At 34.7% G+C, this 66,342-nt stretch overlaps 1 protein-coding gene and 1 pseudogene across 1 annotated transcript; one reads left to right on the plus strand and one right to left on the minus strand.

The window, feature by feature from the left end:
• Positions 1–7,688: 7,688 nt before the first annotated feature.
• PTGFR (prostaglandin F receptor) lies at positions 7,689–38,033 on the plus strand. The gene is made up of 2 exons (XM_011355551.2): positions 7,689–8,558; positions 37,286–38,033. Exons 1-2 carry the CDS (start codon positions 7,761–7,763, stop codon positions 37,583–37,585), a joined length of 1,098 nt encoding a protein of 365 aa, XP_011353853.1. The 5' UTR covers positions 7,689–7,760; the 3' UTR covers positions 37,586–38,033.
• LOC111736917 lies at positions 9,597–9,742 on the minus strand (annotated as a pseudogene).
• Positions 38,034–66,342: the final 28,309 nt, after the last annotated feature.

Consider the following 66,342-nt stretch of genomic DNA (forward strand, 5'->3'; position numbering starts at 1 on the left):
TTTCACTGGCCGCATGCCCAGGAAGCCGGTCCTACCCTGGAGTTGAGCGTTTTGATATTGTTTCCACAGCTGTGATGGCTCCATCTTTCAGAGAAAGCAGTTTCCTCTTCATGGTGAGTTAGAGGAACAGCAAGCCCATCAATATTTTTCCGTTTAATTTCTCTTTACTTGAATTGCAGCTCGAGACTAATTTTTAATGTTTTCTTTTTTTTAAGGGTTGATTTTCTTTACTTTTCCAAGGATGATCTCATTATTCTTCATGGTGGTTTTAGATTCGCTTTGGATTTGGATGCTGGTGTTTTGAAGCTTCCCTAAAGTGAAGTTCACATGAAAATTGTGGACAAGTATTGACTGAAGTCAAGGAATCAAGATGATTCCTGATAACCACTTAGCCACAAAAGGACATTCTATGACAGCTGCCAATACTTGAACAACCCCGTGTCTCCAACCACAGTGTGCAGAGAAGTCTTGGATCCTTATCATTTTCAGCGAGCAGTATGGGCCAGGGGTAAAGGTCAAGTGGCTCAGGAGTTGACCAGACTGGGACCAAGTTCCTCCTCTCCTGTTATACGATTTAACCCCTTAATCTTTCTATACTTCAGTTGCCTCATGTGCAAAATGAGGATCATGGTTTTGCCTTTTTTATAAAGTTCTTGTGAAAGATAATGGATTATACACATAAAGTGTTTATCATGGTACTCAAGACTTAGTTCTTGATAGATTACCTTCCATGCAACAAATTCTTGCTTGTTACTTTCACTCTTGTCAAGCACGATATTTCTTGTCTCTTACCTGCTCGGGGACATTTAAAGAGATAGTTTACTGAGTGGATTAAATGTGTTTCTTAGTTGAAGCCTAAATATCTATATCAAATATTGAAATCAGATAAGTCAGGAAGAAAAGTTCCAAAAGAGCAAATGGGACCCTGGAACAGGATGAAGGTGATTTGGAAAGAAAAGTGAAAAACAAAACAAAACAAAACAGGAGGTTGTTAATAAGAACTAGCATGCTACTCTAGATTTTAAGTTCTTCCAGGGTAGAAACTGAGGCTACCCGATCTCTGCATTTAAATATCCTTAACACAATGCCTTGCTCATGTTAAGAGTCCAACAAATTTGTAGAATAAATAGCAAACAGTGATAGGCACCAAGGCTCTGGAGGGAGTGGCTAAGAACAGGGTCTGGGCTGAAGGGGAGGTGTGGGAATAGATTAAGAGGGTCTGCGCTGCCCCTGTGTACTTCATGGTTTGGGTTGTATCTCACTTTCAGCATGAGCTTTGTAATTTTGGGCAAGTAATTTTTGTTCTCTGGGCTTGGTTTGCTCATCTCTCCTTTGTACAATGAGGATAAAAATAACCACCTGGTGGTATTAATGTATTCATCAAAAGAGTCTGTCACAGTGCTGGTCACAGGGCAGGAAATCAATAAATATTATTTTTCTATTCTGTCTTCTTCCAATCTTTCCCCTCTTTCCACCTCGCAGACTTTCTATTCTGCTTCTGTCAGGAAGACTTAACAAAAACAGCGCTAAAAATGTGCTACTGTAGGTCTTGAAGGTTGTCAAAGAATGTAGATAAATTATTGCAAAACTTTTTTCACTAAAAGAAAAACAATACAGGGATCTGTTCTTCTGGTGGTAGGATTAGCAGCAACACACCTATGTGTAAAGGACAATACTTTATGATTTACTAAACCCGGAGGCAATATGAAGGATTGGTAAGTATGGGTTTTGTGGTGAAACAGATTTGGTTTTGTCACATGTGTTTGCCATTCTAATCAAGCAAGTTACTTAAGTTCTTTGTGCTTGGGTTTCCACAGATTTGTGGTATACCTACTTCATTCGTTCGTTCGTTCGTTCATTCATTCATTCATTCATTCATTCATATCCGAGCACATCCACAGCATATGCAAGGCACTGGGAATACAATGGTAATGACAAATGTGCAGTAGGCATGATGTACAGAAAGCACACTAACTTGTTGGGGGCTTATCCTTGAAGCCTGAATAGGAGTCAGGCAATGTTTGAAGGGTTGAAGGAAGGTTGTTCAAAACACAGGGTGAATGAAGGCAAAGAGACAAGTTTCAGGAGCTGAGAACTCAGTGTTGCAGAGGCATAGAGTTCTAAGGGTGAGGAATGAGAGTTAAGCCTCAGGGGAGAAGATGCTGGATAGATTAGGAAGGGCCTTGAAAACCACAGAATTCAGAGTTTATCCTAAGGATGACAATAGCACTTCCCAAACAGTACTTCCCAGTGGGACTAAGTCTAGTGAGATCACTCAGCATTTTCTCCCAAAAGATTCACAATGCACATTGTTATCTATTAATGTTCCTCAGTAAAGAATTCTGTTTAACATTTGTTTAACAGTTTTCCTAAGCCTAATTATATTTTTTAAAAATTAACTTCTTCTAAACTGAGGCCCCAGAGAATCTGCTTAGGAAAATTATGGAAGTTGGAAGCCATTTCATGGTTGTAAATTGGAACCCAACATAACTATATTTGCATTTTATAAAGATATATTTTATCTACCACATATGAAACACCAGGTATTCTTCAAAGCACTTAACACATTTAATTCTTATAATAAGTCCATAAGGTAGGTGTTATTATTTTTTACATCATGGCAATGAAGAAACTAGGCATGAGAGAATTTGGTAATTTCCTAAGATTATGGAACTAGCTATAAGTACAGGGCCTTGAATATGAACTTGGCCATTCTGGCATTGGAGCCTATACTCAACAGATTAATCTGATTGCATGTGGCAATGGATCGGAATCAAACGGGAGACAATTAGGAGGAAGTTGTTGCCATAATTCGGGTGAGAGATAATGACCACGTGAATTTCATACATTTGTTTAGAGGATTAAATTTTATAACATGATTAAAGTACTTAGTATAGTTTTTCCTATATGATAGGCAGTCAACAAATAATATAGTTTTCCCATGCATATATGGAAACTAGATATCTGAGAGAAGTATATATTCTAGATTAGTGGGGAAGGGAGGGTATATAAATTTACAGTTTGTGCCATAACAAAGTACCACAAACTGGGTGTATTAAACAACAAAAATTTTTTCTCACAGTTCTGGAGTCTGTAAGTCCAAGATAAGGTGTTGGCAGGGTTGATTCCTTCTGAGAGCTGTGAGGGAAGATTCTGTTCCAGACCTCTTTCCTTGGCTTACAGTTGGCCATCTTCACGTGTTCTCTTTGTTTGTGTGTCTATCTCCAAATTTCCCCTTTTTATGAAGACACTGGTCATGCTGGATTCAGGCCGACCCTGATGGCCTCATTTTAAGTTGATTACCGCTGTAAAGAACTTACCTCCAAATAAGGTCACATTCCGAGGTACCTGGGGTTAGGACTTCAACGTATAAATATTGAGGTGACACAATTCAACCTGTAGCAGAGAGATTATTTAATAATAACACCACAAAAATTGGTTATCCATATGGAGAAAACTCCTAGATTCCTACCTTACGTAATTCTCAAAAAATCATTATCTGAGAAATTAAATACTTAAATGTGCAAGGCAAAATGTTATAATGTTTAGAAAATAAACATTAAAATTTTTCTCAGCAGAATGCATTATAATCCAGGTTTTGAACAGACTTAAAATTTGACACAAAAATGCTAAAATAAAACACAAAAGATAAGATTTAAAATATTTAAATTTGATTACATTAAATTAAGAGCTGTTTGTAAAAAAAAAATAACAGCATAAAGAACATGAAAAGGCAAGCTGTGATTTGGAAAAAGATGCTTGCTGAACATATAACTGATATATATAGGATTAATGTCTAGAACACACAAAAAATTAAGAAAAAGACAAACAACCTAATAAAAAGTTAGAAAAAAAGAGATGAACACATTTTATAAAAGATGAAAAATGAATGCAAAGGGAAATACAATTTAGGTCTGCAATGAGATATCATTTTATGACCATCTGGTTGGTAATAATTAGAAAACTAGACAAATTCCAAGCTTTATCACGAACGTGGCTAAAAGGGAAACTTTTATGCACAGTTTGAAAGAATGTGAATTTATACAAGATTTAGCATTTTCTTGTAAAGTTGAGCATACTCATACATTATCACATAGTAATGTCACCCAAGATATATATCTTAGAGAAACTCCTATACAAGGTGATGAGATGAGATCATTCATAGTAGAATATTTCCTAAAAACAGAAACTGGAAATAACCCCAATGGTTATTGACAGAATAATATTAAAAATATTTTGATATCCAAACATTGAGATATTGTAGAACTTTGTAAATGAATAAGCTACTACTACATATAACAATATGCACAAATCTTATAAATCTTGCATGCAAAAAGCAAGTTTCAGAAGGTTAAGTTACAAAACAAAAATTAATATATTGCTTCATCTGCATATTTATGTGATAAAACAAAATGCAAGAGAATGATAACAAATACAATTTAGGATAGTGGTTATCTCTGTTATCTCTGAGGGAGAGATGCAGAAAAATGGAATGAAGGCAGAAACATACAAATAGATGTAATAATATTAGTAATGTTCTAGTGTAGTTCTTCCGATGGGTTGAATTGCTTCCTCCACCTCCAAAATATATGCTGAAGTCCTAACCCTCAGAATTTTAGAATTTGATCTTATTTGGAAATAGGGTCATTGCAGATGTAATTGATTAAGATCAGATCATACTGGAGTAGGGTGACCCCCTACTCTAATATGACTAGGTCTTTATAAGAAAATGGTCATGTGAGGACAGAGACACAGGGAGAATGGTATGTGAAGATGAAGGTAGAGATTTGGAATTCAGTGGGAGAGACATAAGTCAACAAATATTTGCAATGCAATGAATGAGATTAAGTGCTATTAATCATTAAAAGAAAGAATAGTGCCCCTATGCCATTCACATTTTTACTGTGGTTTATTACAGAGTTGTTTTTTGGATACTGGCCATCCAGATATAATACTTCTCTACTAACCAGAATATTTAATTAGCTAAATTATTCAATTCCTGACCATACATAAGTAAGTTTATTTTACAAGTTATAATCATATCATTCAAATTTTTTCCCTATAGTTAATGGCTAATTTATCTTCCTTAAGCATTTTAGGATCCTTTTCAATTTCCAGGAATTTAGAGGCACCTTCTGATTTTAGAATGGAGATAAAAGGGTTTATTTCTATGTGGCACTGGTTTTTCACATAGATTGTGGCAATGTTTTACTAAAATAAAATTAGCAAAGGTCAGTAATAGATTCCCGTACGTGTTTAGCTAGAAAAATGATACACGTTAATAGGTATGGATCAAAATGATATTAGCAAAAAGTGGTTACGACATTAATATGAGTCAAATAATTCTAATGAAGTAGTGGTTATTGTCATAAAATGATCTTCACAAAATTTGTTATGTTCACATCTCTTTGGGTAAATATATCAGTAGAAATTCTCTCACCATTAAAATGTTACTAATCCCTTATCTGCAGGTGTCCTTCAACAATACTTCACATCCCCTCCCCTTCTCACATTACGTAGAAAGCTGGAAACAGTTCAGTCCCTCTGAGAGTGCATCCTAAGCAGTAACCATTTCCATTTACAACGCTGACTTGAATCTCTCTTTTTAACACCCTGGGGATACTGGCCACAAAGGCCTACCTTAAATAAACCATCTCGTTCTACCTGGTTTCTTTATCCTTTTCGAGCTGGATTTGGGTGGGATGAGTTCAGTCTGCAAACTACAATCTGACAGCCCAACACGCCGTTACGACAGCTGTCTGTAGACTTAGCTCTCTAGATTCCTGTTTTGCAGCCTTAAAGTTGGCGCTTTTAGCTTGAAAATGAATTTAAAACAAAACTTTTCCCCAAGTGGTTGGGCTGTTGAGATCGCAGCTCTGATGATGCTGGAGGTGGGTGGGTGGGTAGTATCCGGGCGCGGTTCCCTAGTCTCTCCTGATCCTACTCTGGGTTCACGGAAAAGGAGGCGGAGAGGAGAAAAGAAAAGGAGGCGGAGGTCACCCGCTCCCTCCCTCCCGCCCAGGATACAAGCGCGGCTAGGTGCTGAGGGATTGGAAGAGGCTAGCGCGACCGGCGAGTTCCACGCTGGGGGAGCGAGCCGAGGGACGCGCGCCGAGACTCAGCAGTCCTTGCAGCGGGAGCCGCAGAGGGAGCGCGGAGCTGCTACAAGGGAACCTGCAGCAGCCGCGGCAGCGGGGCGCAGCACAGGCGGCAGCGCGATGGCGCACCGAGTGGCGCGCTCTTCTGCTCCTCCGTGAGCCCTGCCGGCGGCCGGGGATGCCAAGGTAAAACTACGCCTTCAGCCTCTAGTTTCCCACGCGTTGGAGACTCAACGCGACTAAGGTTTAGCCATAGCCGGCCCCCCTGCAGGCACCTTAGCCTGCGCGTGGCAACAAGTTTGGACCAGATGTCCCCAAACGGGGAGATCTGTAGAGAGAAGGGTATTCGGGCTGATCCCTTCCGATTCCGAGCTGCGGCATGTGGACCAGGTGGAGGTCTCAGAGGAGGGAAATAGGCAAAGGGGGTAGTCCCCTCCGCACCTCGCACCTCCCTGCCCGGGACACTTCGAGTCCTGCACAGGGGCTAGCGCAGGCCTCTGGCGCCCACCGGGGTGAGAGGAACGCGGCCCCCTGGCATTTGAGCAATCGCAGAAAGTTTCAGTCAGTTAGGAGGTTTGGGAAGGATGTTGCAAGCAGTCTTAACTGGCGAAAGTCGAGCAGTGAGTAAGATCTGGAGGAGGCGGCTGTCCTCGGGGCAGCCGGGTCGGACCCACTGGGGCGGGTCCTTGGAAAGGCTGGCTCCAGAATTCCCAGCCTCCCGGAAAGCTGCTCGGGAAACGCCAATCGGATTAGCTCGGGCGGGGTGGCTGTGGTCGTGGGTATCGAGGGTCCGTGACTCAGGCCTCAACTCACTAGGGAAAGAACCACAATAAATACTTAGTTTTGGATGTTGCTATCCTGAAGCTGTAGCTTAATCAACAGCATCTGGGCGGATGTGCTCTCAGTGAGCACGGCTCTCCTCCTTTTCTATAGCGATTAAGGATTTCTGCACAGGTGGTAGTAGCTGGACCAGAAAACCTTCCTACAGACTTACCACTCTTCCTTCCAGGGATCACTGATGCGTGTGGTTTGCTGTTATTTGATCTCAATCAAATAGTTTTAGAATTTATTCAGAGAAGCCGCATTTAACACCAGTGACCTTGCTGGTGGTTTCTTTTGCACTCTCCCAAGTTTTGGAGAAGATTGTTTTGTCTACCTGACAAACAAGTAGTTCACCTAAGTAATAACCTGTAGTTTGGGGACGAAGCCCATCAGAGAAAAGAACAAAAACTTTAAAAGGTTGTCTAGTTGTTTAAATAAACTATTATGCTTTTAAAACTTTATTGGGTTTAAATTTAATCTTGTTAGTGATTTTGTAAACCTGTGAAGTGTCAGGAGGAGATTTAGGAGGTGCTCATTTGCAGAAGGGCCACAGAGGTTAATCAAGGGGTTCAATTTTGACAGCTGCTTTACCTTGAAAATGAAATGTGGAACCACAGGCAGATGTGTGCTGTTTTCAGTATGACGCAACCTTGCTTATGATAGGTCAGATAAATCTGATTCCTACCACAAGGTACTGGGGCCCTTTGGTTTTAAATGGCAGATTAACAGTTATGCAGTGCTCATAATTTTTCTGTCTTCATGCTACAGACGCCTGGACTACAAACCTGCACTGTCCTGAGTGGGAAATGACTTGAGCGGCTGGCTGTTATCTTCACAACAATGTCCATGAACAATTCCAAACAGTCATTGTCTCCTGCAGCTGGGCTTCTTTCAAATACCACTTGCCAGACGGAAAACCGGCTTTCAGTTTTTTTTTCAATAATCTTCATGACAGTGGGAATCTTATCAAACAGCCTTGCCATCGTTATACTCATGAAGGCATATCAGAGATTTAGACAGAAGTCCAAGGCATCGTTTCTGCTTTTGGCTAGTGGCCTGGTAATCACAGATTTCTTTGGCCACCTCATCAACGGAGCTTTAGCAGTGTTTGTATATGCTTCTGATAAAGACTGGATTCGCTTTGACCAATCGAACGTCTTTTGCAGTATTTTTGGTATCTCCATGGTATTCTCGGGTCTGTGCCCTCTTTTCCTGGGCAGTGTGATGGCCATTGAGCGATGTATTGGAGTCACCAAACCACTATTTCATTCTACGAAAATTACATCCAAACATATGAAAGTGATGTTGAGCAGTGTATACTTGTTTGCTATTTTCATAGCTTTGCTGCCCATCCTTGGGCATCAAGACTATAAAATTCAAGCATCAAGGACCTGGTGCTTCTACAAAACAGAACACATCAAAGACTGGGAAGATAGGTTTTATCTTCTACTTTTTTCTTTTCTGGGGCTCTTAGCCCTTGGTGTTTCATTCTTGTGCAATGCCATCACAGGAATTACTCTTTTAAGAGTTAAATTTAAGGGTCAGCAGCACAGACAAGGCAGGTCTCATCACTTTGAAATGGTCATCCAGCTCCTGGCAATAATGTGTGTTTCCTGCATTTGCTGGAGTCCGTTTCTGGTAAGAGCCTAACATTTTGACAATATCTGCTTTCTTCCATTTTTTTTTTTATGTTCAATACAAGATTTGTTGTCTTTAACTACGATTTTTAGTCTTGATGGACAACACTGTTCAGTCTTTTAAAAGCTGGAGTTTACTCCTACTCAAGACTTATTTCAGCACTTAACTCTGGCTTCGAATTAAACTTTTTATGACACACATGGTTATTTTCTCACAAGCGTTGAGTTAGAAATGTCTTGCTAACCATATGCTATGTGCTTGCAGTGCAGTGTAAAGTAATTTTAACAGGAACAACATAGTTTTAACATACTGAATATGATTGGGTTCTAAAATGTGAAAAAAGTTACCATCTAAGATGCAATACTGGAATGGACTCCAGTAAGTCTTGGTAGAAAGTCACACAGACCTGATTTACAGAAAAGGTATATTAGCTACTGGGTTCTTCTAAACACACAATGACCAGGTCTCAGCTTGCAAAAGGAGGTATTAAGTGCAACAGTTGGATAGTTCAGGTGAACTATACACATAGATCAGGTGAAGAAATCACCAGTTCACAAACCCAGGAACAATGTGCAGGGAGAAATATGATTGGCAGAAGAGTTAGGGATCTTTCCCTTATAATTTCATTCCTTTAAAAAAATAGCCAAAAGCTATATTCGACAGCTTGATATTTTTATTGGAGATGAAGGCTAAGGTTAAGGAATTAGCAACAAAATACAAGTCATTTATATTACTTTCCAGGTAGAAGGAAAAAAAAATACTTATGATTGGCAAGTATGACACTAACTCTCTTTAACATTATACTTTATGATGGAAAGAGCGACAACATGCCATGAAAGAGAGAAAATTCTTCTGTACATAGCTACTGATTGTTTTCATTGCTTTTTCTGTACCAATGGGAAAACATGCTGGTATCCAGAGATAGTATATAGCTGATACACAGGTAGAGGTGAAGCGAAAGGGTCAGACAAAGGTAAATATAATACAAAGTTCATGGTTGTCCCTGTCATGGTAGTATAAAGGTGCTTTATTTTTTTACACCTATAGCACCTGGTCTTCCTAGGTGGTCTCCCATCCAAGTACTAACCAGGCCCGACACTGCTTAGCTTCCGAGATCAGACAACCCTGCTTAGCTTCCAAGATCAGACGAGATCGGGCGAGTTCAGGGTGGCATGGCTGTAGACAAGGTGCTTGTTACTCATGCATTTTCCCTAAGCTCTCAAGAGACCTGTTGTCCAAGAATTGTTGCCAGTGGAGTTTTAATAAACAATCCTGATGACCCAGATGCACTAAAAAATTTGTGAGACCTGTTGCCACAGACAGATTCTATGAGAACCAATTTTATTTTACAAAAGGAGTTCTACTTTTAAAATACCTCTTTATTTCTATACATCTTATTTCCTCATAATTTGAATTTAGCGTCTTGAATTCAAATTATGTTAAGTCATTTAAGTATTTTGTCATGATGTTCCTGAATTGGTCCTAGGAACCCAACTAAGGGAAGGCGAGGCTGGGTCTATTAGTGACAAGTCAACATTTTGAAACCTTCTTATTGTCAATTTAGGAGGCCTTAGGTGAACCCAAGCAGGGATCTGATCTGGGCTCACAGTATAGTTATTTGAATCTGAATGGCAGAAACCAGTTCTGTCAATACGCGGAATCACTTTAGTGTTCATTCTTGAAGAGTTTAATTTATGCCACTCTACAAAGAGAATTCCCTTAGAATAATGCTTCTTTTTTCCCTTAAACTTTGAAATAGAGTAGCTTCTCAAAAAAAAAAAATGAGTCTGAATAGAATTAAAATTAACTTGGGGATTGTAAAGGGAAAATGAAGAAGGCAAGAAAAGAGGTAGCTGAAAATACTGACTTTTTTTTTTGCATGAAGGTCATAGCTTTGGAGAAAACCTGAAAACGATGACATAGTAAACTCAGTGAGAGATAATCTGGACAACTGAGGTAATCACTAGTGCTTTTAAAGGTAGTCACCTTTAAAATTCTTCTTAATTATGGCTTTTGACTTTGAGAAATCAGAGTGAAAGTTTAGCTAGTATAATAAGCCTGTGTTGTAAGGCAGCAAATTTCGCTTTTGCATTGGATAATTTGAATCTGCGTTTTTCTCTAATTTCTTTTCCTGAATATTTGGTTTCCTTCACAGTTAAAATGGATAGTGCAATTTAACTTATATTTTGAACATATTTTCTAGTTGAAATATTTTTATGAAACATTTTCTGAGGTCAACATTATATTTGACGATGAATTATTGATATACCTATGACACCAATTTATCAATACTTCTAAAATTCTTTTTAGTGTGAAAATTATTTCTGTGTTAGCTGCCAAGTAGGTATGCCACAGATACTCCTTGATGGATTCATATTTGTTTCAAACATTCTTTGCATTCTTGGTTTCTCTTGTAGGGACTTTAGGTCTTCATGGCAAGTTCAGGCTAAAGGATTTATACCCTTCACGGGCTGACATGAGTGCCTTGAGCAGTAGGTTATGGCCATTCAGACAGCTCTAAATAGAACCCTAGTAAAAAACACAGGTTTTGGAATGCCAAAATAACACCTAACGGGGGTACATCACTTGAAATCTTTCTCCTTTTTTTCCTTTATTGCCTAAGACGGATTGCATAGATGTTGATGACTGAGCCATCATTCTCTACCTTATATTTTTAAAGCGTCTTAGTTTTAAAAATACTTCTGAAGCCAAGCTTCTAAATTCCCCATAGATATACTATGATGATAGCAGCTTTAGATCAATTCCCTGCTTTACACCATGTGCCTTCTCTCTTGATCGATAGTATGAATTGTTGGATTTGTAATCTGAATGACACCTGTACACACTCTTCGACCTCTGTTCACTGTCATTTTTAAGCCTGAAACTGGAACACAGGTACAGGTATACACTAAGAGTATGAGATGCAAATGATGGAGTCTGTGCTTGTGCTTAACAGGATTTATTGCATCAAAACTTATCAGTGGTGGCATAATTTCTAAAATGATTTAAATTTGTAGCTGATGATAAAGGGGGTACTTTATTAATTTTGATGATTGAATTTAACCAATACAAAGGCAAGATGGTCATGATACAATCTCTCCATTTTTAATGGACTTTATTTTTCTTGAGTCGTTTTAGGTTTACAGAAAAATGAGTGGAAAGTACAGAGTTCTCATTTATCCTCTCATACCTCCCCTCAGTCATTCTTATTAATATTTTGCATTGATATGTACATTTATTACAATTGATGGGCCCTTATTGATATGTTGTTATTGATTAAAGTCTCTAGTTGACATTAGGGTTTTCTCAGTGTTTTCTATAATATGGGTTTTGACAAACGTATATTGACATATTTCCATTATTACAGTGTTATGCAAAATGCTTTTATTGCCCTAAATATTCCCTGTAGTGTTTTCTTTTGAATTTAATGTGTCATTTTTCTAAGGGGAAATGTGTGTGAGTTTTCAGGAATTGGGATTTAGAAATGTAGTACAATCATAATATTAGTTTAAAATTTAACTTGTTAAAGTTGTGAGCAAGAAAAGTGGCTACTGAAGTAACACTCTCGAATACATTTGTATCTTTCCACAGTGCCAGGTTTATTGAGAATCATTACCTGATCAGGTACCTATGCAGATTAACACACAACACACAGAGGGGAAGTACAGTCTTATGCAACAGAGCAAAAGGTTGAAAGACCTTAGGGTCTCCAAAGCGAACTCTGTCGACAGGCAGCACGGAGAGCTGTGTATTGGTCCTGAGCCAGTGGCTAGGACAGGTCAGAAGGTCAGAGTCTTCGGCTCTAGCTCACCGTCCAAGATGCTCTCTGGACAGGCTTGAGCATCATCTGTCTAAGATGTTCAGCTTATATGGACCTTACAAGGTGGGATCTTCATGCTTATCAGCCCTTGCAGATGGGGGCTAACATTTCTGGGGTTTTGGGTGTTCCAGTTACTCCCTAAGGGCATTCCCCTTGTGTGCAAGTTGACATTACTGTCATGGCTCTCATGAAATCCATTTTGTAAAGTCCAAAAAGTTCTCATTCATTATACTCTATACAGTTAATGACTTTTCAAAATTTACAATATCTGGATTTTATAGTTTTAAACATGGTTAACACATATAAATTAATTTAATTATAATTTCAACTGAAAAATATAGAAAACTTCAATAGGTATTTATTACCTGATAATTCCAGGTAATTAACTTAGCAATAAGTTAATACAAAAACTTTGAATAAAATGGCAATTATAAAATTGTCTTGCGAGCATATAGGCGAATTACTTTCTCTAATAAATAAATCTTGAAGATATTCTTTTGATGTTTCTCGAGTGAGGAGAAAAAGACATTTACTGGCACTTTCAAGTAACATTTTCTGAACATTTTTTTCATTTCTGTCTTTATACAGGTAATGATTCTCTTTAATGCTTCATTTCTGGAATATGCAACCCTAAAAAGAATTTATTTTTGGTACGCTTTATTTCACCGGTTTGGTAGAGCAATAAATACTTTTTGACCGGCTGACTGTAACTTAAGTAGTATGAGTGTTAAGAGATTGCAAATGATTGACTAGAATGTGGCTTCTGAGTTTTGTAAGCAAGAGATAATTAAGCAAATACTGAAACCAAATGGTAGTTTTTAATCTGTTCCCTAAGTTAGCAGCTATAGACTTCAGACACTATTAAACTTCAGTGATCTTTTACTAGAAAGCCACACATTTGTTTACCTTCTTTTTGGGGATAGAGGATCATTTTGAATTGAGAAAAGAAGTATTAAGAGCAAATGATTTCTTATATAGGTGAGTACTTAAGAAAAATGTTCTGCATTAGAGTTTGAATTTGATTTTTATAGGTTGTTACTCTTATTCCAATAATTCTCGTCAATGTAGTTAAACATTTGGTCACTAAGATGTTTGTCAGATATAAATCAGAGACTTGGGTGGTTAATTGTATTTTGAATGAATTACTAAAGGTATTGGCATCATAGTGACCAGGTTTTAGAGGGCTAATGGCAAATGATAGAGCAAAGCAATATCACAGAACATCTTGACTATAAGTGAAGATTATTTTCTTTGAAAGGTGGGCCCTTATTTTTATATTTAAGAACCGTGTAATGAATATCTCTGTGGGGTCTTATGCATTTGCTACTACAGCAAAAAGGTGGTAAATGGATGTATATTTACACATTTTTAAGTAAAAAGAGAATGTGGAAATGTAGAAATATGTACATACATAATGTGTACATGTGTAAATTATTTCTAAAGTTAAAAAAGTTAACTGACCAATCTATCATTTCACCTAACTGTACCAAATAAAAGGGCTTCTAATGGGTTTCATTCTAAAATTAAAACTAAAATGGACTCTTTTGTAGTTCTATGTCAGATCTTGAAGAATAGGTCGTTTGGTTTGTTCTTGGATGGCTGCTGATATTAGAGGCAATATTGTCATAAGTTGTTTTAGCGGGCTTCCTTTGGGAAGTGAGAAGTGCTCCCACGTTTGGAATATGGAAGCAGCAATGATGTCTGAATAAAGGGCTGATGATGATGCTTGGGTTCTACTTCTACAAAAGTCTTGAATAACTCAGGTACTTACAACTCAAAATTAATATCAATAAGAAAAAGTATATTTTAGATCTGTATGAATGTAGTTTACACTGTGGGAATTTGGCCTGCTTTTGTCTTTGGGTGGGCATGGAGTTAGTGGCCTGAAGTCAATAATAGCAGCTGGCAGAAGACAAGTTCCAGGATATTTGAGAGCACATTCTTGTCCCTGAGCCCTGGTGTTCTCTCCCTTACTCTTCTCTTAATATCACCTCCTTTATTTAAAGGTATCTCTTCTCTCTTCCCTTCCTGTGCTTTATTTCTGTCATAGCACTTAGCAGTATCTGATAACATAAGATAGATAGATTTCTTTATTGTTTGGCTTCATAAACTCCAATTGTTTGAAGAACAATTCAAGTCGTTGACGTGCCCCAAATCTCTCTGGGTTACCAGTTTTAACTTTATTTGCTTAGTCTTATCCTTACAGAAGGCATATAAAATGCATTCCATTTATATTTGCTTTGGAAGGCATTTATAACCACACCAAATTTCACCTGGTATATCGATGCCATTTATCTGTATTTAGAGAAGACTTTAACCAGTCTTTTGATATTTGCAAATATTACCTTTCAAAGCTTGTGTAAATTTGTCATTCTGTCTATACTTTGTCAGGATGTAAGGACGGTAATGCTACACAGGAATGGATATAATTGTGGATTTATACAGATAGGAAGGTGTTTTTTCTTCTTTTTCCTAAGCTATTGAATCCCCAAGTAAAATTTAGTTGTGGAATGCCAAAATGGAGTGTGGCAGTGATGTGATGGTAAAGGAGACAGAGACAATTGAATTCTTGTAGCTTTTTGTGCACAGTCCTCAATCAAGCCTTCCCTTTAGAATACTGTAGTTATTCAAGTACAAGCAGGGGACAGGGTCCCAGCCCTACCACCTCCTAGCTGTGACCTGGAGTCACTCTAAGTAAATTTTGCATATATGTGAAGTTATCATAATAATAGTACTTAAAAGTCAAATCAGAAAAAATGATTTGATTTCCCTATACTCTAATAACACAGCAATTGGCACATAAGAAATGCTCAACAAAACCCCCAAATCCTCAAAAAGTCTATTGCTATTATTGCCATCCACCATCTCAATTAGAAATAATCACCTGTGTCTAGTTTAGATATTTTCCATTTTCTCCTCTATTAGGAAGGTTTGGTTGTAGTGGAAAGGAACGGAGGGAGCTGATAGCTTTAGAAAATTTTCCTGGACATTTCCACTTGAAGTTATTTAACTCTCACCAGAAGTGAAGATGTTGCCTGCTAATCTTTCACATCGTATTAAAATTTAAATATTTTAATAATAATAATTTATTAGGTATTAATTTATAAATTATTGGAATCAAGTTAAAATGAACAAAAAAATTATTGAAACCATTATGTATAAGGCACTACTCTTGGAGTCGTATTTCCAGGGAGTAAAAGATAAAGCTCTTCCTCAAAGAGCTTATAATTAGTTGGAGTAAAAGATGTATCTTATCTATGAGTTAAGATATTAGCTCTTAGGCAATATAGTGTGGTAGTTAAGAGTCTGAGTTCAAGTCCTATTTCTTCCACTTCCTGGCCGTGCGACTGTAACCACTCTGTGCCTCAATTTCCTCATATATAAATTAGATATAGTAATAGTACCTGCTTTATTGGGTTGTCGTGAAGACTAAATGAAGTAATATATTGAAGTTAAAATAGTGCCTGACGTGGTACTTCAGTTATTATACTGTTATCATTATTATTGCTGTTACTATTAAATATTAATGCTGCTAGGCAAGATAATCGAAAGTACTTTTTAGTTAGTTATTAAATGAATAATGGGCACTAGGTAGGTAGCTGTCACTTCCAATTTGGTGGTCCACAAATAATTATATGTTTATTTATTTGATAGATATTTATTGAGCACCTTCATGTGCTGGGCACTGTTCTAGATACTAGAATAACAATCTCTAATTTTCCAATATCTATGGCTTAAGCAACAGTACTCATAGAAAGTGAAAGAGAGAACATGTAGTGTGTTGAAATATGAACATATTCAATTACACTTTTTCTTAGAATAGGAAGTATTCTGTTGTGAATGTATATGGATGAGATTATTTTTGATTACTAATAAAAGGAGAAAAACTATTATAGTATGTCATTTAGAAAGAAAAATTGATGGAAATAAATGTAGTCTTAAGTCAAATTGTAAAAACCAAGGAGAAAAGAGATAATAATGTATACAATTCCTAGAGATATGAAAGTCTACAAATAAGAAACTTTAGTATTTGGGACAGGCTTGAACAGCATTAGAATATAGCAGGTTATAATAAATTAATATTAAAAGCTAGAAAAATTTTCAAGTAATAAAACATGAGTAGTAGAAAATCAAATCAGCTGATAATTTAATAATTCAAATGAGTATTTCATACAATTTTTTGATAATGAAGGGGACTCGGGATTAGAAAGGAAATAGTGACATGAACATTACAAAAATTGCTCACTCTAAGAATTTAGGTTAAACAAGTGTTAGAAAGGACTTAAAATAAGGAAAAACAAATTGCTGCGAACATTAATAGTATAAATGAATAAAATAAAATTTATTTTTGCTTAAATTTACTTGTTAATTTGCTCACCAATTTGTTCTTTTGGCAGGCTTTTGCTGAAAAAGAAAACAAAAAAAGTCTGATGTCTCTCCAGGTGGAGAGTAAAGCATAGAGACAGAAACCTGACCTGAGAAAATAATCCTGAGGCACACTGTGGGAACAATACTTCCTAATTCCTTTATTTGATCCATGATCTTTGAACTCTCTTCTCCATCCTCTAACTCTTAGGTGTCTCCTCTTTATCCTTCTCTTCCCAACTTTTAATATGGGATAAATATAACTATTTGCATTTCTCTGGCCTTGCCTGGGAGCAATGCAGAAGGTTAATTTCTTTAGTAACAGTGGAGGAACCTCTGGGTCCAAAGGTACATTAAATAATGTGTTAAATAATAAAGTATTAAATAATAAAGTTGCTGTAGCAGCAGCAACAACCATAGTTACTATTGTTATTACTTTGATTACATGGTCCTTTATTTCGCTTCTTGAATTTATGTTCATGGCAGAGGACCAGAAAATGAAGATAAAAACCACATGAATGACAGATAGAATGCAGGAGAGGAGAGAGCAGCAGGGACAAGGCAATGAAGGCAGCAGAAAACTAGCAGTATACAAGTATACAAGTAGAGAAATGCAATCTCATGTTTTAGGAGCTCCATTAGAAAGAAAAGACCTCCCTTTATGTCCATGGACATATTTTCTTTATTGAGGAATATTAAATTTTGTGCATTATATTCCTACAGACTACTTTAAAAATGCAATATTTTCTTTATAAAATTTTATTGTAAAATAAAATATAGTAAAATATAAATTAAAATAAAAATCTTTCAAATTATACTAGCAACAGATAACCACTATTAGCATTTGGGTGCATCCTTTTTAGTCATCCAATAGGGAAAATATATTAGTTTAATTTCTTTAATAGAGTAGTTAAACTTTTTTATATTACTGGGTATTTTTTTGTGTGTGTGAATGTGTGGTTTTCTGTAAATGATTTTTCAAGAACTCTTTGGATGACAAAGAACAGACAATGCTAATACATAAAAATAAAAATAAAATCAGTTGTTGTAAAAGCAGTTGTTTTTCCAGGCTCATTATTAGCCTTTTAATTTAGTATTTTAATTTATAAAAGTAGTGAATAAATCAATAATTTCTTTTGTCGTTACTGTTTTCTGTTTCATATTAAGAAATACTTTTTTCAGGCTCAGATAATATCAGTATTCATCTCTTTTATCTTATAGCACTTTTGCCCTTTCAGTTCTTTTGTATTTATGTTTTCAATACATTTATAGTTTATTTTGGTTTAGTTTGCAAGTTAATAATATGAATTTTCTTTTGAATAGTTAACTAGTTGTCTTAAAATCATTTATTGAATGATCTTCCTGCAATTTTAAAAAATTTCTACCTTTATTATGTCTGAAATTCTTAAATGTGTTTGAATCTTTCTAGACTTTTTATTTTACTGTATTAATCTATCTCTAACTTTAAGTGCAACTACCATCTTCACATTTTATTGAGACTTATGTTCAATTGATCAATTACAATATAGAGCGTTCCCTTTCATGACCATAGTCTAGCTGCCCTATTATCGAAGCCATGATTTGAATAATAATTTTGTAGTTTGTTCATAACAGTATATAAGAAAGCTCTGTTTATTTTTTGTTTTTTATTTATTTTTATTGTGACAAAATTCACATAAAAAATTTTACGATTTTAATCATTGTAAAGGGTACAGTTCAGTGACATTTAGTACATTCACAATGTTGTGAATGTTGTTATCTTGTCTAGAATATTTTTATCCCTCAACAGGAAATCATGTGCCAATGAAGCAGTTATTCCCTATTCTCTACTCCCTGAGGCCCCTACCCGAATTTTGTATAACATTTTTCTTTTTAAATCAGCCTTTCCTGAAGGTCGTCTAGTTTAATGGTTTAAAATTTTCTTATACCAACTTGCAAATCTTACTGTTTTCAAATTAGTTAACTTATTATTACCAAATTTTGTAAATATGAGCATTTGAAAAGAAACTACATTCTCTCTCATTTTTAAAAATTAAAAGTTCAATACATAACTATTAAATCAAAATTATTATTTATAGAATCTTATTTCTTAATTATTTTCCAAATAATGTATATGAGAACTTAGAATTTCATTACATTTGTGTTTTTTAGTTTATGTTTGTATTTCTAATGGTTTTCAATGGATTTCGATGATGTAGATTTTAATGTAATGTCATTAGGGGTTTGAAATTTATGTCCGCTCTATCTTTGTTGTAAATTACTCCTTTTATAAATATAAAGTAACTTTTCTTCTCCACTTTAAAACATTTTACCTTGAATTTTTTTTATCTTATACTGAAGGTAAGTATTATTATTGCAATAATAGCAATAGACTTTTTGAGCGTTTTGAATTTTGTTGTACATTTACTATTATTGGTGTAGTCTAAGAAACTTTTTATGCCATTCTTATTAATGAAATACAGCATTATCATAACATTCAAATGGAATAAATGGAGGGCTTTTTTTTTTTGCCTATTTCATGCCCCAATACCTCTTGGTTGGGCTCCAGAATTGAAAAAAATACAATGTGGGGAGTGAAGTTTCTTCCTATAGTCTGCTGTCTGTATTCTGGTAGCTACTTTAGTTCTGCTGATTTAGGAAGTATGAAGTTAAATCAGGAGGGAGTCAATGAATGGACGAATACAGATAAATTTCCAGTTTAAAAAGCAGATCAGTTCTGCCTAGATCCAGGAATTGACTATAGATAGCAGTGGACCTGAGCACCTGTAATTGGCCTGTCCCTCATCCAGTTCTGCTCGAGGTTCTAGTTTGGAATTGTCCGAGAGCTGAGTGCTAGGAAGAAACTTGAAAACAGTCCTCCAACCTAGCATATCCTTCGGATATGCTTAAATTAGAAATGCACTCTTTGGAGGAAGAGCTGGATTAGAACTGCATATAGAAAGAAAGAACTCCTAGCTGCCAACTGTAGGTTTGTCTGTCTAAAGCAAATGGTAGTAATTTAAAAGCCAGTCTGCTTATTTAGATAGTTTTAGATTGATGTGGATTTCCATGTGGTCTATTTAGCAAGCCATTTTATATTTGGTTGTAATGATGAATGAATAACCTATTGTACCTATATCAGTGCCCTTGTCTTTAATACCTCATTTGAGTATGGATTGACATTAATATGTAACCACAGCATTGGTGCCACCTTTCTTTTGGAATTCTTAGTTTGTTTGAGATGATTTCCTAAAACTCAAGTTCAAATCAATTCAGCTCATCCAGAGATTACTTATCTACTAAACAGTACGAAGAGACAAGCAAGCAATCAAAAATCATGCATCACAGTGGTTTTCTGAATGATGTGCTATATATTCAGGTACTGAACAAAGTAATAGAACCCAGTGAGTTCTGAGATTTTTCTCTGTTACCCCCACCTCCACAGCACCCCCACAATAAGGCCAAACACTCAAAAATGTGTCAGCTTTGAGGATGAAGTTCAGTATTTTGGAATTAACCTCTTTTTTTTTTTCTGTCTACTGAAGGCCACTTGGATCTGTAGGAAACTGTCAGGAACCTTCTTTGTGATGGGTAGCGGGAGTAACTCAACATAGGCCTGCCTACTCGATGACAGTTCATTCATCAGAACCCTTTAATTGCAAATGAGGTCAATGAATGAAACTTTCTCATAACTACGATTATTAAATGCATATGATATCACATAAAGGTTTTATTTTTAAAATGTTATCTTTGAAAAAAGGAGTATACAACTATAATTGTGACGACTGTTTTAGATGTAAAATTCTTGCTTAGAAATTTTGTTTTGTAGTGTAAGAATCAATTCATTAATTTAAAACCCTCATCTGTAGTTTCTACTATGTGCCAGGCAATACCCTCAGCACTTTTCAGATGTTAACATATTGAATCCCTATTACGTTTTCAGTTGTATATTTCCTCAGACATGGGAAATATTTATGATTCTGTAGTTCAGAGGGTTTCCTGAAAGGATACAATCATTGTTTGCATTTAGCATCATGAGCAGTTGCACAACATCAGTGACCATGTTTTATAACTGAAACTTTAGTGAAAATTAAAATGATTTCAGATTTAAGTTAGATTCATGGGGAAGAGCTCTGACATGAAGACAGCTCAAAGACATTGAATTGGTTGTGATTCGTGGAGAAGGAGAAACATGATTAAATGGATTGTTTTTATACTTTATTGTTATACTGACATAGGCCTGATTGAAAGTAAATCTTTGAACAAGTTCACTAGAGAGGCTGCCTTTAATAAGTTAAAAAAAAATTGCTTCTCTTCTCCTTTCCAGAGTGTTGACAATGCCCTTGAACTCCTACTTCCTTTGTTTCCAACCTATATGGGTCCTAATTTATCTGGGTAATTAAAAAATTTCCAAATTAAAAAAAGGGGGGCAGCTCTGTTAGTTGATTTTGGGTATTAAAAATAACCTAGATTTTGTGCAGAATTCTTTTACCCTTTGAGACATTTTTTTTCTCTTATGTCATTGAAAGGTTAAAAGCCCCATGCAGGGGAGAAAAGTCCTTGCTGAATGTTTTGAGGGAAACAGTGAGATTTTGGTTAAAACCAGAGGGTGCCATGAGGAGCCAGAATTTTGATTACAACAAAACCAACATTTATCTTGAAAATGTGTTCATGTCTACTGAATCTGTTTATTCTAAATGTCTTGAAAATCTAAAGTTATCAGGACACTACTGTTTGAAGTCATACCTAGGCATGTTTGCAGCTGGAGTATGCCATATAGTCCTTGATTTTTAGAGAGCCAAAGATATGGCATTAGTGAGAATTCACTATAAAAAAGCAATTAAAACCTATCCACAAATATAATATATTTAGAATATATAATATTCTAAACATTTTTCTCAGTGCCTTCCATGCGTCAGACACTGTTCGAGATTCTAAGGCTGTGATGCTGGACAAGACAGACAATAATCCCTCTTCCATGGAGGTTACATTCTTCTGGGGGTTGTGGGAGAAGGTTGTTGCTAGGAGCTAGGAGCTCTTTGGAGAGAGAGAGAGAGATAATGAACAAATAACAGGAGATTTTCAAAAAGTTGTAAGTGCTATGAGTGCCTGTGGGAATGGAACTCTTTTAGGTTGGATGGTCAGAAAAAGCCTCATGATGCGGTTAGCCCTGGATGACAAAAGGAGCCAGCCGTGGGAATATATGTGGGTAGGGTGGTTGCGCAGAGGGAATAGCCAGCATGAAACTCAGTGGAAATGAGCTTCTCGTAGTGAGGGACAAAACAAAGGCCATTAACTGGATCAACAGGAGTACAGGTGAAGGTGGTAGGATTTAAGGTTGGTGAGGAAAGTAGGACCTTATAAGCCATGCCTAAGACCTTATAAACCACGGTGAGTTTGGATTAAAATTTGGTTGGAAACCATTGCATTGGAAGGTCTCCAGCCCTCCAAGGGGGAGATACGATCTGATGCAAGGTTTAAGAAGAGCACTTTGGCTGCTGGAGTACTGTGGAGCATGGAACTTAGTAGGAATTTGTTTCTACTTTCATCTACTTTGAGATTTCATTTGACATATGAATAATGAATACGTTATTTTTGTAGAACTTATTATTGGCAAGTAAGCCAAATAATAAATCATTATTAAGTAAAGATTAGCTTGTGAGTAACAATGGAAACACTTTCAAAATGATTCTCCCTAACATTTAAAATACAATTATATTTTGTGGCAAATTTTTAAAAGAAACATTTATTTATACCTTATCTATGCTACTTGGTTAATAATCTTAATATATCTTCTCTGCTGGTTTAGCAAAAGGCATTTTGATGAGCATTCATTTAGTTAAAAATATGCAATTATCTATTTGCATTTTGCTTTCAAGATGAAGTTATTTGGTTCTCTTTTAGTTTTCATTTTTATTTTTTGTTTTTGGTTTTACATAACTTCATACACACACAAATTAGATAACTCCATGTTTTAGTAACAAATGGTATTCAATTTCCTGACCCTAGAGAAATCATCTTTGAAACGCCCTAATAATTATTTTACTACAAAAGAGAAATTTTCAGCCATTACTGCATTCGGGATTATAGTATGAAGAGCACACAGATACATATACTTATAGGAGAGTGTGTATTACATGCCAGATAGGTCATGGGCCAGGAGTTTACATATCCTTTGTTTGGAGTTTATTTAGGCTTTGACTCTGGAATAATTTTTTTTTTTATTGTTGATTTTAATACCACCGTTTCCACTCTTTAAACTGTGTGAAACATGAATGAAGCATATTGTTTTATTTCACAGAGCTTTCCTTCAGGGCCTTAACATATGTTAAATCTGGGCAGAGAAAGATAAAAAACCTCAGTAAATTCTGACTCAGCAAATTCTGACTCTAATAAACCTCAGGAGATTATGACTCAACAAGAAGCTGTGCTTTCTGAATGTTTAACTCTTCTCCAGCTTCTGTTATTGGGAAGAAATGATCAGTATTCATTCCATAGTTAGGACATTAAGAGGTCCTGAATCGGAAAAGTAATTGAGTTTCTGGCTTTGGTTCTTTCTTTTTTTCTTTCTTTTTTTTCCCTGGCTTCATTTCTGCACAGACTTACCAGCTATTTAGCAGGCACCTACTATATGTGAAGATATCTTGATTTATGTTGTTTATACCAATGAGCATCTTCATTAGCGTTGACTCCACAACATATAACTATGCTTAATCTCCTAAGCCTATACTTGAATCTCTACTTATAATTGGGTAAGCCCCTATAGAGCTATTGTAGGGTGCAAAAATTTTTCTCACTGTCTGAGTTTGGATGTGCTAACCCCATGTCCTTAGGTGAATTATTAAGGATCTTTGTGAGCTTCAATTTTAATGTCTGTAAAATATGGATAATAATACATATTATATCACTCATCTCATCAAGTGGCATGTGAGTTTTCTCATAATACCTGGTAAGCATCCAGTAAAAGGTATTGCATGATTGTTATTACCACTATGACTATTATTCCATTTGGTACTGAGTTTTAGTAAACTCAGTGGTAATTTGAAAAACATTCACTGAGTGCCTACCACGGGCATTTTCACATGTGCTACATGGGTATATAAACATGACTAAAATGGGATCCTAACTTCAAAGGAATTTGTAGTTTATTTGTGAGGCATGAGCTGAACTGGCTCTATTATAAAAGAACCCTTGTAAACAAGTGCCACAGCCTTCCAAGGAGCTTTGCTGAGAAACTTTGTGTTTAGTCTACGCCAAACAACTAAGGGTAGAGAGTTCCTGACCAATGCACCCTTGAGTTCAGGTTCACTGTGGTCTCTGATGGTCTTTGGGTGAAATAGGTTCTTAACTACCAATCATGAGACTGAGTTCTCTTCTAGAAATGCAATTCTTCGCTTTTAATTTAATCATTGATTTTTAACCTTAATTTTCTTTTCTTTTTGGATTAAATTACCTCATCTTTTCCTCATATTGATTTCTTTTCCAGGAACTTGTAGCAAATGCTGTTTTAGGTTAGTACCACCTCTTTTCTTTTCATGATGTACTTCTTAATATGAATGTGTTTAATAAGGTCAGTTCTTCTCTAAGATGCCAACCAGGGACCATTTTACCTTTTGGGATTTGGGGGATTTGCAATTCAAGGTTAGAGGGGTTTTGGACCTTGTATCTTTCACTAGTTAACCCTACCAGGGAAATCTAAAGTCTAGTTCAGCCCATCTTTATCAAATCACTTACCTGAATGCAAAGCCCAATTTCTTATGGATTATATATGTTTATCTCTTCTCGTTTATTTTGGGAAAAGTCATTTCTTTTAATTGAGGCCATTTTTGTGGTATTATTTATAAAACTTTTTAAGAATCTAAAATCTATATAACCACAGAATAAGGGCATGGCTTTTTAGTATTGCAAATAATACCACAAAACTTGGTAGCTTGATGGAAGAAATTACAGAAAATTTATATAATGGAAAGAAGAGAGGGTAATTGAAACCACAATTTTACAGTAGAGCAAGGAGGAAATTTTCTCAGCTTTTGCTGACAGTCTCCTAAGGGAAGGAGAACCATCTTGATTGCTTTGGTGGTCATTTTCAGACTTACTTGTTGGATTACTTAGATCATTCTTAGTGAGGTGAATGAATCATTGGTTCAATTCGGGGATGATTTGACTTCAGTTTGGGATCAGTTTATCATGGTTAAAATATACAGAGGGTGTCTCGATACCCTATCTTGGGTGTGTTTGTAAAGTGAAAACAATTTAACCTCTTAAGCTGCTTTTTATGGTAAATTTACTTACCACTCTGGTAGATTTTGTAAAAGTACTTATTAAGTATGTTCTGTATTTTAATCACTATCTTTTGATTACTCCTGGAGTCCATGAGGGACTTTGAACCTTATCATTTCATAATTTGAAGGCAGGTCATGTCAAAGTCCCCAGCATTCACATTCTTGGAACAACTGAGTTTATGTAGGAGATACGATCTGAGCTACACTTTTTTACTCTGTCCTATCAGGCAGGATAGATGGTTAGCCTGTTGGTCAGGTGCAGGCCACATGATAGTTCTTTCTTATTTTCTCATTCTTCAGTTCATAGACATGCTCTTCTCTCTTCTGTGCCAGCTCTATTTTTTGTTCCCTGCAATCTTTTAAGTAAGTTATATCGTGTTGTTGATCTAATTTTGTTCTAGTCCCTTTTTCCTGACTACAGGAAAAATAATTAATTGAGAGAAATTCTTCAGAGAAAGTGAAAGGCTAAAATTTGTCCTTCTTGGCCAATTCTGAGAGAGAAATATAATAATCAGTTAACTTAAATAATCGATTAGTTAATGAGATGCAAGGCTCTTCTTCATCTGACAGATACCTGTGTGGTAAAACTGCTCATTTATTTTTTGTGTCATTCTGATTGATTGGTGCCAGTGTTCTAAATACTTTGAATATCACCATTGATATGGTATGTTTTTATTAGCAAAATAATATGTTTATTATATGAACTTTGAAAAATACGGAACAGGAGAAATTAAAATTATAAGCCCCTACAAAGGTCTTATTTATTTCTTAAATAAATTCCTAAATACTTTATAATGTCTATGCTATTTTGAATGGTATTTTGTGTTATAGTTTATAGTTAATAGTGTAGAGAACTGTTTTCTAAGTTGGTCATGTATTCAACAACTTGCTGAACTCTTTTATTGATTTTAATCATTTATTGATTCTAACAATTTATAGATAACAAAAGCTTATCTCTTTTCTTCCAATTCTTATATACCTCTTTTTTTTTTCCTTGTAGTATTAACCAGGGATTACAATACTGTGTTGAGCAGTGGTAGTAATGATAGGTATCCTTGACTCATTCCAGCTCTTAAAATGCATCTATATTTTCTTCATTAAGTATAATGTCTGTTGTAAGTTTTTGTATAAGAATTTTACTGTTTTCTAATTTTAAGTCCCTCATGAGTACTGTGTTAGTTTTCTGTTGCTATGTAACAAATCCCCACCAACTTAGCAGTGTGAAACAGTGCCTACTTTATTATCTATCTCATAGTTCTGTAGGTCAAAAGTCTGGGTGGGTTCAACTGGGTTCTCTGCTCAGGGAACTAAAATCAAGGTAATGTGTGTATTTAAGTGCTGAAAATTACCTAAGAGAGGGTGAATTTAATCAGAGTTAGGCCCATAGGCTGTTATCAAGTGAATGCTAGAATATACACTGACTTATAACTAAGGAAGATGAATTTCAGTTTGCTATTTAGATGATGTGAAGGGAAATTAAAAATATAACTACATAATTCCTGAGAAATAAATTTGGAAAGTAAAAAAATCTTAATGATCAAAAAATTTTCTTATCTTTGTGTTAAAAAAACCATACTGACTCAAGTATCACCATGAAACAGAATTATTTTTAATTAAATTGACTGATAATGTGCAAGGTTTGAATTTTTTTCCTGACCAGATGTATATGTTGATTTCATTTTGAACTATACTCATATTATACTTTGCAGTTAATTTCATTTTGAATTATACTCAATTATACTTTGGAGTTAATTAGACATTGGTTATAGTCCTGACTCAGAGCCTTCCTAGCTATGTATTTTGTGTCTCAATTTGTTGCCGAGAGCAACATTACAAACTTCTGTAATAATAAACCAACTTTGCCAGTTGGACATTTCTCTTTGGAAAAACATAATGTGTTTCAGGGTGGGTGTTTTACTGAAACACCTTTCTGCTACAGTCTGCTTTTGCAATTAACAGAGTGTTGCCAGTTGTCAAAGTAGTCTTTTGTTCCTAAAACAGTGCATCTCCTACACTATTTCTAACTAGTTGTTTTCTCTTTAATTCATAGATGAGTTCTAATAATTACATTAGTTATGACATGTTAGATAAACATTTCTTGATTAGGATGAAAATGTCTTCTTTTGCATCTATCATTGCCAGTGTTTAAAGTATGACCAATACTTTGTTAGCCTAACTATGGGTTGAAGGTAGATAATCATGGCTAGAAAGAGCCAGAATTTACAATGCTGTTAAAAGCACAGTTCAAAGTAAAATGAAATAATTATTTCAACAAGGCAAGACATAAAAACAAACATATTTTCAGACACATGTTTTCTTCTTCTAAGATCTAAACATTCTGCCTACTGATTTTTAATTTTCATCATTGCCAAAGAACAGAAATGACAGAATAATGATTACAAATTGAAGTTTGGATTAAAAAAAAATAAAAACAACATCTGAAGACAAGTCAAAAGTTAAAAGGATGAGAGGAGACTGTTAAAATGAAAATCATTTGTATACCTGAAACTAATATGGCTAATATATTGTATACCAACTATACTTAAATTGAAAAACAAAACAAAACAAAAACAAAAACAGAAAATCATGGCATGCATATGGGGTAGATATAAAGGAGAAAAAAAGATGCTGAGCTATGTTTCACTTTACATCTATTAGTTAACACTTAAAAAGAAAAAAATCCTTTTCCATTCCAGGACAGACAGTGCTCCTCTGTTCTTGCATCCTTTTGACAATCATCTTTCTGAAGGACACCTCAGTTGTGTGGTACTCAACTCATATGACTTACCTGTCAGTTATATTGGTTGTTATGGGCATAAAAGATCTGGAGCAATACATTTATTAGCATATGCTCCCGATCTATACTGGTGAAAGTATATTAATAGAAATAGTGGGTGAGAGAGTGCTAGAGTCAGCAGTAGAAAGGCTAACAGAAATAGAAAACTAGAGAGTTAAAAATGAGATCTGCTAATGCCAAGGAGGCCAATACATGAATCCTTCCCATCCCCCGCTCTTTAAATCCTAACTGCACCATATTTTAGTTGGGTGACCTTGGGTTACTTAATTTCTCCATGCCTCAGCATCTTTGTGTTAAAATAGAGAACACATTGCTCTCCTCAGAGTTGTTAAGATTAAATAAGATAATAGATATAAAGTATTAAAACAGTGCCTGGAATATAACAAGTATTCAGTAAATGTTAGCTATTATTTTCTTTTTATCATCTTGTTCATAAATATAACATACTACTACTGGTCTCATTACTGGGAATGGTATAGTGAAAGATCACAAGCTTTGAAGCCAGATAGACTTGGGTTTCAATTCTGCCTCTGTCACATACCAGCAATGTGAATTTGGGCAAGTAAACTTCTCTGTGATTTAGTTTTCTTATCTGCAGCATCAGAAAAATAGTTATATATATATATATATTCAAATGACTTTTCTCTTCCCTTTCCCCTGCTTCCTTGAAGACACATTGAGGTAAAGGCTTCAGTTTTTCCTACTATGCCTAAACCAACCTGGTGGACCTGGTCCTCCTGCACCCTCCTGATGGCTGAATGTGTCAGATACTGACAGGAATATTTAATGGCCAGCAGTGTGTGAACCAAAACTTCTCTATGGTTAAATTAAACTAATTGATTAGTCAGTGAGTTTAACAGTGGTTGGATCTAACAACTTATTATGCAGAAGATTCGAGGATGGCAGAAGTCCTTTAGGCGAGATAAAGATGTCTAAGACAGAGAAGTCTGTTGTAGCATCTTGAATGTACCTTCTCACCACACTCCCCATATCTTCCATTTCCAAGCTCCCAAATCCTTCTGGGATCTAACCAGGTGGGAATCTTTGCATCTGTCTCTCCTCTTCATCCTCCCCAGTGATTCTCAATTTTGACCAGAGATTATAACCCTTCCCCAAGAATAGTAAAGGCTTCTGGGGAGATGTTTGATTTAACACCTTAAAAAAATTAAAAATTTAAAACTCACTTTAATTGTACTACTTTCCTTTAACTTTAAGTAAATAGACACTTTTGGGCAAACTAGAGATTAATGGTCTCAAAAAGGCTGAGGTATTCCTTGAAACATGAATTCACACAAGTTTTCTTTTACTACTGTTGTTTCACACCTTATCCATGACTTCCGGCATATGCTGGCTGAGAGTTAATGTGTCAGGCTCCAGAAAGGATATTAATACCAGGAGGTAAAGCCATCAATATAGAGTCATGGAGACGTGACTGTAACTCTATATATTTATGTTTAAATACTTGTATATTCACACATTTAAGTCCGAATAATTTGGAAACAAGTAGGGAAAAGTGAAGGTTGTATTGCTCTGCATAGTCACTTTGAGAAAATTAAGTAAGAAGCTTATTTTCTGTAATGTGTTAGGAGTTAAGATCAATTCACAAGGAGCTACGCAAAGGAGAAAGTAGCTGACACAATCATGGAAGCACAAATAGGAGTAGTTTGTCCAGATCTCAGGAAATGATTGTTCCTCTGAGCTTGGCACTTATTTCTGACCAGTGCATTGTTTTAAAGGATGATTGAGAAACTAGAGTATAAGAGATGGATATCCAGAGGTTTGCAGACCATGTCGTATGAGGAACAGTTGAAGAAATGGAGAAAAATATAAGTGTTATTTTTAAAGTATGCATCCTCTAAGATTTTGTGATTCTGTCTCCTTATGTGAAGTGATGTAGACAATTCTATGTGTATATAATAAATGAAGCACATTTTGTTTCTCTCTGCTCTCAGAATCCCTTAAATTAGATTTTTGCTTTACTCTCTGAAAAATAAACTTGGGTCTCAGTGGCAGTGATTATATGAAAACAAAATTGTTTACTCTAGACCGTGGCTAGCTTTGGGCTGAAAAATTTGGACAAAATTCTCGGATCCCTCTGACTTGGAGACATTAGTTCTAAACCCTGCTATATCAACCTTGGCCTGTCTTGGGGCAAGGTGTTTGTACCTGTGTTAATCTGGAGGCAGAAAGAGAAGGGCTTCTTCGGGCAGTTTTACAACTGGAACAGGGCCTCAATTCTGTACTATTTCCTCCTTCTATCCCCACCTCTGTTTTGGGGTGGATGGAGATGTTGTCAGGAGCAGCAGCTCTTGACTTTGCAACAGATTCTGCAGGCCTCCTTGGTAGGCTTGGTTATTGTGAGATCCTGGCTCTCTATAAGTGTCTTCCATTACTTAGGAAGCTTTCTCCATTCTCTTGGGTGAAGTTTGGCAGAAGATTGAGCAAGTAGACTGCAGGGCCCCTAGGCAATCTAGTGTAGTAATTAGAACAGGGCCTGGAAAGGCTTTTATTCAGGCTGACACCAGGGGGCAGGTCTCTTATCTTGCTGAACCATAATTTCCTAATTTGTAAAATGTAGATTACAACAATACATTTGTGATAGGGTTGTTATGAGCATTAGAAGGCCTAATAGAAAAAGAGCTTTCCTAACATAGAGAAATACTCAGTTCTAGATTCTGTAGTTTTTTGTGTCCAAATCTCTCACTCTTAGATGATATAGCAAGGTACTCTGGTTTATAGGAGCCTTTCCTATGATTCAGGATTTCATAACTGCCAGAATGACCAGTTCTTGTGGCTTGGTGCTGGCCTATGTTTTGATAGTGGTCAAGTTCTATGACAGAGTCTGTAGTTGGTAATAAAGACCTTCTCTTAACTATGCAATTTGTTCTCATTCAGTTATGACTAATTTACTTTCATTGTAATTCAGTACAATCTCTGTTTGGTCTGTAGGACATATCTTTTGATTATAGCCTATTTTATTTCCTTAGAGAAATTACTACATGTGACATAAAATATATATAAATTTTATTTATTTTTAATTTTTGTTGTAGTTGACATTCTGGGATAAATGACTATATTTCATTCCTTCAAAAAGTGTCATAAAAAGAAATTACAACAATATTTTGTAAAGACTAGCATCAGCGGACCAGGGACAATTATTCCTAGGAGTTCTGAAATAAAGTTTCCCACTAAATAAACTCAAAAATAGTGCAGGCTTGGGAGAAGAAACTGGACTAGCAAAGGAAAAAACATGGATTCTATAAATAAACCTTCTCTAGAAAGATTAACTTTTTGGTTTTCCAGGTATCACACAATTTTTCTTCTCTATGGATTGTTCAGTTTAAAGTTTTTCATTTTAAACATCATTTTCTTCGCTGGCATGAAAGAATAAAGATGCATATAAAGTATTTTGATTTGGGATTGTCCTATTTTGAAGGGAGCAGTATGTACATAGCATATCCTCTTTTCTTATTTCTTTACCACTTTCAAAGTCTTTAGAGAGAGACAGGAATGTGCTGTCAATTTGGCTATTGGTTAATCCTCTGCCAACAAATCAAGCAGAAGAAAGTTAATTGGCACAAGTGTTTGTATTTTGCAGCACTGATACATACTTTGGTAGTGGGCAATATTTCACAGCTATTCTAGAGTTGGGGTATAAGAATAGAATTAGTCCTTTTATTCCTCCCTGTTGTATTATTTCTGTCTTAACTCTGAATCATTCACCATGTGCAAAATATTGTTTTAATTTTAATGAGTATTTAATAAATGAGTAATGATTTGAAATATTATTACCTTTTATATTCAGCGATCTAAAAATATATATAATTTAAATATAAAAAAGCCTCTACATTTCAGTTTGTTACAGTTTTTTTTTTTTAAAGCATATTAGAGTTGCACAAGGATAAATTTTTCCTGAAGGGTCTTATAGTCATTGTTGCAGAAATGAAACAATCTGTTTCAAAGATAAACACTGTTTAGTTAAATCGCCACAAATATATTTAACTCTGAATGTCACCTGTTGAATTGAGATGGATTCAGTGATTTATATAATGTGCCTTTTCTAAAGTTGTCATTGAAGTTGAATTAAAATGACACTTCTCATTTGCAAATACTCATAGGTGCTGTGACATTTTAAAATCAACCATTGATACATAGTTCTTTACTCACTAAGTATCCAAATTAACAGATAGATTAAACTTCTCACATGGAGATATAATGGAATGGTCTTTAGGCAAGGTTTCCTGAGGGAACTTGTTCATTATCTGGTAAAGCTGAGTTATAATCCCATAATCACAATTAGCTCCCTAGCTCTGTGTTATTCAAGTGTTAAACCTAAAGATAAGTCTTTGGATGATGATATGAGGGACAATAACTTGTCAATCAATGAATTATACTTCTGTGTACTCTTTCATTTCCCGAAGAAACTGTCCCTGAACTAGTCTTCTGTAATGACGGAAAAGAGGAAAGGAATGGTGTGCTTCTTGGAATAAGATAACTATGTGGGAAAATACCTGCTTCACTGACTAGATGAGAACCATGTATAATTGTCATAGACATTGTTCATATGAAAAAAGATGTTGATATTATTCTAAGAAATGGTTTTGTATCTAAAGAAGTTGGACATTCTACCAGTAATAGTTTTGATTATATATTCATTTAAATTTCTTTAAAAAATAGTGCCAAGAAGAAATTGAGACAAACTGCAGTAGAATCACCATAAATTCAAAATTTGTTCAGTCTGAATAATTGGTTTTGATGTCCTAGAAAAATTTCAAAAAGTTACACTTTTTAATGACTGCATCTGGGATCATGTACAATTAAATAGCCCTGCCTGTGACACATTTTACATGTTTTTATCATATTACTTGCAACATCATAACTTTGCTTTTGTCAGTCTCTCCTCATAGGGACTTCATTCATTCAACAAATATTGACTGCCCTACTGTATGCCAGGTGCTGGGGATATAGCAGAGAATCAATCAAACAAAAACATGCTTTCAGGAAAGCATATTTTAGCGTGAGAGATAGTAATAAGAGCTAGATATAAGTCAGACAAAAATAAATGCCATATTATTTCACTGACATGTGGAATCTAAGGAACAAAAAGAACAAATAAATTGAAAACAGATCCACAAATATAGAGGACAATGAGTGACAGCCAGAGGGGAGAGGCCTGGGGGAGCAGGGCTAGGAGAAAGCAGTAGAGGTTTAAAGAAGTACAAATTAGTAGTTAATAGAGGGTCATGGGGATGGAGAACATGGCATAGGGAATGCAGACAGCAGTAAGGAAATGGCTATGTGTAGAGCCAGAGGTAAGATAGAGAATCCGGGAGATCGTTTCATAAACTATATAAATGTCTAACCAATGTACTGTATACTTGAAACTAATAATAAAAAAAAAAGAATGAGAAAAAAACCTAGATAAGTAAACAAAATATATCATGTGTTACATAGGATTTTTCTAAATATTCATCTCTGTATCACTAGCATCTAGCACAATACCGGGACGTAGTAGATACTTAGAAACTACTCAGGGCTGGATTGATTTACTTTTGTGATTACTCAAAGAAATGGAAGCATAATTTTTAAAATTTACCATGGCTGTTAATTGTGAATAGGCACTGGCATACTGACACTGACAAACAGATACACAGACAGGGTAGGAAATGATGGACTAGCTTACAGAATAAAACTTTAATAAACATGAGCTGTTACTTATGAGTGAAGTAGCCTGGCAGATTCATTAATTTTGATCACTTTAACAATTGATTTAATTGTATTGTGTGGCCTAGATAAATGGAGATTTTATTACAAGTGTTATCTATTTTGCTCTGTGCAACTGGCAATGAACACGAACTCTTCTTCTCATACTCTTATTTGACCTCAGTATTTCTCTCTTATCTTAGTGTTGAATGTCTTAGAGATATCAGGTTAATTAATTGTTTTTTTCCCAAATAATATCTGAATATTTTGCCCTGTCCACTTCTCAAAATTCTAATCATTAACAAAGATGAACAACTATAACATGCCAAGGTCTAAAGAAAGGTATTTTAGACAACAACACATAATAATTCCATGTGCCAGGTGCCTCTTGGAAACTAGACGAAAGGCTGTGTTTGTGATGAGAATCTGTACACGACTCTCTGGAATCCAAGGTCATGTCGGCTGGCCAGAGAAAAATGCTTTCAGGGCTTGTGCGGTGACTGTTGACAGAGCCCATGGAAAATGGCAGACTTGCCTCTTTCTTACTCTAGCTCCCACACTTGTGCCAGTCTTATCAAGGCTTGAATTTTTCAAGCAATTCTGTGGCACTTCACTCACATACACATATACATGCATAAATAATCCACATTAGTTCTGATTTAGTGCAATAGTATATATCAATAAATTACTTGAGAAAAGAGCACAAATTACAAAAGCAATGCATGACCTATCTTAAAAAATTAGTAAATTAGAGATAAACCAAAGGAAAAAATCGAAATCTTCTGTCCTTCTACTATCTAGATTTTACCAATGAAAACGGTGAAATATACTCTAATCTTTTTTCTATGCATGCACAAAATTTTATATATATATAAATATATATATTTAAAAATATATATATATATATATTTTTTCCCCCCAAATTTGGGATTTGGGATCACATAGTCAATATAGTTTGGTAACTTGCTTTTTAAAGAGTTAATACTGAATCACAAACATTATTGCCTGCATATTTTTCCATTATGTGAAATTACCATAATTTATCTTTTGTTGGATACTTAGGTTGTCTCAAGTTTTCAATAATATGCTACTATCAATAATGTACTAATCATAATCATTTTATATAAATATTCCGCCTACATCTTTGTTGATGGCTAAGTGATTAGATTCTCCCAAGCCAGGCCCCAGAGCAACCTCTTCCAGACTGGCCTGGGGTGGAAGGAGGGAGAGAGTGAGAGTTAATGCCTGGGGACAGCGATATTCTGGAGAGAAGCCTGGGTGCTGGCTAGTCCTCAGCAGAGAACTCAAAGTCCTTTTACGGCTGGTGACAGACACACTGCTGATTGCAGAGGAGGGAGGAGAATCAGAGAAGTGCCTGTCATGTAACTTAGGCGTTTTAAATTTGCACATCTCTGAGCCAGGCCCAGCTGTTCCATGCAATTACATTGACCATCTTTGTTCCCAGCTACACAGAGTGTCTTGGCTGGGTTCTGGGTTCCCCAGGAACATACTTAGTCATTAATAGGAAATGCATTCATTTAATATTCATGAGGCAAGAGAAATATTTAACCATTCATCCTTGAATCACCACCCACCACACCCTAACCTAGCAAATATTGTAAGTTCTACGAGGTCAGGCACATATCTACTTGGTCTGCTATTTTGCCCTCAGTGTCAAACACGTCACCTGGCACATAGCAGATAATCAACAAATATTTGATGAGTAAAGAAAAAATATAAAGTGAAAATATCTCAGTCCAACTGTCAATTGGATCTTGGCCCCACTTTCTTCTAAAAGAAACTGGGCCCGTATAGGTTTATTTCTTCAATCCTGTTGAACAATTTGGGGAACAGTGATGTAAGAGTCTATACCTGATCTAGGTACTACTGTGTGGGGACTGTAATTTTTTCTGTGTTGAAACTTGTTTGGCCTGATTTATCTACAGAATCTTTAGGCCTGCAGTTTGACACATTATTCCCCTAGGAAATGAACCCTGAAGGAAAAAACCTTTTTCCCAAGGGATCTGCATGGACTGCAAGTCTTGCTTCTTTTGGTGACAACAAATCACCTCAGAATCCTTCACTAGTGGATTAAAACTTTATAAAACTATTGTATTAAAACTTTTAAAAACATTTCAAGCTTCAAAATATTAGGCCATTCTGATGGATGATCAGATAGTTTCAATGAATAAAAAGAATACAGTGTTATTCATTCAACACTTACTGTGTACTTCCTAGGTGTGAGCTTTTTTCTGGATATTAGAAATGAAAAGAAGAGATGCTCATAGATATACAGATAAACGCATACTTGTTTTGGAGTGTCGTAAGTGATATTACTAGGGTGGACAGGGTGCTGTGGGAACACAAAAATGGGAGCTACTTGCTAATTCATCTCAATAAGTTGGGGAAAGTTTCATGGAGGTGAGGTTCAGAGGATGGATAGGAGTTTGTCAGGCAGAGAAAGGAGGAAACAAGAGTTCAAAACAAAGAGAGTTACACAAGCCAAAGCTCAGAAGGCTGTGGTCCATTTGTGACAAGTGAGGCCTTCACAGCGGTTGGAGGCTAGGATATTTGCAGGGGAGATTGGATTGTACAGGTGAAATTCAGGTGCATCATCAAGGAGGCAGTTAAAGAGATTGTACTTTGTTGCATGGATAATGAAGGTTTTGATAAGGGACATTTATCTTTCAACTGGTAGTATCATCAGGCCAAATTAAGACATTTCCTTCGATAATGATCCAGTAAGGAGACCAAGAAGACTTGATTTTCTTCTCTTTTTGGTTTTAGGCTTCATTATATCGTCTCTTAATCCTGGTGGCGTAATGGTCCAAGCCTCCCTTAATTTTTCAGCTTAAATTTTGTTAATTTATTTCTTATTTGTTTTTATATCCAAACTATTTTCAAACTCTACTACCCCCCCAACACCCCCGCCTCCCCTGCCACCTCGTTTGTCCTGCGACTATTTATTTGGAAGTCAAAGCTGGGCTCAGTGATAAACCAGTTCTAACATGTAGCTGGGACCATTTATGGAACTTATTCCATAAAATGGTCTCTTTTACATCATGGGTGGTCAGGAAATGGACACATGAGACCAAAATCTACATTAAGTCTCAGTGGTAATACAGACCAGAACTCATTTCCTCAAAACCCTTAGAAAATCCCATTGTACTTTTGGAATGTTTTAACAAGTTAAATTAAGACTAGGGTGAGAGATATAGAAAAAGGAAAATGAAATAGGAATCCTTGGTATCAAGGATTCCAAGTAGTTACCAAGCAGAAAATTCTAAAAGTAACATTTCAGAAAAATATTGTATGCCATGTGCAAATTAATATCAGATACTCTAAAATCATTTTTAAAAACTCTTATCTATAGTTTATATATACCTTAACTTGTCTATACTTTATTTACCTAAATATACTTTAGTTTTTTTTTCATTGAAATATACAAATGAGTTGGCTTTGAGCTTACTATTCTCAGAAGTAAAAAAAGAAATCAGTTACTAGTATTATTGTTTGTCCTCTCTTGACTTACTCTATTTGTGCATATTTGACTCACCATATAAGTTATTCTTTTTGTAATTCTGATGTCAATTTGAATGCAAAGGATTCAGATGTATGTGTCAACGTTTCTGCTGTTCATTTTTTTTTGTCAGTATTTTGCAAAATAACATCTCTTTGTGGAAGGTAAAATCAATACCATAAAGCGTAGCTAGGTAAGTTAAAAAAAACTGTAGGACTGAGAAAATGTCTATCAATCAATTTCCTTATGTTTGTTTTGCAGGTGACGATGGCCAACATTGGAATAAATGGAAATAGTTCTATGGAGACCTGTGAAACAATACTTTTTGCTCTCCGAATGGCAACATGGAATCAAATCTTGGATCCCTGGGTGTATATTCTTCTGCGGAAGGCTGTCCTTAAGAATCTCTACAAGCTTGCCAGACGCTGCTGTGGAGTGCATGTCATCAGCTTACACGTTTGGGAACTGAGCTCCATTAAAAATTCCTTAAAGGTTGCTGCTATTTCTGAGTCACCAGATACAGAGAAGCAAGCACCTAGTTTAATTGGACAATTAAGTTAATGTAGGTCTAGGAAAAAATTAACAAAATTTTGGCAGTGTTTTAGTTGATTGTATAAATATGTATAAAGCCTAACTGGAAAATTCAGACCTCAGCAGGTAGTTTGGAGCACTTTTGTCAGATTTGGCTTTTGAAATTTGTTAAATTAACTGTATAAATGCACATTTTCACTTTGTTTTGTCAACGAGGTAAACATGATGAAATAATGCTGTGGGAGTCAAATTGAAAACAATTTTGGGCTTATCTGTGTTATTTGTGCTTTTGGAATGAGTGACTCTGTTAAATCCTAAATCATTTATGTGGCCTATTTGCCAAAGAACATTTTAAAACTACCTGCATAGTGAAATGCCTATTTGAGAGTCACTGCTCTGCAGCTACTCCTTATAGACTAGGTTTAATGCCATGGAGTGCCCTCACTCTTTAATCCGGTCTGTTTTATCCGTCACTTGTAACCTCAGTAACTATATGTATGGTCATGTCACATGAGATTCACTGTGGTTTGTTTATAATGACCTCCATATACACCAGGTGTGGCTGTCAGGTTGCCTGATCTTGCGAGCCTGTTTAAAATGAGCCTATCCTTGTCATATTTGATAAATATGACTGTTCGCATTTATTATTATGAGGGTCAATTGTTGATTGAGGATTTTCTTGGTAAGTCACAGATTTTCAGTTTTCAAATTATTCCCTTTTCCTTTGAAAAGTCTAGTGTACAGTAAGTAACTTTAAGAGAAAAAAAAGGCTCTGTCTTAGCACATATATAGGTGATTTGCATTACAGCAGTTCCTAAGAAGCTCTGCCATACATAATGCAAAAATAAGTAAGTAAGTAAGTAAGTAAGTAAATAAATAAATAAATAAATAAACCTTAAACCTAGTGATAGGTGCAAAGAACACTGGCAAAGTTGCTTTACTTTGAGCCATCATTTCTGTCAGAGAACAAAAAAATTACAATCTGTATTTAATATACAATGACTATCTGCAGGTAGTGTGTTTCTGCTTTTTACCTACCTGTACATAGACATACATACACACACACACCCACACACACTCAAAAGGACATCAGAAAGTTCTGTTGAAAGTGGCTTCATTAAATCTGTCAGATGGCATCTTCTAAAGCCTGTGCTATAATGTCAAGAGGAGGACTGGTGATTAGTTGGCTTCTGAAAATCATTATAATGGTTAACCAAGAGGTCAAGGGATAATAATCTCTCCCCAAATTTCTCAATAATACTTTAGATTTTTTCTTTGCTTGTTTGTATAATGCAACCCTCAAAATTTTAGGTCCATCAGAGCATAGGGTAGGTAGTTCTGCTTTATGATAATGAAGTGCATTTCTGTAAAACAGTTGATTGCCTTCATTAACTGGGGTCTATGTTAAAATTAATTTTCCCTGTGAGACTGTTTTCAGAATTTCCAGGAAATTTGTGCAGTTCAACTAGACTTAAATTATGTTCACAAAGTTTTGCTTTTGAATTATTTTACATCAGAAGTTGTTCACTTTTGTGAATTTTGAAAAATTCTTGTTAATAAATTAAAATAAATTAAGCAAATAACTTCACTGAAGATTTAAAGGCAACCATTTTTTTTCCCAGTAAATTTAAAGAAGAGAAACTCACATATACACATTGGTACATGATATAATTAATTTAAGACCAATAAATGATTAATCACACAAATTTAGGTTATTCTCATTTATAGAGCACATCATAGATGCTCAATAAATACTTGCCAAATTAAATTACAAGAATTTCTTGTTGCAAAATGACCATGGAATTGTAAAGTTTTTGTACATTTTTAATTTAAACTGAAAATTACATGTTGGTTATTGTGATATATATGTATAAAAATGCATATATTTGCGTGTGTGTATATCCAATGTATATGCTTAAAAAAGCCATTGCAATTTATGATTGCTGTTATATTATATAAATGTTCTCTTCTGTTTCAAGAGGACTTAAAGCCCAGAAGAACTTTTAGATGGTTTAGAGGAGATATCTATTTCTCACAGCTACTAAGAGTGTAGGTATCCTGTGAGCTGAGGTACAAGGAACCAAAGCTCCATCCTTCTTCCTTATGCTGGGTAGGATGTTGCAGCAAACACTTCCATGTATCGTGGGGGAGAAACTCTTATTCAAATTTCCAAGCCTCTTCTCCTTGAGGACTCTTCTAACCAAATGGCAGAATTGTTGCTCTATTGCTGTGTTGTCACCCTGGCCATGTGTATCTGTATTGAGGCAATATTGTGACATAACCTCATGTGACAAATCATTACCATGCAATGTTTTGGGGACTGATAGGGGGCTTTGTATATATCCTGGAAAGATTATCTATATTATCTGAGTACAGGTTTAGACAATTAAATTAGTTTTATGATGACGTTAAATCCAAGAAGTAGACACCAAAAATTGGAAAAAAAATTCAGTAAAAGAAAATGAGTTTACATTTTTTAGGCTTTTCATTCAAGGAAAATTAAATAATATGTATATCTGACTTTGGAATTTTATTCCTGTTATAATACACATTTTTAGTGTAGTTTGGCAATTTATTGCATAACGAATAATAGAATGGAACATCCACCAATAACTTTCATACAAATGTTCAAAGTAGAAGTATGTTTTTTCAGATTACTAAAAATAAATCGTACAAGCGTTGTTCAACAAGTTTACCAATTTTGAAGTTTTAAGTTCTATTTTAAAATTCATAATTAGACCATCAGATTACCTGAATTTCTTTCATCATCGGGGAAAATAGTATCTAAGCAACTTCTCATACTGTTTGATCATAGTTTTGGAAAATTATTTGGGCAAATGTCTTGAAAATACTAGGCTTTTCTGATGTTAGCGAAGATTTTAAAAAAGGAGACTAAAAAACCCAACAGCACATAGGTTTTTATGATTATGAATACAAAGACATAATGCTGACTCATAATTAGCTGATTTTTTACTGATGGATTTAACTAGATGATAGAAATAAATTTCTTTAATTTTTTTTTTCTAAAGGCACAACTTGCTTCTACTTATCTATATTGCTGAAGTGGAAGATACCTAAAAGCGCTCTCTCTCTCTCTCTCTCTCTCACACACACACACACACACACACACACACACACACAGATATAACTGATGTAACAGTCTTGTTTGCTCATTTTTAGACTTAAAAGAAAAACTTGCTTTAGTTTTGCGCCTAATCTTAGAACCCAAATAAGAATACTTGTTAATTACATAAACTTTTTGTTAAACTCTTTGCTAGCTTCACCTATATTACCATCATTGCTCAAACTTAATAAACTGTCTAAGGTCAGAATACATAGGAAGGAAATATACAGTTTCTTTTTCTTCTGGGTGTCAGAATATTTACCACCTAATAAATAATACTGGATTTCAACTTCTTATTGACACATTTTAACAGTAGATGAATGTCTTATGTAAATAAATATATTTTGTGCTCTTAATATTTGTTGGATTGTATGTGGTTAAATATTATATATATATATAATATTTTTGTTGTTGCTTGCATCAATATGCATTACAAGTAATTGTGATGCTTTGACTAGCTTAAAACTTCAAACATGATTTTATAATAAACTTGGGCTGGTATTTATCAAGAGTGGTTATTTTCAGGAAGGTTATGTAAGACTTGGAGCTCTTGAACCTAAACTCCCATTTTTATCTTGATGGGAAGAATTTCAATTTGTTTTTCATTATTACCTTTTGTTATCCCTTTCTTGACCACTCGTCTGTGACATCTGCTTTCTTTCTGTTTTCCTGTGCCTTACCTTCCTTAGGTAGGTCATAATTCTTATGGGAATCTGATAATTTCTAAAACACAGTGGCTTTGGTGTGTCAGTCAGGATAGCCAAAGTATTTTTGTGATAACAACCCGCAAAGGTTTATATCTCACTATGGCTCCTGTCTACTCAGAAGGGAAACTCTGCTCATTGTAATCACTCAGAGACCTCAGGTAGCCAAGCAGCCACCACCTTATATGTTACTGTTTGCTAGCTACAGGGGAAAAAACAGCATAGTGGATCATGTACTGGCTCTTAGAGCTTCCACCTGGAGGTAATACGTATTACTTTTTCTCACACATCTCTAGCCAAAGCAAGTGATATACTATGATATGCCCAGGAGAAGAACTGAAAATAATTGGTAAATAGCACTGATGATTTCCACATTAGGTCAACGTTTTTTATTTTCATTTTTGCCTTCCTAATATAATTCAAACTGGAACCATGTTTTTATTTTAAATTTATTAGGAATGTCATGGGATGAAAAGATTGAGAACTTGTTCCTATATCTTGCAATCTATAAAGAAGAGGCAGAATGAAATGAATATATATGCCACAAATGCTGTTTGCAAGTAATAGATATTTTAGGTGATAAAAACCACGATAAAATAGTGAAAAACTTTGTTCTTAAAAATGGAAGAAGTGAGACATTTCTGTATAATGCACAAGCATTGCCTAATTGCAGTATTGTCTGAAATTGTTGCTTTTCTACCAAATGAGGATGTTCGAAATATAGTTTTGCCTTTGCACTTTGTTTCCTTATCGTGGAATATGTGTACCTTGATATATGTACTCGTGCTGTTGAATTCTATCAAACTGTCAGAAAACCTGCTATATAATAGCATAATAGTGCTGGAACAAGATTAAACTACATTTCTTTTTCTCCAAGTGAGAAGAGTTCCTTCATTTCTCCAAAAATGACAGTATATGCAGTAAGTCAAAATCTTGGCTAAAATTAAATCTTAGTAATCTGGAGATATAAGTTTATATAGCAAGTATTCTGTTCAAAACTTCCATAGTGTGTTACTGCAAAGAATTTCTGGCAGTGCCATCTTTTTGCCTTGAAGATATATCAACTGAAAGTTATATGATCAAGATAGGCAATTATGAGAAAGTAATTTGAAGGTTTTTATGTTATTGAAAAATCTCATACTTGCTAAAGTAAAATTTTTAGTTAAAAATCTAGATAGTTTATGAAAGAGTAATGAAAATCCCATTTTGCATATATCTTATAGTAAAATGGAGGCAGAATTATTGAAATCTAAAGGAACTATATTATGAATTTGAAGTACATTTTACATTTCTACTTATAAAAGGATATAAAGTCAGTCTTAGAGTTTCATATTTAATATCATTTAAATTATTTTCAAGCCCTCATTGGTAAAACCCAAATTAACAAAATGCACTCTGTTGTAGTGCTAACTTGCCCATGTTAAATGAAACAATCATACACCTATACAATTTTAGTTTTAAAAAATGAGATCATACTAGACATGCTATTGTGTTCTACACTTCTTTATTTCAACAGCTCATGTCAGTTTGTACAGAATATTTAACAGCTAAATAGTATTACATATTATAGAGGTACCAGTTATTTTTCCTCTTTCAAATAATGCTTTTTCAACATGCACATTTTTATACTTTTTTCTTCGTGTTTTGTGGAATTGCTGGATCAGTGCATGCTCATTTACAGTGTTGCTATGTACTGCTAAATTGTGCAATGCATTCTCATTCTCTTCTAAGAGAAAATGCCCTATTCTTGACATCACCGTCTGGGTATTTCAGTAATCTTTTTCTTGTCAACAATCTGATTGGCAAAAAGAAATCATACTCAAGTCGGACTTTGTTATGTTACTTGTATTTCCCATTGCTAATGAAGTTGAGCTTCTTTTCATATCTTTATTAGTCATTTGTGCTTCTATATATTTCCCGTTCCTGACCTTTCTCTATTTTTAATATGTTAAATTTTTCTTATTGACTTACAGGGGGACTATATATATTAAGGACATTATCTTAGTCTTTTGGGATTCTGGACCCAATTCCTGTGTGTGTGTATATGTGTGTGGGGGAATTGCAGCAGGTGTCCAAGAATTCAACTCAGTTCTGACACTATCTACCCAGAGATAGCATCAGAATTCACAGGTTAAGGGTTCAGTCCTCTGGGACTGTTCCCCCTACTTCCCCACCTCATTTCAGATGCCAGCTACAAGCCCAGGCTCTTATCTGTGCCTCTGACTAACTGGCTAGAGATCGGAGGTTCTAATGACCGCCCCCTGCGCCCTCTGCCAACTCAGAATGCCAATGGCAAGTTTAGGTTGTCACCTGTACTTATGACTGGCTTATAAATCAGAGTTTTTCAATTAATTTGTGCTCATTTAATTTGCTAGAACAACTGGCAGAACTCAGAAAAATGTGTTACTTACCAGATCACCAGTTTGTAAAAGGATACAACTCAGGAACAACCAGATGAAAGAGATGCATAGGGCAAAGTATGTAGGAAGCAGAGTGAACTTCCATGGCTTCTCTGGGCCTGCCACTCTCCCAGCACTTCCATATGTTTGCAAGTCCACGAGCTCTCTGAAACCCTTCTTTCTGGGTTTTTATGAAGGGTTCATTATGTTGGCATGATTGATTAGATCATCAACCACTGGTGATTGAACTCTATCTCCAACGCTTCTCCTCACCCCAGAGGTGTGAGGGTGGAACTGAAAGTTCTAATCCTCTAATTACGTGGTTGGCTTCAAACCCTATCCTTAAGTGCTTTCCAAAAGTCACCTTGTTAAGATAACAAAAGACATCTTCATTCTTCTTAACGTAAATTCCAAAGGATTTTTTATTTTTTAAATTTTTTTTGGAAATTGTGGAGGAAGACCAAATTTATATGAAAATATATTTTGGTCATCTGAATGACCAAATATATATGTTTTATAAATCGTAATATTACGCTTAGCTCGGGTTACTATAACAAAATACCATAGTCTTACATTTCTAGAGGTTAATACAAGATCAAGGTGTTACCAGATAAGGTACCTGGTGAGGGCTCTCTTCCAAGCCATCTTCTTGCTGTATTTTCACACGGCAGGATGAGAGAGCAAGCAAACTCTTTAGTTCCTTTTTATAAGGACCAGTGATCCCATCATGAAGACTCTTCCCAATGACCTCATCTAAACCTAATATCTCCCAAAGGTCACATCTCCAAATATCATCACTTTGGGGGATAGGGCTTAAACACACAATTATTTTTTTCCAGGGGGGTGGGGTGGGGAATTTAGTCCATACCAGATATTAACACTTTATTTTTTATGTGTTACAAATACTTTTCTCTCAAGGTGCCGTTTTCTTCTGTATCGAAGGTATCTTTCACTATTCAAGAATTTTACATTTTTACTTAAGCAGAACTAATCTTTTATGAATTCTTTGTTTTATTTCTTGTTTAGAAAGACTTTTTGTCCTCAAAGATTATAAATATATCTCCCTCTGTCATTTTCTACAATTAAAGTTTTGTTTTTTAACTCTAGATTTTGTAGTTTTCATGAAATTATTTTTTTTGTGTGTTGTGCAAGTTGGGGATCTAACTTTTTAAAACCCAGGTGTATAACCAATAGACTCAACATCATGATTGCAATTTTAGAAAAAAAGTTTTAGTTATATTCTTGAAATCTTATTTTGGATAGACTTCTGTTAAGCTTTTTGAAATATTGAACTTAGTTTATCTAGCTTCTATTATTGACTCAGACTGGGAAACATTAGTGTAGACCACACAATAATAAAAGTTACATTACCCTTAGTAGTCAACAATGACACTAATATCTATCACTAGTAGAGCATGGTCTTTGAATTGTTTTTCTAGGAAGAAATATAATTTTATGTAATGCTATTTTCCCTTTTTTGCTATGTCTTCTGTGACCAACAACAGTTTCCACATGGGTGAGTGGGTTAACTAGGAGATATTATTAGTGTTCTAAGGTTCTATCACACAGTATCACACACTGGGTGGTTTAAACGACAGAAATTTATTTTATCACAATCCCGGAGGCTGGAAGTCTGAATAAAGGTGTCAACAGGGTTGATTTTTCCTGAGGTCTATCTTCTTTTCTTACACATGGCTGTCTTTTCCCTTTATCTTCACTTCTCTTCTGGATGTGTCTAATTTCCTCTTCTGGTAGGAACACCAATAATACTGGATTAGTGCCCACCCTCATGACCTCATTTAGCCTTAATTCTTTAAGAATCTTATCTCTAAATTCAATCACATTCTGAGGAACTGAGGGTTAGGACTTCAACATATGCATTTTGGAGGGCCACAATTTAGTCCATAACAAGAGTATAGTCCATGACATTAAGGTAAAGTTATAGTAACTGGCCCACATGGAATTGAGCCTGCTACCTCAGGATTGTTATCCAGTGGTTCTCAAATGTTAGTGTACATCACTTTTACATGGAGGGCTTGCTAAATCAGTTTGCCGGGCTCCATCCTGGTGACTGAGTAGGTCTTGGGTAGAACATTCCTAGCAAGGTCACAGGGCAAAGTCTCAGGCAATGCTGGTCTGAGGAATATACTTTGAGAACCACTGGACTATTTAACTAGGCTAACCAGCCACAGATGGCATGATATGAAACATACAAAAAATCATGAAGCTTTTTGACAATGTAAAATTATACCACTATTTTAGTACTGACAATTTAATTCCTTTTCTAACTCCTTTTTTTTTTCTTCAACCCCAAACAAATTAGATCTGAAAAACATAAAAGCTAGAAGAACATGGGATGATATAGATTGACAGTGAAAATCATATACAAAAAGTAAAAACAGACATAATGAGGCCACAGATTAGCTGGTTGCAAATCTCTTACTGGTGTCAAAAGGATTTTTGTTGTCATGTTCACAGCAAAAATTCCCATAGTAGTCTGAAAATATCGCTTACATTTCATAATTCTAACCAAAAGCCTTTTTTTAAAAAAGAAAAAGGACAAGGCTATTTGGATAAATTTTATATTTTCCTTTCTACATTTCCAATGTTTATAATCTTCTTTGATCCTTGCATTTTCCACTCTTGTTTAAGTCCAGATGGTCTTAAAATAATTTTCTACTCTAGTAAAATAAATCTTTAGTCAGTTGTTGGCTTTCCAGAAGGGTACTGAAACTTTCCAGTTTCCGAATAAAACATAATATTAATACTTTTCAAACAAATAAATTATTAAGTAGATTTAATTAAAAACAATTAGAGTGACAGTAGAGAATAAGTGGGCCAAAACTAAATAAACGTACTTGAACACAAAATTTTATTCTACGCGTGTTAAAAATATAAGGTCTTTTATACAAATCCAAATAAGTGGTATTTCTAAAGTAAGGGACAAAAGAGCTACAGAGGCAAAAGCCCGGTCTGTGCTTTCTCAAAATACAATTTTACCTAGGAAAGTTCCTCTCCTTTTTAAGAGTAATATATCATTGGTTACTAGGAAACTTCCAAAGGCCATCAAACATAAAAAACAGGTAAAAATTTTGTAAGTAGTCACTTCTTTAAATATATCATCTGAAATCTCAGTGACAAATATACTAATTTGTAAAATATGAACTATTAGACAAGTTGAAAACAGCAACAAGATATAGTCTCCTAAAGATTATGACAATTTGTCATCACTTTATGATTTCAGTTTTGTAAGATTAGAGATTTCCTCAGAATAATACTCAAAAGAAAATGAAAAACAGAGAGTTCGAATATATACCAAGAATTAAAGAAGCTAAAATTAGCCTTAGAAGAAAAAATTCTGCATATTTCAAGAATGGAGGATGATTAACCACTGCTTTACAACATTGCCCTTGGAAATAATTTAACTCTCATAAACATTACCAGTAATTCTTTACAAGATTATCACCATCCCCTGAAATTCAATATTTTAATAGTAGTTCTGAGTACATTTTACAGGTAGGAAAGAATGTCGTTTTAAAATTTGTAACTATTGATACCACCTGAGAAAAAGCCTGTGTGGTTCAACCTCCACTTGCCTAATGATACATTTATTTACGAATACAAGTCATTCTTTGCTCTGATGGTTATGAGATAATAGATGGCTATTGAGTCCCAACACGTAAACTTCAATTTACTCTTCATTGCAATTGCCACTACAGCTAAGTATCATCACATTTTAGCTGAAATACAGCACCTAGCTGTTTTTTCCCTACTATTTTGTTTCCCAAAGAATCACCATTTTGACCATTTGGATTGAATGTGGTGTTTTCTTCCTAAAAAAAATAATGATGATTTTACCTACTTGCTTTCAAATTATTTTTATTCTTCACTGCCTTCAAAACAGGTTCAAACTACTTAGCATGACATACAAAGATCTTCATTATCTTCTCTGTGGCAGATCCTCTCTGGAGAGTTTGAGCAGCTTATAAATCATCCTCCCTCTTCTGAGATTGCTGAGCCTCCTTCTATTATTATCAGGGGTGCTTGTACCCCAACACTAACTGAATTTGACCATGAGTAGGCCTCTTTAAAAAGTTGTGAAAATCAGATTCTCTTGCTTGGAATTGTAGGTTTATAAGCTTATTAATTATTTAATTGGATCCTTACTTGCTGTTGTTATTCTGTTATATTAGTATGTCATTATAAATAGACAAAATCTATAGCGTGGAGAAACTATTTGCTTAAAAGCACAGAAGATTAAAATACCACTGTCTGAAGCTCCAGGCTACACTGCTATCACACAAAAAAATTTTTAATGTAGCGTTACAACTAAAGAGCTACATGAATTACCTAATTTACAGAACTGGACATTGAAACCATTATTAAGAATTCCATTTGTCTAATGTTAATTAAAAATGATTAAAGGATTCCATGTTTAGTATATCTTCAGAAATATCTGCATATATTTGTAAATACATTTAATAAATTACTATTCAGGATGAATGTACATTTTTAAAAAGAAATATTTATTTTCAGTTGATAATTGTCTTTAAGAAATTTTGGGGTAATAAAATCACTTGACATTAGTAATATTTATATATTTCCGTACCAATTTCAAGGAGCCATCTGGGAAAGGGGAAATATGTGTATGTACAGGGAAGAAGGGTGAAAAATACATATTTGAGTATACTTTATTCCAGTCACTTTCCTTAATGCATATTTCCTTTTGGGGTGGCGGTGGTGGTAAGTATTCTTAATTTTATTTTACTAATTGCTTCAAATTTAACTTACTCCACTGGGGAAAGTGTGGAGGGAGAAAAACATATATTTTTATAAAGCCGTACCCTTTCCCTGCACCCATCCTTACTACATGTATTATTTAAATTAATTTAATTCTTAATTTTTAGATAATTAAAATAATTAATTAGAGATATAATTGACATACAATATTAGATTAGTTTCAGGTACACAACATGATTCAAGATTTGTATACACTGTGAAATGATCACCACAATACGTCTAGTCACTGTCTGTCACCATACACAGTTACAAATTCTTTTTTCTTATAAAAAGAACTTTTAAGATTTACTCTCTTAGCAACTTTCAATATTATTTTTTAAATAATAGTACTGTATTATCAACTATTGCTGCAATGCTGAACATTATATTTCCATGACTTATATTTTTTTAACTGTAAGTTTGTACCTTTTGACTCCCTTCACCTATTTCATCCAACAACCCATCTATCCTACCTCTGGCAACCACTAATCTGTTCTCTGTATCTATTAGCTTGGCTTTTTGTTAGTTTGTTTGTTTTAGATTTTACTGAAGAGACTGTCCTTTCCCTATTTATATACTTGCCTCCTTTGTCAGATTAATTAACCATATAAATATGGGTTCATTTCTGGTGATGCACATTTCTCAATCCTTAAGAAACTCCATGAGACATGTATTATTATCATTATTTTATAATGAAACTGAATTAAAGAAAAAAGCTTTTTGCACTTCTCACAGCATAACTGTTATTGTTGTAGAGGATTATGTTAGCAACCGTACCCCCAAAAGCCCTCTAAAAAACTGTTAGAAGAATTGCACTGATAAAGTGTTGGTTGGCAAGACAAGAGAAAATTCTCAGATAGTTAACCTCTCCAGTGAGATCTAAGTTTAATTTTTGTCATGGGAATGTTAAATGACTTTACTTTGTGAATCACCAAAGTGTGGCATACAAATGTGATGCTATAGGCTTGAAAATTCCCAGTTTTTAAAATTATTTGTACCACTTTTTTGCACTGCTGTAGATGAGGAAGTTTATCTGAAGAAAAATCACCAAGAATTGAATAGTTCAGCTCTTGGAGGCAGGGAGTAGAAGATGCAGTTACAGGAATCACTTAGCTCTAGATGTATGGAAACTTTCTTGTGCATCAGGAAGGACTATGGTGCAATATTGATGTTTTCTTTTTGACTTTTGTATTTTGCACCTTTAGAATTTCTATATTCATATAGTAGCATCTTTAAAACTGTAATGTATAAAAGACTAATTGTTAATTGACGTCATTTAAATAAAGACTTCCCTGGTCAAATACATTTGAGAAACTCATTCTAAATCTTTTTTAGGGCTTGTCAAAATCTACAATAGAACAAAAACCTGTTTAATTTGTTTAATGATTAAAATATGTCGTAGCTGGAGCAAAATCTTTTTGCATGGCATACTTATCGGAATCTCTTAGCACCATTTTGGCAAGCACAGTTCTTGATGAGAAAACATAGTTTCTTGCTGTTCTTGGCTTATGATTTGTGACTCTTTCTGAGTACTAACATCTTAGATTCTAATTACATAAGAAAAATTCTAAAGCTGAAAGCCATAAAATAATAAAAGTTCCAACAGTCATCGATATTACCACATATCCTTGGAAATTTTGAGAGAATAAATAGGATGGCTTACTGCCTCCTGAACATTCATTGAAAAGAAGGATAACAATTTTAAAAATGAAATTCTATTATTCTCAACGACATGGATGGACCTAGAGGTTATGCTGAGTGAAATAAGTCAGACAGAGAAAGATAAATATCATATGATTTCACTTATATGCAGAATCTAAGAAACAAAAAGAACAAACTGATCAAAAACAAACTCAAATATAGAGGACAATCTGGTGTTGGCCATAGGGGAGGGGGATTGGGGAGCAGGGAGAATGAGGTGAAGAGTTAAAAAAGTACAAATTAGTAGTTGATAGATGTTCATAGGGAATGTAGTTAGCATTAATGTAATGGCTAGGTGGAGAGCCAGAGGAGAGAAAGAGCAATTAGGGGGATTGTTTTATAAACTATATGTAAATGTCTAACTGATGTACAGTGTACTTGAAACTAATAATAAAGTAAAACTAAAGAAAAAATATAAACAAACAAACAAACAAATAAATAAATATAGTAGGGATAAAAGGGGTCAAATATTTGGTGACAGAGGAAGTTTAACTTTGGGTAGAGAAAACACAATGCAATACATGTGACATACTGTTGAACTGTACACTTGAAATTTATTTGATTTTATTAATTAATGTCTTCCTAATAATTTTTAACAAAAAAGATTTTAAAAAGTAGGATAACCAGGAAGGATCAAATAAAGTCACTTAGGGACCATACTAAGTAATGATTAAATTGTTGCTTTGTCTTCTAGTGTTTACTTACTTGTTCCCTAGCAAAATATATTGCTCGTGCTCCAAGAAAGTGTTTGATGTGGTTTTATCCTTGAAATGTCTGAGACTAAGTGATAAAGTGTTAAATGCAAACTAGTTGAGGAAAAAAAAATGTCATTCTCTGACATGGATTTAGGAAATTTCTTCTGGCCTGATGAAAACTTTTATCTAATACCAAATTTGTTCTGTCCATCCCTTAATCATTTCTAATTCTTCCAATTTCTTTCCCTATAGCAAATTAAGTAAATCACAGCATCAGTTAATAGTGAAAATATGTAGGATTAGTCCATGAAGTAAAAATCCCAGGACTAGTCATAACCAAGAGTAATCCAGTGGAAAGGCACAGCATACTAAATGTGTCTTTTAGTAGCAAAATAGAAAATAGAACAAAAACAGGGAAAGTAATTTGGGTACAATATGTTTCTATCAAGCTAACTAGCTGGTTTCTCTTATATGCCTGTTTGATTTTTCTTTTAGGATATGAATACCTGAAAGTATTGCAGATTAAATTTTATTGAATGTAGACACTTATAAAATAACCTAGGGTAGTCGAAATAAAATCTCCATCTTGATAGTAATATCATAGTTATGGTGCCTTGTTATTGTCAGTTACTTGGAGAAGAAGAATGGCTAATTTCAGCCTATTACTCAACATAAGGCTTTTGAAGCAACAAAGTTCTACATTGTTTTGCAGAAGTGGGTGCTGCTCTTTCTGACTTTTTGAAAACTCTTCTCCATGAAGCTGAAGCAGAAAGAGAAAGAAGAAATGAATACAATGCCATCATCACATTGATGTGTGAACCCACAGGACTGAGAGTTTCTAATCGGATGTGGGTCACTTTTCCAGTGGTTATTGAAGATGAAGAAAGTGTTCCCTACCCAACAGGAGATCTCGATTAGCTGTCAGGTTAGGTTTCCTTGTTACTGACTGTAATGACATTTCTCTTTGCAGCTGTGGTGCATCTACCAACAACATCACAGCTTCCCTCACACTGCTATTGCTCAGTACAAAGTAACGAAGACATTCTGAGGGAATAGGGAATTTATTTTCTAATCGCAGAAAAATTTAAAACACAATCTGAACCCATATTTTAAACAGATTGTTATTGTTGTTGTTATTTGTTTTTGCAATGGTGACATTGGTTAAAAAAATCCAGTAACTTTCAGGTGTACAATTTAACAATAAGGCATATATATTGCATTCTGTATTCCCCTCGCATAGTTAGATTTCTTTCTGTCACTACATGTATGACCCATTTTACTCCATTTACCTCCTTCCTCCCCGCTACCCTCTGGTAACCACTAGTCTATTGTCCATGTCCACGAGTCTCTGTTTGGCCTGTTCATTTGTTGCTTTTAGGTTTATATCCAACATTTAAGTGACATCATGTGGTTTTCAACTTTTTCAATTTGGCTTATTTCTCTTAGCATGATTATCTTGTCGCAAATGGCAGTATTTAATCTCTTCTTATAGCTGAGCAATATTCCATTGTGTATATGTACCACAACTTTTTTATTCAGTTATCTATCTTAGCATCTTCCATGTCCTGGCCACCATGTTAAACAAAGATTTAAACCAGATTCACATCTGGTTAGTAGTTTAGTGAGACTATAGCAGTAATTTTGCATTGGTGCTACTGAGCTTGTAAAATTTGCAAGGGAGGACCTGCAGGGGTGAAGTGGTTTGGCTAAAACACAAGACAGTCCTCCATGAAATTAGAATTTTTAAGTTAAGATTTTAAGATTCTTCTGGAAATGTGGTTATACATCATATTGTGCCTACGATTTCATATTACCATGTATCCCATAATGTATAAACAAAGTTATTGTCTGTAGAGATAGCAGGGCACTAGGTAGCTAGGCAAAGATATTTACACAGATTTAAAAGAAGATTAAATAATATCAGTAAACTAATAGACTTTTTCTTTTTCTAGAAAGAAGTAATATGGACAAACTCATTTACCACAAAATAAATTCACAGAAGTCAAATAAATAATTTAAAAGATATATTCATAGTTTTAGGAGAAAAAAATCAGTCACTTGTCAAAAACACTTGGAAAACCAGTGAAGTAAGGGGGTTGATGGAATATCAAGTGAAGTAAAAACAAAGGCTGAGAACAAATTCAAGGTTTGACAGTTTCCTGGATTAAGCTGGGCTGTGGTGAGACTGACTGCACCTTTTGGCCAGAACTGCATGAAGGTTCAGGTAAGGGCCCCTGCCCCAGTGACCTTGGTCTGCCCATTACTGCTTTTCAGATTTCCACCCTTTTGGTTTCCTCACTCCCTCCTACTTTAGAAGAAAAACAAAAATGCTTTCTTGTTTTTTCTGTGTATCTTTCCTTCTTTGCCTCCTTTTTCATTTTTCCTAAAATGCCTGTCTTTGATCTTGGCTCAATTTTTAGGTAATGCATGTTGGAAGAAAATTCAAAAATAAGTTAATTGTGTGACTAATTATGTTATTTCTTCTACGCCACAGCTTATTTATCCTGCAAGTAATATTCTAAGAAGATCTGCTTTGTTCTTACAGTTTTTAACATTATTTTGTAAAGCAATTGATTTTATTAAATGCTTTTGGTAAATAGAAGATTTTCCCTCCTGTGGACTAGAATTGGCTAAATAAAACCCATTATGGAAGATCTTTTGCTAAATTTTTTAATCATTGGCCACTCATTTCTTGAATGCTTCGGTAATGTATTCCTGGAATCAATGTGGTTGATATTTGGGAGATATTGACTATGCTTATGAAGTTTTAAAGAAATTTTAAAAGTATCAGGGTCCCAGAAGTCCTACCCTTTACAGAGTAATCAAATACATTAATCACTAATAAAATGAACCCAATCTTGTTGGTGCGTGCCTCTTCAATATCCATTGATCACCACAGTGCATTATGGAACTCACTAAGTGAAGAATATTGTACTGAGTATTTTAGAAATCAATGTAGAAAAGTTTAAAAGTGGAAATGAAGGCAGCAATTAGTAGATGCAGGGAAAAATCCATTTGCGATGTGCTTTTTATTTACAAATCGTGAGTCTTCTGCCGTGATAAAATAAAGAATAATGATTATTTAACAGATTAGGCAGGGATGCTGTTGCATTTGAGATATGCTCAAGCTGCTTTGATGAGCATAAATGTTTATTACATCTTAAATTATGGCTTAGAATCCTGTTTCTCCAAATCTAGAACTGAAACTATTTTTGACGTGAATGAAATCAACATGGCAATTTATCAAATCGAGTACATGGAGAATTCCACAAATCAGGCAGATTAAACACTTCGACGCATTTGTTTTCTCGGAGCACAGTCTGGGCCCTAGGCAGGAGCAGGCAGGACACTCCCGTCAGCATGGCTTAACTAAATTAGAAATCAAGCAAAGCTGGGAAGGAAAGCACTGCATTCTCAATTAGTGTTGGGGATTATGTTAATCCAAGAGGTTTTGCCAAATTTTATGATGTTTTTAAGACTCCAGTGAAAAGCAGGAATGAGGATCGTGTAAACCAAGTCTAGGACTGTTTCTTGAGGTGCTTATTCTTCTAAATTGGGGAAGTAAAGGTCAGAGAGATCTGGCAAACAATGACAAGAGTCTGATGTTTTGGTGGCAGTAACCTCCAGGGGAGGCTCGTCAATAGCTGGTTAGTTTCCCAAGTCAGCACAGCCGGCAATGAGTGAGAATTGTTTTGACAAACTGTTGTAGCATCTATAAAACACAGTATTTGAAGTTTTGTGTATACAAAAATATAGAGTACTATGTATATATAATGAATATAGAAATACGTTATATGTAATAAAGAATATTATGTAAGACATTTTTCATCACTATTTACACACTTTGTAAATTTTCTTTTTCTTTTTCTTCTTTTGCCAAACACGCAGTTCATTTTCAAGTTAACTATGCCAATGGTGTCACTCCTCTGAAAAATAATTATATTAGTAAAGCTTGCATTTCACAAGTGGCTTCATCTTTACTAGAACTGCGCTGATGTTTTGGATATATTATTTTGTTTAATACATACAACACTTTGAGATAGAGACTGTTGATCAGTTTTACAGATTACAAGTCTGACACTCAGAGAAGTAAATAATCATATAGCCAGAATTTGAGCACAGTTCGTTCTGACTCTGAACCTCACACACTAAGTTTATGTGCCTGTCCATGTAACATGAACATTCATAGATATTATACAACACACGCATACATAAAACACACACAGGCATATGATATAGTGCCACTGTATTTCTCTCTGAATTGTATGACTTCAGGGCAATCAATAAAGTATTACAATTGGATTCAAGCTGTTCTAGTTCTTACATTCTGAATTGCTGACTGAAAATCTGTTGGAGAGAAGAATCAATGTCCTAAGGCCTCAAAGAAGAGTAATGAGGACCTCAATAAATGTAAACCGCCCCCCTGCCAAAACAAACAAACAAAAAACCCAACAAAACAACAAAAAGCTGAACTCTTAGGTAAATAGAACAGATTGATGGTTGCCAGATGTCGGGGGAGAGGGGACAGATTGAGGAGGTTGTGGTGGTGTGGGGGAGTGGTAGGGTAAATGGGTAAAGGGAGTCAAAAGGTACAAATTTTCGGTTATAAACTAATGCACAGCATGGTTATAATATGTAGTTAATCATACTGTATTATATATTTAAAAGTTGCTAAGAGAGTAGATCTTAAAAGTTCTCATCATAAGAAAAATAATTTTTAACTATGTATGGTGACAAATGTTAACTAGACCTATTGTGGTGATAATTTCATAAAATATACAAATATCTAATCATTACATTGTACTCCTGAAACTAATTTTATATGTCAATTATACCTCAATAAAAAGAAAATGAAAAAACCACTGGTTTTATTGGTGAAGATATCCTTTAGAACCCATTCTTTGCAGAAGCCTAATTATTGGCCATAAATACTAAAAATTTAAATATTTAATGAGGTCTAATTATGAATCAGGCTCTTTATATAGATTGTTGAGTTGAATTTTATCTCCTCGAAATTCATATGTTGAAGACGTAACCCTCAATACCTCAAAATGTGACTTTATTTCAAAATAGGGTCACTGAAGATGTAATTAATTAAGACAAGGTTATACTGGAGTAGGGTGGACACCTTAACCCAATATGATTGGTGTCCTTATAAAAAGAATGTCACATGCAAAGAAAGACATGTGTAGAGGGAAGCTGATGTGGAAATAGCTTCTCCACATCACTTGGCCTTCTATAAGCCAAGGAGAGAGGCTAGGAACAGAGTCTTTCATCATGGCCCTCATAAGGAGCTAACCCTGCTGACACCGTGATTCTAGACTTCTAGACTCTAGAACTGTGAGACAATAAATGACTGTTGTTTAAGCCACTCAGTTTATGGTACTTGGTTTTGGCAGCCCTAGCAAACTAATACATATATTATCTCATTAAATCTTCATGACAGACCTATGAGAGAGGTGTCATTGTCTCCAACATACCAGTTAGCACCGGGCCATGATGCCAGGCCTCAATTTTACTACCCATATGCTAAACTGCCTCCACGCAGAAGCAGAGACAGTCATTTCTCTCACCATTTCTAGCAATTAAAGAGTATTCAAAACACTCAGGAAAATAAATTTTTGGTATGAATTAGAGAGACTGACTTTATATTTTTTCTCCTAAGGCCTTAAAAGAGTTAATGTGCTTTCCTGGGGTTCTGAGTAGAGAGCGATGTAAACACTCCACCAACAGTGTGATGTTCTTACCTCTCACAATCACAAATACAGGCAAACAAACATAAACACTTTCAAACTGGAATTTATGCTATAGGGAAAATGCTTACTTGGGAAACGTTTTCCCCAGGTTTGTCCTTAAGAATCCCAATATCACTGGGCTGCTTAGCACAGACACCAAGTGACCGTTGTGTCTTTCCAGAGCCTAGAATAAGTAGCTGGCCAGGAATTACAGTTTCTCTTGAGATGTAAGAGATTAAGTGTTTTCATAACATTCAGCTCACACCAGTCCTTTTAGCAGCAACAACTGAAAGATAGATTGCTTATGCTGCCAGTAAAAAAAGCCATTATTTCCTTAGATTGTTGCTAATACTTTAGAATGATTTATCTTTTCTTTTTATTGCTTTGTTTCTACCTTTGGTGTTGGTGAATTATTTTAACTCGGGGTTACAATTTTTAATGTTCTAAGTAGCATAAGGTTAGTTCTAAGTGAACATCATAAGGAATGCTTAGTTTTTGTTGTGATAAATGGTCTTTCAACATCTATGAGAGAACAAAATGAAAAGACACATACATTGCATCCCCTTTCTGTATATTTATGTTTAGAGGCATTTAGGAGGAAAATATGCTTTCATAAACAGAGCAAGAGGTTTGGAATCAAAGTGAGCTTGAGTCCAGCTTTACTATTTGTTTGTCATATTATTTATATCTTTAACAATTTGAGCCTCAGTTTCTTCAACTAAAAAAAAAAGATAAAAATCCATAATTTTTAAAAATGACTTTTAAGATTTAAGAAAGATAATGTATGTGAAAGTTCATTATAGAGTTATTGGCACATAGTAGGCACTATTATTTCCATTTTCTTTAGGTTGAGAAATTTGATTTTAAAACACATTTAAGATACATTTATAAATCTCCAGCAAGAGATAATGAGATGGAACCTTATACCTCAAAATTGAAAAGCAAATAATACCAAGTAGAGGCAATAATATGGAGAAATGAGAATTCTTTAAACTGCTAGTGAGTGAGCAAAACTAAAGAAAAAAATTGCAGAAATTGAGAAAGTATTTAATGAAATTGAGTAGGTTTATATTTTAAAGACCTAGACATTCTACGACTAGGCACATTGGCAGAGAAATTTTTTCACATGTGCATGAAAAGGTATGAATAATAATGTTCACTGTGACATTTTTGAAATAATGAAGAGTTAAAAACATCTGAAATGATTAGAAGAGTAATAGATAAATAAACTGTCTATTAACTTTATATAATACAATTTTAAAGGGATGAATTAGATTTAAATACATCAAAATAGGTAGCTATTAACATTTCAAAACTATATTTTTTAAGGGAAACAGATGAACTACGCTGGATATGTATAGAAGGGTAGAGAGGTAGACAAGTATGATGTGGGGATAAAGAATATTGGAGATGAGGAACTGGGTCTGAACCAATATTGATAAATGTGCTGTAAACATATCTAATTATGCTTACCTAAGGTTCATACAACACAAATGAAACAGAATAACAATAGCTACATATTTTTATTCCTCAAAATATCTATAGCAAGTGCTGATGGAAACAATTTGGATCATTTTAAAAACTTAGGCAAGAATTCTCTTTTCTGAGGCTTTTCCTCCTTCCAGTGGGTCCAACTGAGCAGAATTTAAAGACAGTTTCCACATGATTTCACTCTTGTGTGGCCCCAATCTGGTCTCTATAAACACTTATCCAACCTTTGCCTCTGAGAGCTCCCAACCAGTGCCAACAAGCCACTTTCCTTTGATGTTTCTACCAGTTTGTAGTCAGCTTGACTTTTGTCTTAAAATTTCAAGGCATCAGGTGTCACTCCAATGTACCTTCTCACTGCAAGGGATAAATTCCCAGAGATTCGGACCACTATAAGAAAATACTGTAGACTGGGCGGCTGAAATAATAGGCATTTATTTCCCACGTGCTGGAGACCAGGAAGTCCAAGATCAAGGTGCCTGAAAATTCGATTCTTGGTGAGAACTCTCTTGCTGCCTTGCAGAGCGCCACCTTCTCGGTGTATCCTCACATAGAGGGTTGGGGACAGGGAGAGGGAGAGAGAGAGAGATTTAGAACTTGAGAGTTCTGATGTCTCTTCCTTTTACCAGGGCACTAATCCCTCATGGGGGCTCCACCATCATGACTTCATCTAAACCTAATTATCTCCCAAAGGTCCCACATCCTCATACTATATGCCATCTCTTAATACCTAACATCATATTGGGAGTTAGGGCATCAACATACGGATTTTAGAGGAATACAGACTTTTAGTCCATAACAAAACCCCTCTAGGTTCGAGGTTAGGGGAAAGTGCTCCCTTTTGAAAGGATGGGACATATAGCATAGCTCTCTCCAATGAAATCTTTTAACAATTTCTCTTTCCCTAATCTCCAGCAACCTATCATTTTGTACCCTTAAATCAGGCAAAGGATTTAAGAGTTGGGATATTTTCCCCTCAGTCTGGAATCTACTTTGTTATCTGTGCTCTAATCTAAGATTCTACCACATTTACTCTCTGCTTCTAGAGGACAATGACACCATTTTCTTTCTTTTATTAAAAAATTTTTTTGTCATTTTTATTTTATTTTTTTGATTTAAAAATTTTTATTTTACTGTTAGTTTCAAGTATATAGTACATTGGTTAGACATTTATAAACTATATAAATGTCTTTTTATATATATAAATGACATTTATAAACTATATAAACATTTATATAGTTTATAAATGTCTAACCAATGTACTATATGCTCTTTCTTCTGGCTGTACACCTCGGTGTTACATTGATGCTAACTGCATTCCCTGTGCCGTGCTTCCCATCGCCGTGACTATCAACTCGTCGTTTGTACTTCTTTAACCCTTCACTCTTTTCTCCTAGCCCCACTACCTCCTCTACTCTGGCTGTCACCCAATTGTTCTCTATATTTGTGGATTTGTTTTCGATCCATTTGTTCTTTTTTATTTCTTAGATTCTTCATGTAAGTGAAATCATAATGGTATTTATCTTTTTTTGTCTGACTCAGTTCACTCAGATAATAACCTCTAGGTCCATCCGTGTTGTTGCGAATGGCAGGATTTTATTTTTTTAACAGCTAAGTAATATTCCGTTGTATATATGAACCAAAACTTCTTGATCCAATTGTCTGTTAATGGGCATTTAGGTTGCTTCCATATCTTAGCTATTGTAAATTGTGTCGCCATGAATATTGGAGTGCGTAGATCTTTTATGAATTATCGTTTTGGTTTTCTTTGGATAAATACCCAGAATTGCAATTGCTAGGTCAAAAGGTAGATCCATTTTTGATTTTTTGAGAAACCTCCAGAGTTTTCTATAGCTGCTGTGCCAATTTGCAATCCCACGACGATGTGTGAAGGTTCCCTTTTCGCCACATCCTCGCCAACACTTGTTCTTTGATTTATTGATGATAGCCATTCTGACAGGTGTCAGGTGATATCTCATGGTGGTTTTAATTTGCATTTCTCTGATGATTAGTGACCTTGAGCATCTTTTCATATGTCTATTGACTATCTGTATTTCCTCTTTCGAGAAATATCTGTTCAGGTCTTCTGCTCGTTTCTTAATTAGATTGTTTTTTTTTGGTATTGAGTTGTATGAGTTCTTTATATATTTTGGATATTAACCTCTTATGAAATGTATCATATGCAAATATCTCTCCCATTCTGTCAGTTGTCTTTTCGTTTTGTTGACAGTTTCCTTTGCTGTGCAAGAACTTTTTAGTTTGATGTAGTCCCATTTATTTTTTATTTTGACACCTTTTTATTTCTTTAAAAAATCTCCACAACTTGCACTGTGTCTAGCACATAGTGAGTGTTTAATAAGTGCTTTAAAAACTCACTAGAATAGTACAATAGTCTCCTGTTTCTCTTCTCCACTTTTGCCATTCCCACCATCCGTCATTTACCAACATAGCAAGCAAAGTGAGTCTTTAAAAATCTAAATCTGAACTGTCACTATCTGGCCCCATACCCTTCTAACGAACACCTTCTTAGTTTGAATGAAACCCAGTCTTTACCATGGCCAACAAGGTTCTGCCTGCCCTGGGCTCCATCTATTCCTGCCACCTCATCTTCTACTGCTTTCCTCTTGCTTACTCCTCAGCAGTTGCATGGGTATCTCTGCTGTCCAGTCATCTTCCAAGCAAGATGTCACCCCAGAAATTTTGCACTTGCCATTTCTTCAGCTTGGAAGCTTCCTCTCTCAAATATTTTCATAGTTTGCTGCCTGTCTTCCTTCATACCTCTGCTCAAATGTCACCTTATCTAAGATGCCTTCCAGAACCACTTTATCCAAAATAGCATCTCGCTTTAATACTCCTATCTCCTTCCTTATGTGATTTTAGTTTTCTTCATAGCACTATATATTTGTCTTTTTTCTCCTATTATTAGAATGTGAGTTCCACTGGGACAGAGATTTTGTTGATTTTGTTCACTGCTGTATTACCAGTACTTAGTCTTTGGCATATATTATCATTCTAATTGGCACGGAATTAACTGTTTGTTACTTTTCAATAACTTTCTTACTAAATTGAAAACACATAGGGTCGAATTCAGCATTTTAAATTTAGCAAAATATATTAATTAATTCAGGTAATGAATTTTTTCTTTTAGCTGTAAATATGTATATTCATTTTCTTTGTTGTGTGAAGAAATTATGACCTTTAACCTTGAGGATTTCTGATTAATTTTTTCCGTGAGTATAGTGCACATCGTAAAAGCAAAGTGCACCTCAAAAACATTTATTGAAAATATCCATCTCTAATATTAAAATGTAGTTTGCAACATGGGGCTGCTTCCTAATTGTTGTAGAGGATGTGCATTATTGTAAAAAAATTTATATCCATACCATGCATTCATATCATATCTTTAGGCTAAATAGATAATCTGCCTTTATATACGTAAAGTTTTTCCCAATTTAGATAAGTGGTTAATATGATAATAATTCATTTACAATGATTGATTTCTTATTAATCTTTTGATTTTAATTTTCCTGGTTGTTGAGTATTTAAAAGTACAGCTACTATCATGTAGATACAAGAGAAATGCTTTCAGCTTAAAAGAAAGGCCATGCTTCCCAAATATGGTGAAACGTTGATATAATTGACACTCATGATTTTACAGGTAAAGAAATGGAGCCACAGAGAGCTAAGTGAACCTCTTAATGGCACACAACTGGTGAGAGGCAGCTCCTGTCTCAGATGTTTTTATTCTCAGGTGGCGCTCTTTCTCTTTCATCATTTGATCTCCCAAATCAGGTGAGCTTTGTCCTTAGGTTCTTCCTTTTCAGTGCCCTCATGTTTTCACTATTATTTTCTTGGCACTCAGAGATGACCCTTTTAAGAATTCTTTTTTCTCTCTCTGTTCGTTTCTCTCTCTTACTTTTTTTGTTTTGTGCTTCATTAGTCCTTTTGGGCCTGGGAAATCATTGACTTTCTAATATGGAACTGGACTATTAACACTTTATCCTAGACGTGTTTGATTATGACCCTTTGACCCAGGGAAATTTTCTTGGTAGCAGATCACAGAAGTACCATATCTCAAAGATGAATTTTATCATTGCCCACCTTAGTCAATGATCTACACCAACTTTGAATAAAACTGCGAAAAAAACATAAAATTTGTAAATGTTTAATATTGATATAGGCCTTAATACTCACCAGTAAGAAAATGGTCAAGTTAGACCTATACGACACCAATTAGAGATATAGCTGTGCACTAGGAGCAACTATAGATATGTCAGAATATTTTAGTGGCCACAGAATAAATGTCCTGAAACTCAATAAGAAGTATAAACACACATTTGAGTTCATGTGAAGAAAATAAGATTTTCAAAACTGACTTTCTATGCATTTTTTTAGCTTTTAATTTTGACAAAATTCAGAGAAAAAAGTTGCAAAAATAGTACATAATGTTCCTGTATATCTTTTTTTTTGTCACAGAAATGGACTCTTTGGCCTCTGAGTACTTCAGTGGATATTTCCTAGAAATAAGAACATTTTCTTACATAACCACAGAACAAATATCAAAATTAGGAAATTAAAATATTATAAGAAAAGAATGCTACAAATCAATATTTCTTATGAACATAAATGCAAAAATTCTCTACAAAATGTCAGCAAATAAAGCCCCAAAAAGTAAAAGAAAAAGTATACACCATGCTCAAATGGGATTTATTCTAGATATGCAAAGCCAGTTCAGCATTCAAAAATCAATCAATGCAATCAATCATATCAACAGACTAAACAAGAAAAAAATCATACCAATAGATGTAGAAAAAGGCATGTGACAAAATCCAACATCTATTCATGATAAAAGCTCTCAGCAAGGTAGGAATAAAGAACTTTCTCAACTTGATAATGAACATCTATAAAAACAACCTCTAGTTGCATCATACTTAATAATAAGAAACTTGAAATTTTTCCACTAAGATCAGATACAAGAAAAGAATGTCCCCTCACCACTCTTCTTTTAATATCATGATAGAATTTTTTGTAATGCAATAGGCAAGAAAAGAAGGTAACAGGCATACTGATGTGGAAAGAAGACATAAAACTGTCTTTGTTCCCAGATGACATGATCATCTATGTAGATAATCCAAAATATAATAATAATAATAATAATGATAATAAAACTCCTGAAACTAATAAGCAATTCTAGCAAGAATTATAGGATACAAGGTTAATATAAAAAAGTCAATTGCTTTCCTGTATACTAACAATGAAAAAGTGGAATTTGAAATTAAAAACATAGTACCATTTATATTAGTATCCCCCCCCCACCCAAATAAAATACTTAGGTATAAATCTAACAAAATATGCACAAGATCAATGTAAAGAGACCTAAGTAACTCTGATGAATGAAATCAAAGAAGCACTAAATAAATGGAGAGATATTCCATGTTCATGGATAGGAAGACTTAATATTGCTAAGATCTCAATTCTTCCTAAGCCAAACTATAGATTCAATGCGATTTCAATCAAAATCCAGCAAGTTATTTTGTGAATATTTTGTGATCCTAAAGTTTATATGGAAAAGCAAAAGTCCCAAAATAGCCAATATGATATAGAAGGAAAAGAAGAAAGTTGGAGGATTGATGCTACCCAATGTCAGAACTTACTATAAAGCTACAGTAATAAAGACAATGTGATATTGGCAAAAGCATAGAGTCCTATACAACAGAATAGAGAGCCCAGAAATAGATTCCCATGAATAGAGTCAACTGATCTTTGATAATGGAGCAAAGGCAATACAATGGAAGAAAGTAGACTTTCTAACAAACGATGCTAGGATGACTGGACATTCACGTGCAAATAATTAATCTAGATACAGACTGTATACCTTTCACATAAATTAACTCAAAATGAATCATAGGTCTACATGTAAAATGAAAAACTGTGAAACACCTAGAAGATAACAGTATAAAACTAAATGACCTTGGGTATGGTGATGCCTTTTTAGATACAATGTGAAAGACATAATCCATGGAAGAGATAATTAGTAAGCTGGACATCAGTAAAATAAAAAAATGTCTCCCTGCAAAGGACAATATCAAGAGAATTGGAAGATCTATCTAACTGAGAACCATTTATTTCTAGAGAAGTTGTGAAAAAAAATTGGACTTTCAATATCATCAAGTAATATCTGTAGCAGTCATGATAATAAAAAATGAACATTAGGTCTAAGAGGCTACAAGAAATATGAGTGATTCTCTGGAAGCAGGTGAAATGGAGACCTGAGATAGTTTCATGATCATTAAGGCCAACATAATAACTTCTATTTCAATTATACAGACAGTTCAATTGAGAGTGACTTGCTGAGGAAGAAGTAAGAAGTAAAATCATTCAGGTAGTTTCCTCTCAAATTCTCTATAATTTATTCCTGTAGCATAATCTATAATCTAAGTAGAGTGCTTTAATTCCTGGATAAATCAAGGAAAGCCAGGTCTAAGAAGAATTTATAACCAACTACCTAGTGAATTAGGTTATATAGTGCACTTGGAAGAAATCATCTTTAATAATTTATCTATTAAAATAATTCAATTGGAGATATGGATAACCATGTTCATGTAAACTTATGATGACAACAAAGGAGGTAGGAAAATCCCAGACCATTCAGTTATGATACAACTGGATGTCTCTATAGCAAATTATCTGGTGTCATCAAATAAAATAAGAGTTACACGGATACTGTCTGGTTGAAAGTGAACCTTCCAGTGATTTTAAAAATTTAATTTAATTAAAATTTGGATATGAAAAAAGGTACAAAGACTGGAAATTGTTGTTTAATGTATAAATATAAACAAAATAAAGATAAATGGTACCATATTGAATTAGAGGTAAGAACTGGATGGCAAAGATGGAGTTCTGTTTATTAAATTTAATCTGTTTTAATACCATTGTTAATTTCCTTAAGAAAAGCATGATTATATAGATTAAATTTCTCAATGATAGTACACAGGACACAATTTCTATTTCAATAATGCCAGAAAAATTCTACAGAGTTAGAGGCCTATGGAGTATACTTGGGAATATACTTATAAATAGAAATTAGAAAGGAAGAAACAAAGCTATCCATATTTTCAGATGACATGAATGTCTACATACAAAATCTCAAAGAATCTACCAAAAAATTCTTAGAAGCAATAAGTGAGTTTAGCAGAGTCACAGGACAAAATCTGTACATAAAAAGTCAATCGTATTTCTACATACCAGCAATGAACAATTGGAAGTGGAAACAAAAAATATGTGCCATTTACAATAGCACCAACAAAAATGAAACCTTTAGGTAGAAAGCTGACAAAATATAAACAGGATGTGTATGCTGAAAACTACAAACATTAATGAAAGAAATTAAAAAAAAAAAAAGATTTAATGGAGAGATATCTTGTGTCCTTGGATTGGAAGACTCAATACTGTTAAGATGTCATAATTCTTCCTAATTTGATCTATAGATTCAATGCAGTCCTAATCAAAATTCCAGAGAGCTGTTTTATAAACATTGACAAATTGATTATAAAATTACATTGAAAGACAAAGGAATTAGAATAGCCAGGATGATTCTAAAGAACAAGAGCAAAGTTGATGGACTCACATGATCTGATTTTAAGACTTGTTAATGTAATTACTGTAAATGAAGACAGTGTGGTATCAGTCAGAGGACTGACATTTTAACAAGACTGGCTTCATGAGTGTTTTACCTGTGCAAACAGGACCTTGCTCCCAAAAGTATCCTGTGTTTGGTTTATGCTCTGCTGTCACAGTCTTACATATCTTAATTTTTGAACATGGAAGCTTACTGGACAAATAATATAAAATCTAATTTAAATCACTTGGCTCCTTTTATTGATGTTCCAGAAAAATCCCATATAGTTTAAAATTTTATTTTTAGTGCCTTTCTACATATTATAGGTAAAGCAGGAGGAGAAACAAAGGAATCAAAAGATCGTATATACATCTAGGGTTCATTTTTATTTTCATATTTAGATCTTAAGCGTTTTTCATTTAGGAAAGAAACTTACCAGGTAAATGCTGCAGTCCCAGATCATGGGACTTTTAGCAATTTGCAAACTTTAGTTTTCACATCAAGACATTTGCTATATTTGTTTGCCAATACTACTTTTACTTAT

Source organism: Pteropus vampyrus, unplaced genomic scaffold (assembly GCF_000151845.1).
Source record: "Pteropus vampyrus isolate Shadow unplaced genomic scaffold, Pvam_2.0 Scaffold22, whole genome shotgun sequence".
NCBI lineage: Eukaryota > Metazoa > Chordata > Mammalia > Chiroptera > Pteropodidae > Pteropus > Pteropus vampyrus.

Bases quoted from the DNA above. Each gene is read 5' to 3' on its own strand.
- PTGFR (XM_011355551.2), top strand. From the start codon at position 7,761: ATGTCCATGAACAATTCCAAACAGTCATTGTCTCCTGCAGCTGGGCTT. The intron at 8,559-37,285 runs GTAAGAGCCTAA...TTTGTTTTGCAG, and splicing joins TTTGCTGGAGTCCGTTTCTG to GTGACGATGGCCAACATTGG.